General features: G+C 37.5%; 5 protein-coding genes across 14 annotated transcripts in view; 1 reads left to right on the top strand and 4 right to left on the bottom strand.

The window, feature by feature from the left end:
* Positions 1-5,864, bottom strand: part of LOC148853444 (membrane-anchored ubiquitin-fold protein 3-like) — a 6,118-nt gene extending 254 nt beyond the window's left edge. The window contains exons 1-4 of one of the 2 annotated variants that reach the window (XM_088983914.1): positions 5,432-5,864; positions 5,060-5,294; positions 3,016-3,186; positions 1-133 (exon numbers count right to left, since the gene is read on the bottom strand). The exon at positions 1-133 is cut by the window's left edge and continues 254 nt beyond it. In XM_088983914.1, the coding sequence (XP_088840040.1) occupies positions 78-133; positions 3,016-3,186; positions 5,060-5,189 (357 nt within the window). In that variant the 5' untranslated portion in view covers positions 5,190-5,294; positions 5,432-5,864 and the 3' untranslated portion in view covers positions 1-77. Of the gene's footprint in view, positions 134-3,015; positions 3,187-5,059; positions 5,343-5,431 lie in introns of both variants that reach the window. The other variant, XM_088983912.1, reaches the window with a different exon arrangement.
* Positions 5,865-11,657: 5,793 nt separating this feature from the next.
* On the bottom strand, positions 11,658-17,192 carry LOC148853443 (uncharacterized). 6 transcript variants are annotated; one of them, XR_016112336.1, is made up of 5 exons: positions 16,641-17,192; positions 16,370-16,478; positions 12,472-12,629; positions 12,140-12,325; positions 11,658-11,998 (listed from the first exon to the last, which is right to left on the bottom strand). XR_016112336.1 is itself a non-coding variant. In XM_088982500.1 (5 exons), exons 1-4 carry the CDS (start codon positions 16,924-16,926, stop codon positions 12,250-12,252), a joined length of 675 nt encoding a protein of 224 aa, XP_088838626.1. In that variant the 5' UTR covers positions 16,927-17,192; the 3' UTR covers positions 11,658-11,998; positions 12,140-12,249. The 6 variants fall into 6 exon arrangements, 4 of the variants coding, with proteins under 4 accessions (XP_088838626.1, XP_088838625.1, XP_088838627.1 ...); XR_016112335.1 differs by having other exon boundaries at positions 11,658-11,812; XM_088982500.1 differs by having other exon boundaries at positions 12,472-12,675.
* Positions 17,193-24,059: 6,867 nt separating this feature from the next.
* Positions 24,060-33,526, top strand: LOC148853442 (Pseudouridine synthase family protein). 3 transcript variants are annotated; one of them, XM_088984027.1, is made up of 13 exons: positions 24,060-24,332; positions 24,442-24,485; positions 24,651-24,728; positions 25,557-25,657; positions 25,871-25,958; positions 26,791-26,869; positions 27,224-27,306; positions 27,530-27,595; positions 29,550-29,606; positions 31,255-31,380; positions 31,721-31,962; positions 32,101-32,134; positions 33,186-33,526. In XM_088984027.1, exons 1-13 carry the CDS (start codon positions 24,224-24,226, stop codon positions 33,189-33,191), a joined length of 1,113 nt encoding a protein of 370 aa, XP_088840153.1. In that variant the 5' UTR covers positions 24,060-24,223; the 3' UTR covers positions 33,192-33,526. The 3 variants fall into 3 exon arrangements, with proteins under 3 accessions (XP_088840153.1, XP_088840152.1, XP_088840154.1); XM_088984026.1 differs by lacking the exon at positions 32,101-32,134; XM_088984028.1 differs by lacking the exons at positions 24,651-24,728; positions 32,101-32,134 and having other exon boundaries at positions 24,111-24,332.
* Positions 33,527-36,690: 3,164 nt separating this feature from the next.
* Positions 36,691-37,477, bottom strand: LOC148853441 (glutaredoxin-C1-like). Its single transcript, XM_088986196.1, has one exon. The coding sequence runs from the start codon at positions 37,353-37,355 to the stop codon at positions 36,984-36,986; it is 372 nt and encodes a 123-aa protein (XP_088842322.1). The 5' UTR covers positions 37,356-37,477; the 3' UTR covers positions 36,691-36,983.
* A 7,766-nt stretch (positions 37,478-45,243) lies between these two features.
* Positions 45,244-65,802, bottom strand: LOC148853440 (uncharacterized). Of its 2 annotated transcripts, XM_088940886.1 has the most exons (9): positions 65,426-65,802; positions 62,850-62,898; positions 62,442-62,529; positions 57,010-57,257; positions 55,113-55,232; positions 54,844-55,000; positions 47,844-47,983; positions 47,681-47,716; positions 45,244-46,252 (listed from the first exon to the last, which is right to left on the bottom strand). In XM_088940886.1, the coding sequence occupies exons 3-9, from the start codon at positions 62,515-62,517 to the stop codon at positions 45,413-45,415; spliced, it is 1,617 nt and encodes a 538-aa protein (XP_088797012.1). In that variant the 5' UTR covers positions 62,518-62,529; positions 62,850-62,898; positions 65,426-65,802; the 3' UTR covers positions 45,244-45,412. The 2 variants fall into 2 exon arrangements, with proteins under 2 accessions (XP_088797012.1, XP_088797011.1); XM_088940885.1 differs by lacking the exon at positions 62,442-62,529 and having other exon boundaries at positions 57,010-57,229; positions 65,426-65,776.
* Positions 65,803-71,343: the final 5,541 nt, after the last annotated feature.

Raw genomic sequence — 71,343 nt, 5'->3', positions numbered from 1 at the left:
CCATTCGTTCTGGGAAACATGTAACTGATGCCGATCCTCTCAATTTTTGCCAGTGCGTATCACATTTTCTTTTGCCCTTACAATATGGAGCAGGAGCAAACACTTTTCCTGGGGGAATCATCAACCTTTTTTTCTGTTTCATACAACCAGCATAACAAACTTGAGAACAGTATACAAATTTGTGAATATTACACCACCACCATGCATCATTACATACAAACACCATTGGAATGGAACAACAAGAACTCGCAACAATATCTACAATGCAAAAAGTCATTTTCCAAACGCAAGTGGTTATTCCCTAAGTGCACGAATATTTTTTGAGTTTCTATGCAGCTTTTCAGACCACCAATCTTGTAAGAATGGTTAAGATGTTCACAGCACCCTTTTTTTTCATTTTAATTAGTTGCACATACAGATCCACAAAGTCAATCATATAATGATTTCAACTTATGCAAGCACGATACCTCCAGAAATAGAAATCTTAGGCTGTGTTTGGCAATGCCTTAGAGAATTAATTCTAATGAATTTTGTGATTTTAAGAATAATTTTTTGTTTAACATAAGAAAATAGCTTGAACTAAATATTTTTGTAGGCATAAAACTCATTCTAAGAATTCATTCTTTGGTGCTGAAAAATAAGCTTCAGCAAAGAATTATTTTTGGCTTAAAACTCATTCCTCAAATAGTCATTCTTTGCAATAAAATTTTAACCAAGCATAGCCCTACTCCTCCCCCATCCCAACCCTCGCACCCATAGAGGGAGAACAAGAAACCTTAAAGACATACTTATCTTTAGAAACATTGTGTTGAAGTATACTCACTAAAGGTACCAAATTACTGAAATATGAGCTGCCATTAAGCCTTGGGGGCTGTTGGTTTTAATGGAAAATAGATGAAGAGCTATTCAATTTGGTAAAAGTTCAATTATATCTCTACCTCTTTTATGGCCAAAACTTTGTTTTCCACCCTTTTTACATGAAAACAAATGTCGCTTTAAGAGTCAAGAATGATCCAGCCATCCTAGAGTCTTATCTCCCATTGTAAAACTATTTTAGGTGGATCATTGAAATCAATGGATACTAAAACAGAGGCTCTAACTTTATGAGCCATCATTGAACCTGAACCAGAAAAATAGTGCCTACATCACGTATGGATGTTGCAAAACAGAGATAAACAGCCACTTCAGTGGAGAAGGCTAATTTTCTTCCAAATCAATGAAGTAACTAAAAAGATAAAACAACATATGAAGAACTCAAGATTGGACGGGAGTTCAGGAAAGACATAAAAAGAGTACAAAAATATAATACCTTCCCATTTTTCTCTCCAATAAGTGAATTCAAGATTTCATGTTAGCATAATTAAAATAATGAATAAAATAAAGTTCCAGCAAACATTTTCAATAATAAAGGATGTACTTACCCAAGGGCCAAAGTTCATACTGCATTGTTTTTGAAGGGGCTTGTAAATTCAAAAGGGGTTTTGTTAGAGTCTTCAATTGTAAATGAAAAAGTAATAACTATATACATGGCCAGAAGATAATTCTCTTTTTTTTTTCATAACCAAGATCAACCCCCTCAAAGAAAGAAAGAAAGAGGGGAATATAAAAAGAAAATATGCATGCATTTTCTTTATTACCTATGTCCAGGCTTTGCAACCAAAACAAAACGAAATACACTGATTTTTCCCCATACAAGGCAGTAGACCCCCCATTAAATAGAGAGATCACAGGATTTTTGTTTCTGCTTCAGAAACTTATGGATACTCTGATCTTTCCTGATCAGAGAGATGAAAATGCATAGGTAGAAGAGCTGAAAGGAAGATTTACTACCAGTTCTTCCTAGTGCCACATTGGCTACAGGGTTAACAGATCCTTTGGAATTTGGAGTGCCAGATATATTTTGATGAAGTAAATCCCTCCTAGGGTGGATGCCTTTATGTGGCTGCTGTACCCTTGACAAGGTTCTCATAAGTAACCATATTAACAATAGAGAGATGGAAGTTATAATCAATTTGTCATGTTTAATGCGGCCAAGAAGGATTTTTGACAGATTGGAAAGGCTGGTGAACAATACTTGCAAAGACATAAACTTAACTTTCTGATGGATCAGGTTCTTCTTCTAAATGAATTGAAGAAATTTAGACATAGAGATTTTGTCTGTAACTAGTAAATGTTGTAGGCATAGAGGGCAATATACTGTAAAAATCTTGGCTTTGGGATTTTCTTTGTAAAACTACACATGTTACATATTAACAATTTTTGTATTACTCATAAAAAAATGTACATGCATGTGCACAAGGACTAAGAACATAGGAAGTTCTCAGCCAAGAAAATCCAATATACAAGCATAAGCTCCTTGCTAACTTTGATAGGTTATCAGATGTTTTTTCACCAACCCTATTCATTGCATCTTCTGTATATTTTCCTTGCAGATATGATTTGTATCATGACGTCTAAAATCAGGAATCATATAAACCACATGACTTAACAAGGCTGTCTTCTGGGAAAAAAGTATTGAAGGTTGGCTCAAATGTTTAACTGGGGGACAACTGTCTACAATATAAGTTGTAAGAAAAGGCAAATATAAATTCAACAATGCCCAACAAGAATTATCTGACTTAAGATAACCATGTTATAGTGTTAAGGACACTGATGACCAGTTTAAAAGGATCTCTTGCAGATTGAAAGAAAGCAAGAGGCATACTGCACCGCATAGAGACAGAACTCCAAGGACTGGTGTTTAGCAGGAACTCCTCTCTAGGATAGCCTAAAGGGTGATGTAAAGGTGCAAACAATTAATTTTTTTTCTATAAAAGATTGAAACTTGTACTTAGAAATGGACTGCCGAAAGTGAAGCCCAAATGTATTAGAGGAGGAAACTATAAGTTCATCTTTTATTATAAATTGAATTATTACACCATTTTCATTGGAACAACATGGACCACAATTGAATAAGACTACTACTATCACATGCTAATGACTTCAGGACTAAAGATGCAATGTAAAGCAACTTGCCTGTTTTTGTTTTCGCTAAAGATGGCTGCACAACAACATGCATGGTGATAACCCCTCCAGGAAGTTCACCAAAAGGTACTCTACACTGCCCAACAGTCTTGTTGTTTTCCAAGATTTTTCCAGCACTTATTAGTTTTACATCACTTGCTGCTTTGGGTACAACTTTTTTGTCTGCAATGAACAAAAGTGTTTTAAAGGAATATTCAGAAAACAGGGCAACAGGGAACATGATAAAAACAAAAAAAGTCATTGCACAAAACAGAAACAATTTATTGTAACCCATAGATAAAAGTGAACCAAATGAAGAAGCAAATGCTTCAACTCCATGACCAATCTATCCGCCATTTGTGAAAAGTCAGAATTAAGAAATTACAAAATACAAAAAAAAAAAAAAGATATGGGACTTCATTCATGATGGATATTCTGTCTAAACACAATAGAGGTTAAATTGATTATTGATTCTTGATGGCACTTTAAGAGCCAACAAGCATACAATTTGAAACATGTAATTTATCCACAATAAATTGGATGAATAATATATGGCATGCAACAAGATAACATCAGACCATAAATAAAGAATTGATTTGTGTGTAAATTGGTTAAGCAGTACATCAGAAGCAATTCCCCCTATTTCTAACAAGAACTTGTTTGGTAAAAGTCAAGATTCTGAAAAGCCAGAATCTGTTACCCATGAAAAAAATATGCATGTGATTCTGCAAACAAATACATATTCTAGGAAAAAATGGCAGGCACATATGAACACATTTACTTCTAAAATGTTATACATATGTGTGTAATACATAATTTTTTTGAGAAAGAAGGTAAAGTATTGTATTACTCAAAGAATGGCAGGCACATATCCTGTGTGCATAGATACGAAAAGAGATCCAAAGTAAAAAAAAAAAAAAAAAAAAGAACTATATGGCCTATTCTTGAATATTATGTGTGTTCTTACCCAAGAGTACAACCTACCCCAAAAGCCTTCAGCAAATTCTCTACTGTGTTATATTTACTTTCAACAGTCTCTTGTTTTTTTTCCGCCCAAATAGACACATAAACATGTAAACATATGAAACCCAAATCATTAAACAAAACTTTGATGATTGTTCTTTGGGCAACGGGCAACCCAAGACAATCAGGTATAGTAGTTCTTGGAGATCATGAAGGTGCCATTTTGAATGCATTCTCCATCCAATAGGATGAGCAAGATTAGAGGTGAGCTCTTCTCCTTACTACAAGGCCTAAAAAATAGCAATAAATCTTGGCTGTGGTTGTTTTGAAATTGAAGGAGATACACAGGTTGTTGTAGTTGTAAGATGGAAGTGCAGGTCCATGGAAATACTGCTATACCTTAAGAGAGGCTGGATCAATGATAGCATCACTAGCTTAGAAGATAGGCTAACAATCTCGGGGACTTGTCGGCAAAGTATGGGGATATAAGAGAAGGGATGTACTTGGATACAGCATTTCTAGCGTAGAGTTTATGGGGGATCTGCAGTAAGCAGTCCAAGGGCTTGAAACTTGTATCATATATTACAATTCCTTTTTCTGTATAGATCACTATTACATCGTTAATAAAAGTTTAAACTACCAAAAAATCACTTTATAATTTATACAAACTAAAAGGAAGGAGCAAAAAATAAGGAAAGATAGATAAAAATCAATAAATTATCCTTTTCCTGATTGTAGGTCCTGAAATAAAGTCTTGTACTGATTCAGAAGTCATAACATCTACCATTTTTAAGCAAAAAAAAAAAAAAATCAGAAGCTAAATGTAAACTTAATCCCGGCGTCGTAGCGTCATTCAGTAAATATAAATGGTCCAAGTTAAACAAACAAAATAAATAAATAAAGGTTCCCCCTAGAATAGAAAAAATGGGAAGATATAGAAAAGCTTCTTCTCCAAGATTACCCAAGACTTCCTTGTATGAAGACTATAAACATCACAGATTCAAATCTAATGGAAGAAGGGGGAGAAAAGAAGGAAAAACCAAAAACATAGAACATGATGACGACTTCAGGAAAGCAAAAGAAAATCTCTAACCTCTTGGCCACTCGGCAACGATTCTTTCCTTAAGCATCGCGACCGTAGAGGTTGAGGAATATCTAATCGGACCAATATCCGATCCATCGTACAGACGAAATTTAAGCTCGACCAGATCCTCTTCTGGCATTGGAATTCTCAGAAATCTCCGATCAACCAATCGGGACAAAAATTCACGAGCTGTTTGTGTGGATAATCCCTCTTCGATAACTTAGGTTCATTCAACCTGAAAACCCTGGACTCAAACAGTCCGGTGGAACAAATTAAGAAGTCGCGGTTTCAACTGTCGGAAACATATAGGTAACAGCACAATTCAGTTGAAATCACTGCAAGGAAAAAGAAAGAGGAAAGAAGTAAAGAAATATCAAATACCATCAACAACAGATTGAGCGTAGCTGTTCCAGACTAGCGATTCACGAGCTTTTCTAGGGTTTTGAAATATGCACCACGAGAAGTCCAGAAATTGAGTTCGGGAAATCGATAAAGGAAAAGTCTGTGAAGCCCTAGACCCAATCATGACGCCATTTTCTCTACTTTCCCTTCTATTTTTTTTCTCCTCTCTCCCTCTCTCTCTCTCTCTGTCTCGCGCTTCCAGGTGCGGAAAGTTGGGTTTCGAGTTCGAATCTTGTCACATAAAAAAGGCTTGTGCCGTGAGGTGAAGTAGGAACTAGGAAGAAGTTTGGGTTTGTTACTGTAAGTGGGGCTTGATGCTGGCTTGCTGCCCCGCCTTCATTGACCAACTGTTTAATGGATTGATGTGACTCGTGGTCGGTGAAAATTATACGTATTTGAGTATTTCAGATTCAGCGATGTAGATATATTAGGCTGTTTTGGATAGCCGTGGAATTGAGATCTAGAGGGGCAACTAGGCTGTTAAATTCTTTTTCTGTCGTTTGTGTGTAATAGTAAATGGAATTAATTGTAACCAATTTTCAGTCGGACAATATTTGAACCCAGATCCCTTGTGTACGGTATTCTGCCGTGTTCACCTGTAATTGGTAAAGGTAGCCGGCTACATGCAGCGATGCGATCAGCCGAGACCCAGTAGAAAATTTCTCAATTTTTACGTTTATCGTAATTCAAGTAGGGTATGATTATGATATGGAAAAATATGATATATGAAGAACTTCTCATCATTCAATAATCACAAACGTGGTGGTCAATCAGATGTTATTTATCAAAATTTTTCATGAATGAATTTTGATTGATCAGATAACGAACTATCCTAATAACGTTTTATTTAGATGAACCTTAATTCAGGTTGTGTTTAGATAAACTTAGGATCTGTGCTTTTAAAGCTCATGAAATCCCAATTTTGAGTTTTTGCATTGGGGTCAAAAGTGTTTTGACTCCGTATAATATTTTTAAAAACAACTCTTACCAAATACTTAGGATTTAATTTTCTCGGGCCATGGCGCAAGGCACGAGCCTATGCACCTGTGCCGTGCTGTGGGTCAAGCCTTGGGTTATATTTTTTTAAAATAAAAATTAAAAAAATAATAATAATTTTAAAATAAATTAGCAATATATATAAAAATCGAAAAAAAAATCTTAAATGTTTATTTTATATGAAGTTTGATATATACAATTGTTTATGTACAAAATAGTAAAATGAAATTAAAATAAATATATTATAATTAAAATAAAAAATATATATATTATATAATTATTATTGTATATATATGAACCGGACCACGCGTCTTAACGCAGGCCATGCTAACCTCCAGGCGATACAACCCAATTTACCGCTCCAGTAATAGGTTTTTTCAAATAGAGCCTCAATCTATTATGATATGGAATTCAAAATTTTCTGCCAGGTACAACATACATGCCATCGTATGGGGAAGGGAAATCATTGGATTGGACACCTGCAAAATTCATGTAACTCACCTTTAATAGATTTTATCTCCAATTAACATTAGTTTTCTTTTTTAAATCAAGTAGCATCAGTTGAGTCGGTGTATATTTTATTTAAACGCCATTTTATTGTACAAAAAGGAAGGCAAAGTACTAATAAAGCCAAGAGTAATGTGCCACCAAGTCTGCTACAAAACAGCCCAGCGAATCCACCAACCGAGACACCATTAATTGATTTGTGGCACCAAAGATCCTTAATTCTATTATTATTTTTTTTTCTATTGATGTATAAGATTTCTTCGGTCCTCCGTCCTCAACATATTTAATAAAATCGGCAAAATGATTCAATTCCCTAAAGACATACTTAACCTAAATGCTTTTCCTACCTTAATCAGCACTTGGATGTCTTAATGTGGGATTTGACATGTTACTACAATGAACTGGGAGTCCTTCAACGATGATGTAAATGTAAGTATAGCTAAGTTGGAGCATGAGTTTGATGGTTTTTTTGGCTGCCCAAGCTTCTAAGCCTCAGTTTGTATTTTTATTCTTTTTAAATTGAGCCTAAGACTCCCTTTGAGAAGAGTGTAAATATAAATAGGGAAATTTCTAATTAGTACCTTATACTTTGGGCTTAATGTCACTTTAGTTTTTAAATTTTAAAATGCGACAATTCAATATCCAAACTTTAAAAATGTGACAATCTAGCACCTGTTGTTAATTAACTATTAATCAATTGTTAAGTGATATTTGAAAAAGACATAAATTCTCTTCAAGTGTTATTTAATTTTCTTTACCAACCATCTAAACGTTGACAAAAAAATTAATAGTCTCAAATATCTGTCTTTTCCATTCAAGAAAGTTGGGGTCACATTTGAGTTGGCATTTTGATGACCCGAACTTTTTTGAATAGAAAAGACAAGGATTTGAGACTGTTAATTTTTTGTCAATGTTTGGATGGTTGATAAAGAAAGTTAGATGACACTCAAAGGGCATTTGTGTCTTTTTCAAATGCCTCTTAATGGCTAGTTAGCGGCAAGTAATAAATTGTCATGTTTTGGAAGTTTGGGTACTGAATTGTCCAATTTTAAAGTTTGGGGACCAAAGTGGCATTAGGCCCAAAGTATAGGGTACTAATTGGGAATTTCCCATATAAATGTGTCCGGTGTAAATACAAACAGACTGTGAATCTAAAGTTTATTTTTCATTTTTCTTTGTCTTCCTAACCTACTTAACCAAAGCATCGAAATTTATTCTGGTGGAATTAAATGGAAATGACTTCCATTTCGGTTGTGTTTGGTTTGAAGGAAAACATAGGGAAAGGTAAGAAAACCTATTCAGGTTTTGTAAAAGGTTTCTCTACATTTTCCTTCATTTCCCTACTTTTTCCTTCAAACCAAACATAGCCTTGATGAACTTGGTTATTTTTCGTGTAGCAAACTTTCTCCCCATCTCTTTCACCTTGCTAGACTCTTCTAATCTTTGCAGCCATGCAACAATGTTTTCATCTTCGATTGGACTGATAGGGAGGTGGTTGACAAGATTCCAATTTTGTTTAGCTAGCTCACACTTAGGTTGTCTTTGGTTTGAAAGAAAATGCAGGGAAATGAAGGAAAAGCATGTTTGTAAAGGTTTCCTTACCTTTTTTTCTTCCAAACCAGATACACCCTTAACGAAGAGGTGAGTTTCATTCTTGTCTTTTAAATTTATAAATTGGACAAGACATAGATGACAGTTTCAAATCTATGAAGACATGCAATTTTAGATAGGTATACCCAGAGACTTTGCAAGGTTTAGACTTAGGTGATGTTTAGCATCAACGTTGATTATTCCTTACCAATTTTTCAAAAATAGGTGATTTTTAAAATCAATATTTTTTTCAAAAATCGGTAAATTTTGTTATTTGGTATCATTTTTGCCATATAAGCCTATTTTTGAGAAATCGGTTTTGAGTTTGTGTTTGGTATTAATTCTCAAGGGTTTATTGTTTTTCAATTAGAGTTATTATTCATGCCATGTCACCCTCAAAAGAATCAGAATCAGCTATAAATCAGTAAATCACCAAAAAAGTGATCCCTTAAAAGGACTAATTTAAAGAATCAGTTTTTGGCAGATTTTTTGAAAATCACCAAATTAGGCCAATCAAATAGAAATTTTACTTGCCTAAAACAAAAAAGAAATTTTACCACTGATTCCTCTAACGTTGATGTGGCTCCAATATCGCAGTGATTTTTAATAAATCATCATTGATGCTAAACATCACCTTACTTATTTGGATTCTTAATTGGGCCTCGGCCTAAAAATTCCGACTCGACCACAACAACTTGGGTGAGCTTAGTTGAGGTGTCAAGTAGCGTGAGCCCCATTAATCCCATCCAATTCCAGTGTGAGCTTAGTTTGGTCCTCTAAACCCAATACATCCAACTCAAGTTACACCCAATATCTATACATTCTATAGTACTATATTAAATGGAATTACCTCCCTAAGATCTTGTTGAAGTTAAATAAACATTTACAGATTTTTACATTAAATATCCAACGGAAAAAAAATAATAAAAGAGGAACACACCATTGTAATAATCTTATAAAATTATAAAAACCCAATGTGATCATGCATATTGCTAAGTAGCTCCATAGCCCATGTTCGTTTATAAATTTCTTATTTACCCAAGTGCATTTGCCCATGTAAATGTTTCTTTGGATAACATTTACTCATGTTCTTTTAATTCCTAGATAAGTAATATAATGACATTTTTATCCATAAAAAAACTAATGTTAAAAATGATAAATTTGTCCTATTTGTTTTATAAACTTTTCCCTCAAATGAAAAAGTTACTTACCCACACAGAAGATGAGTAAATTTTACTCGAATAAATAAAGCTCTCTTTACCATGGACTTCGTATGTAATGCAAAAAGGACACTGTAAAGTTAACTAACTTCCCCTTCTTATTTACCTGTAAACGAACAGGGCCTTAGTTTTAAGGATAAAGGGTTAAGGTGACTTTTGGACTTGCTATTTACGTATTTTCTGTAACCTTTGCTAGTTCCCCAATTCCCCATCTGCCATTCCAATTCAAGCTTAGTCCCCAATCGATTGGTCCACTGTTCTTGGCAACTGCTTCTATTATGTTCACAATTGTAAGAATTCTGGGTTATCTCTTCTTTTACTTTCCAAACATGTGTGATCCAATTCTTCAAATCTAATCGGTACCTTAACCCAATTAAAGCTTCATGGTACATACAATGATGACATGTGGAAAAGTGGAAACCAAGTTGTATAGATCGATCATCTCTTCTGTGGTAGTGAGCAAATCCAGTAGTTTGAAAGTTAATGGAGGTTGTAGAGGGAGGGAGGAATATGGAATAGGATGAAGAAGATTGGTCTTCGGTCCAAGAGACTAGAAGGTATTGCAAAGGAAACAAATGGTGGAAATTAAATAAAGAAAACAGGGCTAGAAAATAGTGGTCTTCGTCTGAGGGAAGAGGAGGATTATAGGGAAACGAAAGGGTGAGAGGGAGAGAGAACAGAGTTTTGGCCTTTGGGTTTTCCTTTCGTGAAAGAAAGAAAATGTCCTGGATCTTTTTCTTAATTATAAATATTTGCTAATAAAAATATTGTTTGTGAAAAATAAAAATGTTAACATAATTCTAAATAATTGCAACTCTTTGTATATTTTATTGGAGATCTAGCGAAAGTTAGATCTTCTAAATAATAGAGGTTACTAGCAGACGCGTAGTGTTAAAAGTGCATAACTTCTAATTTGAAATTAAACCCTTTAAATTACTCTTATTAATGACTAGTATAACATGATGTATATGCATGATAGAAAAAGAACGGAATGGTGATGATCCCATATAATTGGGACAAGGCTTAATGACAATCATAATGATGAGTGGCACTAATTTAATAATTTCAATGTAGTCGTAATGGTTATTGGTTAAATAAGCTCGATTCACCATGGAGTTGTCCACGTTTCAATCCCTCTCCACTCTCCCTTGCCCTATGTCTAGTGAATGATGGAAGTTTTGTGTTGTAATTTAAAAAAGAAAACATAGAAGAACACTAGACAGCTGGATTCCCTAAAGGCAAAAATTATATGCACATACTCTAAAAACATAGACATCCAGTCATACATTTGAAATATCTCTCCATGAATTTTACATGTATGTAGAAAAGTCATTCCCACTATGTGGCTGAATGTGTGCAGAGTTTTTGCTTTCAATAGATCTGGGTTTATAAAATGGGGCTATCTAAATTCATCCAAAACCAAAGCAGTTTCCTTTTGCATTAAGGCCATGTTCTTTTTTCGGAAACACATTTACTTGGTAGGGTAAGTGTATTTATCCATGTTCTTTTTTTGTTTGATTTACCCAGGTAAATGAAGTTTTTTATTTTTCCATGTTCTTTTGCAACACCCACTTTCTTGGGTAAATTGTTATCTTTTTCATCTCTTTCCAATTTTACCCTTTGGATATGGATTTGAGAACCATGTCACTAAGTCTTAAATGCCCCTAAAATTTTTGGAAATAAACCATGCTGCCTCTTCTTTTAAACCCAATTCGAGCCTAATTCAAGTTTTTCCTCTGGAACGATAGAAGAAAACACCATCTGCCATTATTTTGGGCTCAAATTTTGGGCATTTAAGACTGTAGTCATAATTTATGGTTTTCTTTATGAAAATCAAACTAGTTCTGGTTATTTAATGAACCATTAAATTTTTACAAATAACAAATAGCAGATGAGAGTTTAAAATGTCAATGCTTATAAGATCATGTCAATCCTTTGACCTTCAAAATCACAATTATGAAATTCACAAATGGGCATATACAACAAATGAAGAAAAGAATAATGTGAGGGCCCGAAGCACTTGCAACATAAGTTTCTCTGCTACTTCCTGTAATGAAAGAAGTGAAGTGTTATTAACAGAGATTCCCCACCTCATCCTACCAAAATAAAAAAAGATATACTAGCAAGTGAGAATCTGTTGGAAGCTCAAGAGTCCATTTCTTATTCACTTTGTCATAAACCTCCCCATTCCCCAGATATTCATAATTCTTCAAGCAGATTCCTTCAGCAAGCTCTGTGAGATTCCACAAATGCATTACCCACGAGGCCATGATTATAGTGACTGCTATATGAGTTATCCCATCCAAATGGAAGCAACTGTAATAAAAGGTTCAACCTAGGCCTATAAGCAAGAGTAAAATATAAGAAAACTTACCCCTGATCCTTTGCACTGTGTAATCAGATCGGACACTGCTCTGTGGTAATAAACCTTTAACCCATTCTCCTTTCATTAGAGCATGAAGCCTTTGGTGTTCAGTTATAGCATCAATGCACTCCTGTATGGCAGGGACAAATGAATGTTGATGAGGCTGTTGTTGCAGATTGGGTAAAGGCAACTTTGCTGCAAACAGAAGATCCACGTGAAAACATTTAAATATAGGCATGACAAACAATAACTAGTGATAGAAAAACAAGAGAGGATAATAACAATGTATGAGCAACTGCCATGCAACAGTATCAAGAGACTGCACAAGAGAAGCACGTAACTGATGAAGGAGCCCATCTTCGTCCAAAGTAAATGTTTGTTGCCATTCTATAGAACCATCAATTGGAGAGACAGTAGTAGGAGCTCCAGTGTTTGGGGAATCACTTCCTACTTTATTGACAGTAATTGAGATACCAAGTTTGCTAGCTGCTTGCATTACCTGAAAAGTGGATGCTCCATTGATATTCCAAGGCCAAGTTAAATATCTGGATTTCAAATTTAAAACAAACTAATTAAAAGAGTTCTTGCTCTTGCTCTTCCTAATTAATACCAGCATACCCAATAAGCTACTAAAGGAGTAGAACTGCAACTTAAAACTGAGCAAAACCAGAACTTATTTTCAAGGTCAAAAGCCAGGAATTGAAACTCAAAAAAGAGGTCCAAGCAAAACTAGGGAAAAAAGGCAAGTGCATAGCATAAACCTATTAAGCTCTAAGTGAGTCCATTTAAAGAGACCAGTGCATCTGATTATTAGAAGAATCATACGCCCTTGAGCTACCAACTTCCATGTATTGCCTGCTTCCTTGCTGAGAAAATTCAAGCTCACTGGAGAACTGACGGTCAACAGACTGTGAGAATTGTCTAATGCCTAAATCATGAGGAATCTCCTGCAAGCTGCTACAACATTCATTTCCCTTGAAAGTCCATGAATTGCTTGTTAAGTTATTTGGTATAGCACCATGAGGTGCTGATGATAATTATGGCCATTCCTGAAGATGATAATAAACTAGAGACTTTTTTGGGGAAGTTAGACCTGTTAGTCTCTATAAATGCATGTACAAAACTACAAATTTCTTCAGAATGTTGGATATATATATTGAGTTTTGCTTATGTATATATTTTGACAGAGTTATTTCAAGGGAGAATGGTGATATTGTGCCAGGGAGGAGCATCACAGAGAATGATACCTTGGGGCATGAATGAATTTAAGTACATAATAAAAGAAAGATAATGCTATATTTTTATATTGAACACTGTTAAATTTTATTGAGGTTGTTACATACTGGGTTCCTAAGGATACACTCAATTGTAAGTGTATCTTTTTTATTTGAAAGGCTAGAAATATAGAAAAGGAACCATTCATAGAAGATAAACATATCACAATTCAAGTGAATGAATTTAAAAGAGATAGGGAAAGGCCAACAAGGAGAGTGATTGTAGTAGCAGAAACTGAACTGGGGACTTACAATCCATTAATTAAGAGGATAAGGCCCTAGAGTGGAATTGCAAAAAAAAGTTTGCATTGAAAGCATATTTTGAATCCCATGCATGTTCTAACTATATAAATGGAAATAAAACTAATCAACTTCAACATGAATCTGATAAGGGATGGTCCCCAGTTTAACTTTTGATTGATAATGAAAACTTCGTTAGCTGAAAGAAAGAGATACAAGCAACAAGCCTTCCCAAAAACTACAAAGCAATGTTGCATGGACATAGTCACAAGAATCAGAATCCAACACATGTTCAGGAATCTGACTTGGCAAGATGAAAAACCAAAGATTCATGGACACATCTATGAATTATTAAATACTAATTATTTTAATAATTCCGATTTCCGACTGCCAACCAAAACGAATCCTTACTAATAGTGAAAGATTTTGGTTCCTTAGGCTCCATTTGAAAAGAACACAGATACAAATATGTTTAGTGAACTGCATGTGCAATAAATGTTATTTACAAACCTTATTTTTGCACTGTACATATTGCAATTGTACACTCTTCCCAAACTGAGCCTTATGGCATGTTTAATTGATGTGAAATGGAATCATTTCAATAATTTCCTGAAACCATGAAATGACCTCAACTTTGAGTCTACTCTTAGCAGTTGGAAATTAATTGCTCCAGTTCAGACTTGAGATGGTAATTTCTGCTATATATGAACCAGGTAAGAAGAAGGTAGCTCCTAAAACGTATTGCTACTATCAACAAACATTGTCTTCATTCTTGACAGGCTTGCTGATGGATCAACTATCAAAATTTAACTTGACCAAACCATGAGCATGAAGGATCAATTTTTGCATAGAGCTCTGCCTCTACTAGTCTGAATGCCATAGCAGATGGTCTCCCTACTTCAGAAATCAGTAGTTTTTTTTTTTTTTTTTTGGAGCAATATCTCCATTCCCATCCATCGTTTGGTAGGAGAAACTGCTTCTCCATATTTTGTATATTTTTTTGCTTTCTGGATGTAATATAACTCTTACCTTTTCTTAGAAAAGGCAAATACCCAATGATAGAACATTTGAGATATGTCAACTCTTACCTTTTGTTATCTTTTAAGTTTTGCCAGATACTTTTGGACCCCTAAAGCAGTAAGTCCCATGGTATTTTTTTTAGCAAAACTTGGGACAACTGCATACCATGGGTGGCTATCATCATCATTGTCTTCATCTAAGCTTTGTCCCAACTATATGAGGTTGGGCCAGTCAACTACATGAATCCTGTTCTGCCACACCATTCTATTCAATGCATATCCATTATAAAAGTATGGGCTGTTAAATCATTTCTCACTACGTCAATCCATATATGTCCTTTTTATCATATTCACCAACAAATAAGCATCAACATGAAGTAAATAGTAACATCCAAACCTGACTTGAGTTAAAAATAAAATCACTCATGCTTAAGCCAATAGAAACTACAAAGAAATTATTCATTTTATTCATCACAAGGAGCTGTTTGAACATAAAATCTAACCACTAATGACCTGACCTTATGCATATGCAACTAAGCCATCACAAATTCAAAATCAGCAAGGATAGCAAATCCTCATGATTACCCATTTATTAGAATCCAAACCGAGATGATTTGATCACAGAAATCAAGACAGCTATTCATCCTAGGAATTCAATCCAGACCCATAATGCTTCAACTAAAAACAAACTCAGATCAAGCTGCAAAAAAAGTGTAAACAAGAGGGACTTTAAATTTTACAGAAAACAAACTGTTGTCTGGGAACCGAAACCGATTGCCACAGCTGAAACCAGCAAGGGAAATGGCACACACTGTTCCCAGGGTCTCCCTAGTGGAGTCGCCCGTCTGTGGGCACCGGAAAGTGATAATGAATGTATATTTTATATTACAATAAATTTTATATCACATTATTCATCCATCCACAATAGAATCTCAACCAGATTTCATTCTTCCTTATTTGTAGTGTAATGTGATACAATGTATCTTATCTGTTTACTACCTATAGGATGAGTTTGGATAGGTGCATCTGAGGTAATATTGTCAGACAAGCCCTTGATGCTTCTCTAGTTTTATAGCTTTCTTCATATTACAGTCTTACTGAAATTTCTTACATCCAAGAGGTTTTTCTCTGTAGGCAAATTACATATGTAATTTTATTTTTTTTATTTCTGCTTTTTGTTGTACTGATTAGCATTTCTTTCCTGGAAAATCACATAATTTTGCTCTCTACTTTTATTACCACAGGACCCAAGTTTCTGAGCATCAGGGTCACACCGTAGTTCTGACTCAGCCGATAGTTCCACAGACAAGATGGACATTTCCCCTGGAAACAACTTGGGTGGCGATGCATATGATCGAACTGAAATAAAAGATTCAAGTAGTTCCCAAAGTAGTTTGCCTTGTGGTGTATCTCCTATTTCTGATAATTCTCAATATGATCTTTTATCATTTAATTCAAGGGCTTCAGATTCAGATACCAAAGGCTTGCTTGAAGCTTCCGAAGAAACAATTAATGAGCTCCATGCAGATTTTCAGTCCTGCATTGTTCTTCCTCTAGTGCCTAACAATATTCAGCCACCAAAGGTTCTCAATATGATCTTTTAACATGTTTTTAGTGCCTAACATCTTCCTCTAGTGCCTAACAAATTCACGAAATAGAAAACAAGACAATGTTATCTAGAAATTCAAAATTAATCAACTACTTACAGTGATTCACCGAGTAGATCTTCTACAACAAGAATTGTTTCTGTTCTGATTCTGAAAACTCTAAGTATCACAGTTGATCTAAAAAACCAAAATACTAGATCCAAGAAATCTGGAAACAAAACATCAAAATAAAAAAAGAAAATTAATGAAATAATGATAAAAGAGAAACAATAAGATGAGAAGCAACATTTTTTTGAATAAGATGAAAAAAAAAATAAGATGCATTACAGAGGAATGGTGGATCAACGACAAGTGAAATAGCGATTCTTACGGAAAAAATGAACAGCGACGGCAACTAGACGGAGCGGCGACAACAACTGGGATGATAAATGGTGCCGGCAACAGAGGGAGGACGGCGACGACAACTCTTCGGCATTTGCGATGAGTTGATATAGCAGCACCAAAGGCAGAGAAGGAGAACTCCGAGATACGCAGAGGTGATTTTCGGAGGAGAAATGCAGAGATATGCAGAGGTGATTTTTGGAGGAGAAATGCAGAGAAGCAAAACTCGGAGATACGCAGAGATGCACAGAGAAGCAGAACTCAAAGACACGCATCAGCGATAGAAGAACTCAGCATTTTCTGTCTGAAAGAATTAATGGCATAGAAGAAGAAAGAAGTAGAGGAGAAACGCAGAAGCTGAAGCTGATTTTCAGAGAAGTAGAACGAAGTGAAGGAGGGAAACACAGGTGATTTTTCGTAAAGGTAGAGTCTCGAACTACCAGGAAATCAAAATTACCATGGGTCCCATAAAATTTTGAAATCCGAACACAGGCATTGACCAAACTTTCCTCCTTCACTTCACGGAAAACGAACATAGCCTAAGAATCTAAATCTTAGCCACTCCACTATAAATACTAGGCATTTTTCTATTAACAAAGTAATAGGAACTTTTCATTAAAAGTTTAATCTAATTGTCATCTGACAAGTCTTTTTTAAAATATCTTCTTGAATATCTAATAATCAAAACACATAATAGTCTTTCAAATAAAGACGTTGATAGCCCATAATTCATTTGATTGGAGGCGTGTCTTTCCGTATATTTTTTTAACCGAAGACAAGATGAAATAATTAAGTCAAAAAACTCAATTTAAAACTTTCCAAAAAAAATCCCAAAACAGACTTTAAGAACTACATTTTTCAGTAGTTAGATCTTATCTCAACCAAACCGGAAAAGATGGAAATATGGATTATCATACTTCTAAAACACCGATAATCCGCATGAAAAAAATATGCCAAACGGGGCACGAATAAGCTCATGTAACTCATTCAGATATCTTCTTCTAATACCAGGCATGTTGTTAATTGGAGTGCTCATGTAGTTCGTGACTGCGGGAGTGGGAATGCATGGCTCCAATCCCATGAACCAACACATGTTGCAACTGCAATTGTATTTGTATACACGCTCCTCAAAAATGCTGTCTCTGTTGTCACGTGATCCATCCTACGTTCTTTGCTCTGGTTAATTCATTCATGGTGCACAGGGATCCTTCTATAATACTCGTATGCATGTGCAACCGATGGTAGATATGGAGATTTATTGATAATCGCTATTCTTTCTTTCACCATTTCTTCTATCGAGACTGTAAAAAAAAAAAAAAATCCTTGTGAAAATATAGAATTTAATTTGTGACAACCTATCTTCTATTACCCTTTTCATAATACATCAGTATACAGGATTTTTTATATGGGTTTCATATCATATGGACAGACAAACACGTGACACTCACGTTTTCCCTACCTAGAATCCATCGTAGTACACTGTTTAATAATGCTTCATCAAATCATGATTAACTATTCGTACAATTTTGAATTAGCTTTAGCCGCACTTGAATGACTGTATTAGGAGTTGTTTAATCAATAATTCAACATCAAGTATATATATAATCACTTCATATTTCTCAATTCATGCTCATGGCTGACGGAGTGACGGGTGTTTGGGGTTATCATTCGTTAAACAACCTTGATTAATTTGCACCCCTAATCTACGAGCTTTCATCGTAGGGACCCTTCGCCTTAGGTCCACCTTTACATGTTCTCACTTATCAAAATTAACCGGAATTCAGCACTTTCTTCTTTTCTGTCATCTTCCCTGCTACCTGAGTTGACTGTGCAAGCTCAAATCAACGCATACCTCCAGCAGAACTCTGAGAAGTTATTGTGGATTTCTGAGTCCTCTCTTTAATGAAAATCACAAACAGAAATCTACCAGCATTAATCCATGCATAAATCTATTGAATTGGGTCTCTTGATTGTTTCTTGTAGAGAAAACTGAAGTACTGAACATCCCGAACAACAAAACAAACCGCCCTTCCCTCCTTTCTTGGTCCTTGTTTTTCTTCCCCTTAGTCGGCTAGCTAGTCTCCCTCAATCCCTCTCCCCCCTCCATAGTAGTAGGAGCCATTCTTCAACCGCAACGGCAACAGGCAACAGCCACCAATCCTTCTTGTTTAAATATCTGTGGGGTGGCGATAAACTCTGGGTCTTTTATGGGTTTTAATTACATGTTTCAATATCGATCTATTGACATTCCTGGAGCATTTCCACATGAATATTTATGATTCGAGGTATCAATAAATATTGGCCGATATTGTCTAATACATTTCGGGTTTTGCCCATAACAACAAGTGGAAATTCCCATTTCTTTTGGTGCTTTAAGCTTTTTTTTTTTTTTTACATACCAACATATTGTGATAAAATAATTTAAGCCAACTTAAAACAACATGTTCCACTAAAAATCATATAGTTTGATGTTCTCATTTGATGATTACTTTCAAATATTTTTTTATTTATATTATGATAATTCATATTTCAAATGAACCATCAAAATATACAATATTTATACCTTATTTACAATCATAATTTGAGCCATTGAATCTGTTTTCTTTTATGATCTTGTTATTCCATGGAATTTAATGTAAATAAAAAGAAACAAAAGTTCTCTAATATATTTAATCGTCTTACCAAGTGAAATTTGAAAATGAAGGGATTTTCATATCACTGATGTAGAAAAATTGGGATAGAAAAGGCACGACTATTCATATTTTTATTTAATTTAGTAATGCAGGTATACGTGGATAGTTTATCATTTTGCAATATAAATTCTCTACTTTTATTTATTAACTAGGTGAGTGCAATTGTATTTGCAGACGTCAGAAGGGTATAGCACCGTAGAGAATAGTGGACAGAGTCACAGGGGAAAGAAAATAGATTAATGTTTTGGCACCAGGGCGATATTCCTCGCGCACCAATGCAATCTGCCCATGCAATCACTCAGTTTGGTACTTCGGGTTCCGGTTAGATCTTCTTTACGTACATCCAATCCAGCCCACCCTTGGCTCAGGTCCTCTGGGCTTTTGGCCCATAATGACTTGTATCCATTATCCGACATGAGCGGCGTACCAAAAAAGAGAGACAGAGAGAGAAGAAATAAACGGATCATTTTCTCTTTTTTTCACATGTTGGTCCTAAAGTGGAGCCATGCAGTATCGGCACTACTTGAGTAGGTTGCATGTGAAAAAAGGAGATAGAGTGCGGAGAAAGTGGTGAAATATTGGGAATTGTTATGGTTGTCTTGACTTGAGGCCAGAACTAGCACACACAAAATTGAAAAGGTCGTTGGAACTAAAGCTGCAACTTGGATCCGGGTTAAACGGAAAATCCGGCTTGGTCCAACCCCATATGATCGGGTTATGAATACGCTTCCTCAGGTGTATGATTTGTCTGGGTTAGGGTTTTGATGATTTGATCCTTCGGGTCATGTTTTGCTGGATTGGTCTCTTAGGTCATAATACGCATATATAGATGGTATTATTGCAATTTGATATGACTTTTAACCCCATAATCTTTAAATTTTAGGATTTGTCTCATGTTTGTATTGTTAAGTGACACCTTAGAACCAATAAACAAAATCCAACTTAAATTAATTATTCTTAGATTTTTAAAATGTGTTACACAAATTTATATCTAATTATTATTATTATTAAAAGTACGAGTAAGAGTGTAGAACTTTTATTTGACTAGAGTACTTTCATTTTTGAATTCGGCATCTTTCTAATTGTAAGGAAAAAAATGTAATTTGAACAATCACTTTTTTCCTAGTTCAAATCATTCTCATTAAGTCTTATATTTAAGGTATTAATTCACATTGAGATTCATTGAATCTTATTCTTGACTATAATATTCTTGTGAACAGGGTGGTAAGGTGGCATATGGAGTCTCCTTGAAGGACAAAGGAAAGCCCATAGCAAAGGATAGGCTAAAGGCTAAGGTGAATAGAATGATAGAATGATATCCTCGTTATGAGTTAGACCTCTATTTATAGGAAGAGATTATGAGGTCCCGAAATGAAGGAGTTAAAAATGTTTGATTTCCACTGGGGAAGGGAATATTGAATTTGATGTCAGTTGTTAGGGAACACTGCTAGGGTTTCGCTATGTGTCTTATGAGATATCTCAATGATGAGGTTTCATTTCGTTTGAGGATTCTCATAATATACGTATACTACTTCCTTTTGCAAGTCTCTTAGACTGACGTGACATGGGTGACATCAATACTTATCTCACGTGTCTTTTCTAATCCTACTAGGCGCTCTGTCATGCGTGTTATTAATGAAGCACGTGTTTCTTTACTCGTTTCTAGCATGCGATGAACTCGAGCCCATCGCAGGTTTTGTGAGGGCTTTGAACTCTTTGTAGCCTTGTAGCGGCTCATGCTCATCGCGTATGTGCGATGAATCTAGGCTCATCGCAGCCTTGCGATGGCTTTATGCTTATCACATGTTTTGTTTTAGGCTCTGAGTTCATTGCAAGTTTATGCTGAGTCTTGAACTCGTCACAGGTGCTTTTTGACATTGGTTTAACACCCTCTGAGTTACTACGGTCATGGTGATCAACATGTACCTACAATTCATATTTTTTAATTTGACCCCTCAGTGATAAAGAATCATTGTTTTTATTAATGATATAAGTAAGATACAAATTTAAAACCAACCCAAAAATAGATTTGCTTTCATGTTTTGTGGCAAGCAAGCAATTCAACCTTATGGGCCAATATGTGTCAACCATTGATTTTATAGTTAAATAATAATAAATTTTTAAATATATGAGAACACTAAAATACAAAAATAATTTGTAATAAACATTTAGACATATCTCTAATATCTTATATTCATCATAATAAATAAAAATAAGTGCGACAAATAAAAGTAACTTTTGTAGACATATAAATATAAAAAAAATGTAAAAAAAAAATGAAAACATATTATCACTATCGTTGTTAGAGTTGACAAGTGCAAAGTAAGTACAATTAAAAAAGTATAAAGTGGATTGAGTTATAAAAAAAAAAAAAAAAACATATGTTATTAGAGCATTGGATGCCTGAATTAGGGTGGAAGCGACCTATACTAAATCCAACTCATTGACACCCCTGCTTGCATTAGCGCAAGTCAAACTAACTTTGAGTTGGGGTATGGTTGTGGCCTTGAGCAACATGCTTCAACCTCGACCAACTAACTAAAGCCTCATTAGGTTTAACAATTCATAGTAGATTAAGGTTGGCCTCAACCCAATTTAACTTAATCCAACTCACATTGAGTTAAATTTCGGATGGATGGTTTGTCCAATAAGGACTACAAATGATATCTTGTCGCATCTTTTTTTTTTCCCAATGCTTAGTGAATTTTGTTCCTCAAATAGCAAATTGTGTTGCTCATCATTTGGACAGGCTTGCTTTATTGTTCAGGTCATCTATTATTGATTTTCTCCCTTGGATTATAAATAATGAGATGTTTACAACGACCTTGTCGAGCGAATCAAAACGTGTTTTTCTTTAATGTTATTTATTAATATTATTATTAAGTGAGCATGTGCTTTGCATGTGTCAATTGATGATGATACTTATAATAATAATAATAATAATAATAATAATAATAATAATAATAATAATAATATTATTATTATTATTATTATTATTATTATTAATATATCAAAATTTTTCTATAAATTATATATTTTTATTTTTTGTTTATATATATTATATATTTTTGTTTTGTATTATTAATCGGATGCATATTGCAAAATCCAAAACTAATTATGGTGTTGTTTGTCAAGTCTTTTTTGAAATATCTTCCAATTTGACAACCAAAAGACATGGTGAATTTTTGGCATGTCTTTTCGCACGGTCTTTCGGTTGTTTATAAGCCAGGTAGATCGATTTTCGGTTTATTTTCATTTAGTTTGCGGAAGATCTAGTCGCCAAAAGTTAGAGCGTCGAAAAGACGTGAAAAGCCCATTTTGGGCTGATTTCGGGAAGCTTCAAACCAAACTAGTTTCGGGCTGCTTAGATTTTCATGCAAAAGCTCAATGCATCTTTTGACTGTCAAAGCCACAAGAAGATCTTCCCAAAAAGACTTGCCAAATAGGCCCTATATAAACACTTAATCCAAATATGTGATAATTAGATCAACTTGTGAAGTTTCAAGTATCATTGACAGGCCTACCTAATTGGGTAGACTTTTCTTTTTGTAATGTTTTATCTTTTTTGTATAGCTTTTCTTGTTCATTTATAAAAAAAATGTAAGATTTAAATAGTGAGAATTGAATGAGGTGAAAGTTTATAATTCAATTTACAATCTAAACTTTGCAATTAAATAGTGACTAAATTCAAAAATGAGTATTTTAGTCAAAAGAAAGTTCTACAATCTTATTCATATTTTTAATAGTAGTTTAAATATAGAATTATAAATGTGTTTAATTTTTTCTATAATATTTTTATATTTATGTGTGTAAAATAATTATGATATATCACACTTAATTTTTGTTTAATATGATATTATATATGTATTGGAATGCTTTTTTTTTTGCAAAATTTATGTATTTGTTATATTTTTATATCTTATCAACTTTTATTATTTATTAATGACATTAAAGGTTAACACATTTAACCTAAAAGTCAAACTATTTATTATTAATTTATTATATTTTATTTTTGCCATTCCTAAATTATGTATTCCATTTTCACTATCAATGAAAATAATTATTGTTTATTACACTTTTTTTTTAATTTGATTAATAAAAATTTCATAAATGTGTCCAATTTTTTCTATATTTTTGAATTTTTTATATTTATTTATATTTCAAAATTTTGATTACCTAACTATAAATTCATAGGTTGATTACTTTGATTCAAATAGTTGGATTACTTAACCACCACTTGGATAAATAATGGTTTTATTTTTTAGTAAGTTTTAAAATATACGGGCTTATATCGTTAAAAATATTGACATAGATCTAATTAGTAGAATTTATTAGTGAAAAATAACATAAATATTATATTCAATAAGAGAAAATGAGATTCAATAAATTAAGTATAAGACTTAATGAGAGGAGATTAAATGATATAGAAATTAATAATTGAAATTAAATTTTCAACCCTTACAATTAGAGTTACATTAAATACATAAATATGAACATTTTAATAGCCATAGAAGTTGATATTAAAAATATAATAAAATAACTTCTATAACATTTCCCAAACAAGAGATTAAGGTAATTTTAATCCAAAAAAAATCACGCTTTTATATATAATATATATTATTCATAATTTGATTCAATCCGATATAAATCCAACGGACGGATAAGATTTGATTTGAATTTTTATATATAAACGAATGATCTACCTTATATCCGATAATCCGATCCGTTTGCAACCGTAGCCCTAAGCCTCTGTATATGAAAAGTAAAGAAGAGTGTTAAGGATAACTCGGGTAGCGTCGTCACTCGTGTGCGGGCCTTTTCGCCATTGACTCATTGTATCAGTGAAAAGTGAAACTGAAAATAGCGTCAAGGTCTATCTATGGCGTCGTCATCGTCGGGAGAACTGAAGAGGAAGCGAGCCGAGATGGAGATCGTATGGCAAACCCCTGCGAGCCCACCGGAGCGCCATGATTACATCTTCCGCAATGGTAAACATACAAAATTTCAAACCCGATTATCTTTCTTCCCGCCAGATTGTTCCATTTCTTCCCTATATCGGTATTATGAAGGATTTGAGTTTTGGCGGGTATCCTGCAGGAAGGCGCCACGTCAAGCCCTACTACTTCGAGTTCATCTCTCATGTAATCCCAAACTACTACTACTTTCGTTCAACATTTCTTCTATTCTCTCTTTCCCATTTTCCATATCCGTGGTGTTTCTAAGTCTGTTATTTACAATTAATCAAAACCCTAATTGAGCCATAGTCGTAGTTTCGCGTTGAAAGCTGTAAGTTTCATTATTTGTAGGTTAAGAACCGATGGGCTGGAAAAACCATTGTTGATCTTTTTGCTGAAGAGTTCAAAGGAAGGCCATATGACTATTATGTATGTCCGTTACTCATAACTTCCTTTTTGTTTTTATTTAGGTTATTTGTGTCTACTGTCAACTTCAACTATCTAGTTCTCCTCCCTCCTCTGTTCATTTCAGATGTTGTTGGAATTAAACTGTACTGGAAATTGTCCGTGTATTTGTTTGTTATGAAAACCGGGCTGTACAGGTTGGTCGAACTAAGTAGAGCTAGCTGGGCTGGGTTTGTCCATGCCCTGGGTGCCCCTCACCTTTTTTCGCCCCCTAGGAATTGCTTCTACTCGGTTCCCACGAAAGGCAATTAACCAAACCTGACCACAAAAGGCAATATTTTCTGTAAAACATCGTTTGTCGAATTTTTTAATCAGTAAAACATTGCACAACATATTCATGAAATCCTTGAATAATAATCTAGGATTAATGCCAATCAAATAATCCAGCTATAGGGCTGCAAACGGATTTGATTGAATAGAGTATACCCAGATCCAAATTTGTATCACCCTTAACCGGATCAGATTGCAGCCCTACCCAGCTGGACCTTTTTCCAATTCAACATCCTCAGTTATTTTTGACTGATGTTTGATCAACAGTTTCCCTGCAGAAAAAAAACTTAATGAGATTATCGTATTGGAGTTCTGGGTCTACACTCCACAGACTGGGTGCATTGATTGGATGGCACTCATATTCGGCATGACATGCAAAACCATGTTATATGTTCATTTGTACACACTTAGAGATGGATTTATAACATACATTAGAGTTCATATAACATATTTGGCCTTGTATTAGTTATGATTTCATGATTGCAGGGCTCTGAAAGGTTACAACTGTTTTAAATCCAATAGGTTAGTGCTGTAAAAGCTGGGAGGATTCAAGTTGATGGGCAGATTGTTCCAGTTTCATATATAGTTCAATCCTCACAGAAAATAAGTCACTTTCTACACAGGTATCGTTTTGGCACAAAATGACATTTATTGATTGAGTTATAAATTTCAATTATCAATTCTCAACTTTTATATTTGTTGTTGTTCATGTTGTTATAATTATCATCACCATCTTCATTATTATTATTCACTTTTAAACTACTACAAAGTACAAACATAATCCTTCAAGTTTCAAGCTACAAAACAGACCATTGACAGGGGAGTTAATGTTCTAGGCATGAACCACCAGTGATGGCATGGGACGTCTCAATTATACAGGAAGAACCTGATGTCCTGACTGTTTGTAAGCCTGCATCTGTTCCGGTTAGTCAATAGTTGATGCTTCTCAAGATTCTCATATTTCAGTTTATGTAATATCATGGTCATTATGCCCTTTGTTTTACTTGTTTATCCTTTTCCTTTTCAAATTTAATGTAGATCTTGTTTTAATTTTGTTATACAATATATCAATTTCCTTCCTAAATAGATATTAGTATTTTCAGAAACCTATAAATGTCAATGTGTATTAACCTAAATCAAGACCCCATTGTCCAGATTCATGCCACTACTTGCAATTCTTTATAAATCTGAGTTTTTGTTTCAAAGTTATTAGGATAAGTGGTTTCAAACCCAAGAGAGAACACAATATGTACGCCTCAAAGGGTACTGCCCAAATCCCCCAAATTCGTGCTAGCCCTAAAAATTCTAATTATCAGGGGGTCAATATTTGGGAAATAATTGAGGAAACAAACATAACAAGATCTTGGTAAAGACCTCAACATAGAAAGTGGACACTTCATTTTCTAGGCTATGAAGGTTTTTCTCTTTGGGCAACAAGTCTGTCCAAAGTCTGTTAACAATTTTTCCTATTTCTTCCTATTTATTTCCCTTAATACAGTTGGTGTTTTAATGTGTATTTAAAAATATGCATTTGCCTACTCTAGATGCTTTTTATTTGAATATATTTTACCCATGTCTTATTGTCTTAAAATTATGTTGTTATGAGATAACACATTTACTTAGAATATATACTGCAAAAATTCTTAGTGCAGTATTAAGTGGGCTCGATGTACTTCCATGCTTCTACTTCCTGTTTCTATTAATTTTCTAATAAATTTTACCGTTAATTTATTGATAAAAAATTATTTTTGCACAGGTTCATCCATGTGGTCAATATCGTAAGAACACTGTTGTTGGCATTCTTCAGGCTGAACATGGCTTAGCACCCTTGTTTCGTATCCAGACAACATAATCAAGCTTGTTTTTCTTATTTTATTTAATTATCATGCATATCAAGTTATTTTTTCTTCTTTTATTAGCTCTGGATATCTGTACAACAGGCCACATTACCAATCATGAGTAGACATGTCAGTTGCTGTACAATTGGTAACTGTACGGATTGTTGATGTGCTTACTTATGATTGGGTTACATAGCCCATTGTGCACACTTTATCTGTAACAGATCTGGAGTCCTTTTATTAGGCCATCTATGATCTCTTGTTTCCTTTTATCTTATTCTTCAATCTTCTTTGGCTAAGTGGGGTTTGCCAGGCTGATTTTCCTTAACCCTTAGCACTTGCTTTTATCAGCTGTGCATCGATTAGATCGTCTGGTCTCTGGACTCCTTATCTTGGCTAAAAGTGCTGGAAAAGCAGATCTATTTAGGGTACAGGTCAGATTAATACTGCTACAAGTGGCCATTTAAATTTGTACACTGGAATGGTCTTTATGGAATGTGAATATTGCAGCCAAATCTGTAAATTTACCCAGTTCATTGGTTAACTATTGCCTAGTAAATATTCTGTGCTTAATTTTTTTTTTGCCTTAATTGATTGAAATAAAGTATATCAATAAAAAATGTGTTTTAGTTCTTATGATCAATCAGGTGGTTGCAGATTGAGGCTGGGATGTTGCATAAACAGTATATTGCGAAAGTCATTGGGATATTTCCTGGGGAAGAGGTAATATTTTGTTGTTGGATATCTTAAGGAGTATTATTTTCTGCTTTGAAAATTCACTTTCATGGTATAATTAATTTGCATAATAAATCCATAAAAAATTTAGTTTGCACATAAAACAAAAGGCTAAAAGTGAGCCAGGAAATTGATTGTAGATGGGTTCATACAATGTTTCCCTCGTACTTTTTACCATGGACGAGGGTTTTTTCTGCAGATACAGTTGAGTTGGAAGGGGACTGGGGTATGGTGAATTACATCTCAAATTTTATTTTTGATTCCCTAGGTCATTTAATTATGAAAACCTAATAAAATGTACTGGAATGGTGGTAAAGATTCAATGAGTATAAGCTAAATTACTAATCAGTCTAATAATCTAGTCAGCATTTACCTGAGAAGGTGGGAATGTAAATATAGATATGGGAAGGCATAATGGTAGGTGTTAACCAAGTATATCATAAATCTCTTCACCATCATCAAACAAGGCCCTCTCTGCACTTTTATAAGAAAAAGAGAAAAACAATGCAATTTTAGAAAAATAAGAAAGAGAAGTGAGAAAGAAGAAATGAATTCACTGAATCATTGGATTGATCTTATTGTTTACTGTTTTCTGTCAGATAATTAATCCATGTGAAGATTTTCAAGTTAAACAGAATTTCAATTATGAGTTAAAATTTTAAAGTACAGTTTAATTATTTTCAAAATCTAAATGTCTTTCCATCTTTGGAAAATATTTGACTTTGAGTTGAGTCATTTAAAGAAAGTATAATATAAAATAAAATCTAATTTCTGTTTAGCCCATCCTTGCTGAGGTGCACAAAAAGAAGGGTCAGAATCCTGTGGAGATGTACAAGGCCAGCAGTGATTTGGACTATCTGGGAGGAGAGGAATACAAGAACTTTTTGGTGAAAAAGAGAAGAGTAAGGAGATGATTATTGAGTCAATAACCTTAAGAGGGGCACATTGGGTGAAGACTTTGAATCTATTTTCAGATTTTACAGTGGGGGATATCTTTAGGAATTGGGGGACAAAGCTGACTCCTCGAGGAAACAAAAATTCCTTGAGGTGTTGTCACCCCCAATTGGTGGTTGGATGAAGCTGAATTTTGATGGCAGTAGCTTAGGCAATCCTGGTCCTTCTGGAATTGGGGGTGTGCTAAGGGGTGGGGTTGGTAACATATGTGGGTTTGTATTCGGGTCCAATTGAACAAAGAGATATGGTAAAGGCAGAACTTTTGGCTGCAGTTTTTGGGGTACAAAAAGCTAAAGAAATGGGATTTACAAGGCTGGTTATTGAAGGGGATTTGAATATAGTAACTAGGTGGTTGAAGAAAGGAGAGGGGGTGGTTTGGCAATATAGAAATGAATTCAGGTGATTCAAAAGGCTGTCAAGAAATATGAATATTACAGTAAGTTGGGTAAGAAGGTCAATTAATGGATTGGCGGATGGTTTAGCTAAGCAAGGAGTTGATAAATAACAAATGTATTGGGCTCAATTGTAATGGAGTAGGGATTTTACTATTGTAAAAGGTTGTCAACTGCACAACTTCTTGTTGTATTTTTTTTCTTCTTTATTTTATTAACAATAACATTTGTGTTGCTGATAATAAATAAATAGTTAAAATCTAATTGCCTTTTCATTTTTTCTTATAATATATTCGAAATCATAGGCCTGGGCTAAAGTCCTTAGCATAGGTGCTAAGCCCAGTCTGGCCCATGATCACCCCTAATTTCATGGTTAGGGGATTTATCTATGCTCGTGTTGGTCACAACTTTGTGCCTGTTATATGAACCTCAAGGGTTTCAAACATTGGTTGAAATCCAGCAGAAAAAGATTGTACTTTATAATTGTCACTGTGAAGTTTTATCCCCAAACTATTGTCTATACTTGTTTCTGTCCTTTAAATTGACAATGATATAAAATTTTTCCATTTGACACTTGGATCGAATTTTCTTTCCAGCAAGTTGTCAATGTGAATGTAAACTACAATGCTAGAGAAGGGAGAAGCTCAGTTGAGGTAAGTATTTCCATTCAATCTTTTTGATTCCTATTTGCAATTATAGATTATAACTATTAACTGAAAAACAAACTAAGACATAATAATGTTTTTGTACTTCAACAGTACTTTATCAGTGATATTTGTGTATGGCATACCATGGTGTTGCTAATATGGGATGGTATTGGCTGCTATGACATGGACATTTTCTTTTCTTTTTCAAGATCCAGAAGGTAAAAAAGTTTCAGAGTTGATGTATTCATGAGGGTCAGTCTGTCCATTAGAGCGATGAGTTTTTGAACGCCAACAATATTTTCTAGTCATTTTTTATCAATAAGATCATATTTTATTAGAGCCAAATGAGGACATTACAACAGGGTTGGAGGGTTGTTCCCCCCAAACACAATTTTACAGCTTTACTCAAAACATTTGATGTCTCGCAGCCCCTTGTTTAGCTAGATTATCTGCCATCCCATTTGCTGTTTTTCTCACCCATTTAAAATTAACATTCAACTCCCTCGCAATGCTCTCAACCTTCCTGAATGTATGCCCAATGGATCCAAGGGATTTGGGTGCTACATCTTGTCCAAGAGATGACCACCTGAGAGTCCCCTTCCACTTCCAAATTAAGGAACTCAAAACGCTTGGCAAATTTTAGTCCTTGTAGAAGTCCAAATAGTTCATCTGTCAGTGCATCACCATTTCTAGGGGCCCTGAATACAAAGCTCACCCTTCCTCCTGAGTCACTGAAGCCACCTCCTAACCCAGCCACATCCTGGTTACCAATGAAACTTCCATCAAATTAAGTTTCACAAAGTTGGTTGCTGGGGGTTTCCAATCCATAAATATATTTTCCCTTCCTTTGGCTGTCTCATGAAGTTTGGATCGAAGAGTCCTACCACTTCCTGTGAAGGAGTCTACCTTCAACCAAAAAGAGAACAAAGAGGAAGATGTTTGTTCCACTTTTACTCACATAAAGAATAAATATGACAATACTGTGTAACAGTGGATGGAAGTTGTTTTTGTCCCACTTTTAGACTTGACCCACCCGTGTATCCTTATCTTTGGGTTAGTGGAACAAGTCTTCTGTTTGCTGTCAACCAAAGCTCATTCTTTATTTTGCTATCAATCTTAATTAAGAAGACAGATTCCTTTCATACATCGACAAGCCATTCCATCTGATAACTGATTTTTGGACCAGGAAACCATTGAGAAAGGTTGGTGATTAAATGTTCTTGATTGATGTGTCTTTTGTGCATTGAATAGCATGGGATGAAGGCGCTACCTACCTTGTATTTCTTATGAATTACACGTGAACATTTTATCAATGGTTTGAGAGTTGGTCAGATTGATGTGGTCAAATAGTTTCCAAATAAAACATAATTCTTGAATGCAGGTGAAATCATCATTACTTTGTATGCCATGTGGGGTGCATTGCATCATTGTGTTTTATAGCTGGAATCAGGTCAAATGCCAAATGGTTTTTGAGTTAGAAGTTTAAACCTCTTCAAATAAAAAGGGAACTGTCACTGGTTGGGTCTTGCTTAACATCTCTTTTACCTACAAAAGCAATTTTGTTTATTTATGTTCATCATTAAGTGTTTCTGGACGGGTTTATCCAAGGAGAGACTTAAAGTATGTTATATTAGTACGTTTTCTTCTCATGCAGGTGGGTGATTGCCATGGTAGTACACCTTTGAAGGGGAAAGCTGCATGTACAAAGTTTACTCGGATTAGTACTAATGGAACTCATAGTATTGTCTTGTGCGAACCAATCACTGGTCGTACTCATCAGGTAAACAAAACTTGCAGGTTTCATTATTCATCCTGTTATTACTAACAGGTCCTTTTCTCAATGCATTATGTTTGCTGATAATTCTGCAAATCTCCCATCTTTGTGAAGGGATCAGTGTGTCAGATTGTATTTTTGTGGGTTCTGAGATCGGACTTTCTTTTTAGTTGATTCAAAATGGAAGAACTACTTATCACCATTAATAATTAGTAAATAAATTTAACTTCTATTATGTTTTCATTTGGCTCACAACAATATTGGAAGTTGTTTTTCCTGGTTTTGATAAACAATTAGATTGCAAATTCAAAGTCTTAATCATTTCATTGCTTTTGGATTTGCATAGATTCGTGTCCACTTGCAATATCTGGGCCATCCTATAGCCAATGACATGCTTTATCTCTCTGAAGTAATTGCTGATCGATCTATTGAAGGAATGAGTGCTGATAGAGCAGCGGCTGTTAAAGTGGGGCGTTCTCCAATATCCACATTTCCTTGCTCAAATTGTTTCGATGAGTATGAGAACTCTGGGGAAGACTTCAGTATTGACCCCATGTGTACAAACTGTCCAAATTTAGCTCCTAAAGGGTAAGAGGCTTTCTGGCATTGGGTTTTTAGACCATGAGAATGCTATGCTTGCTAGCAGTACAACCGATTCTCTCATATGTTCTGGGTATGAGTGTTATCATAAATCATACATCTCAAACATTGTGCCAATCCATGTAGGTCCCTCATCAACAATATTCCTGATATCTCTCAGGTATGATGCGCTTTTATTGATAGGAAGGGAGAAAAAGGTGCATGTTACAGCATAAAAAGGAGTTGTTTCTTTTTCTGCCTTTCATGGACAAATTTTGGCTTGTGACCTTTCCATGATTTCAGTCTAGTTTCTCTTTTATGGAGAACTTGTATTAAAAGCAAGTATGGATGTCTACTATTAATTGGGGAAAACTCCAAGGTTGTTCATAGGGCAGACATGGAGTATGGGACTCAAAATATGACCAATCCAGTGGTCATCTATCTGATAGGCAGTTGGGTTGGTCACAGGATCCTTCCATATGGCAGAAATAGCTGGAATTCTGTAGGGAAGACCCCTACTTGATCTCATAGACAGTGTGTGTATAGATGGCTAGATATCTTTATAAGCTTGATTGCATGGTCAATGGTCCTATCTAACTTGTCTGATGGTCTTGAGATGACTTCTGAAATGGATGGTTTTTGTCAGCCAAGCAGGTTTTTCTTAGTTCCTTCTAGGAGGGACCAGCTAGATGCGTTCACTTGGGACTTTGCTGCTGTGTTTTGGGCACTGGTTAAGAATTTAGGCTATGTTTGGTTTGAAGGAAAACGTAGGGAAAGGAAGGGAAACATAGGGAAATTTATACAAGGTTTGTAAAGGTTTTCCTACATTATCCTTCCTTTCCCTACATTTTCCTTCAAACCAAACACAGCCTTAGAGTCTATTCTTTTTCATTAAATTTTCCATATTTATGTTTTTAATTAGTCTCACGAAGAGTTAAAACCTATCTGTTACTGTGATCGCGATAGAGTTCATCGTGCATTTACCCCAATTTACGGTTGTTTTAGCTTATTATATTATCCGGCCAGGCCTTGATAAAGTAAAATGAATCCTATTGTCATAAGAATGTCGTTATCGTTTCTGCATTGGAAAATAGTTTTAGATTGGACGTGTTCTTTCTTACTTTGATTTTGATATTTATTAATTTATGTTGACAAAAGTATTGACTTTGATAGTCATTTATACCCTCCATCTCCTCACTTGTGTTTACCTATTTCTTTCGTGTTAATTACAGATATGATGGACATGAAGAAGCCTTGTGGCTTCATTGCGTGAGGTATTCGGGACCTGATTGGGTTTATGAATGCCCATACCCGGATTGGGCAATTCTTAGTTAATATCAAGATCATGAATGTGCACATCCAGATTGAGCTTCCAAATCCAATTGAGAGATTTTGTTCTTTTGGTAAAAAAAATCGAGACTAGAGAAGAGAGGAGGGGTTAATGAGCTTGGAGTTAAATGATGTAAAATGGGGAAAAAAAGGAGCGCAGAAGCCTTTTGGCTGTTAATATGTTCTCTTTTGTAGTAAGGCCTCTTTGAATATTATTATGGAAAGATGTCATAATCAGATCAAATATGGAACCTCCCCTACACTACCTGCACTATTCTTCCCACCGGGAGATGATGTGGCTGATTCAATCTACAATTGGTCATGGAGAACATTTGGCTGTCTACGTTTGACGCCTTTGACGGCCTCCGCTGATGACAGCGCTCTCTGCCTGACGACATTGTAGTCTATAATAACGACAAAGTACTGAAAGGCATGACTGTACTAACATTGAGAGAACCCATCTGTTGAACGTGGACGGCTAAAGTTTTCTCGGTGAGCATTGTAAGCTTTGAACTGGTGTTAGTTTCTTATCCTCCGGTCCATGCCAGCCGTATACTGCACGCACTAGCTGGGCTGGGTTTTAGTTCAACTCAGGCCCAACCTTAAAATTTGGACTTATATCCTGAGGCCAGCCTGAGCCTAAGGTCAAGTCCAAACTATTCAATCCGAGCCCAGCCCATACTAGAATTTGATGCAGTCAGGTTGGGCGTGGGCTGGGCTTGGATTGGTCAATCAGCCCATACTAAAAGTTGATATACATATGTATGTGTATGCATATATGCATGGTTTAATAAAAAAACTATGCATATTAATGCAAATATGTGTCTATATATGCATATCTACATGTATATGATCAGGTCAGGTTTGGATTGGGATAAGGTTGGGCTGAGTTTGGGATACCTAATTAGGCCCAAGCCCAGCCCAAAAAATTAAGACTCCTGACCCTTTCCCTAAGTTGCACCCCTATTTTGGACTGCATCTATCTATCTATAATTCTATACTACTGTTGGCAAGGGTTTTTCACAAGCACGGGCAAAGTTACCCCAAATGAAATGACAATTGATATGCAAGCATGACCTGAACACCTGGACACTTTTCTACTGGATGACTGGCGTTTTACAGACAGGATCTGTCCTTGACAACACCCATCAACTAGAGTAGAGTAGATCTGCAGAGGAGATTTCACCTAAATACAACTTTTTATTTGTGTTGCTAATGAAAGTTTATTTTCTCAGTAGAAAAATTTTGGAGGGAAACCTTTTGTCATAAAAAAGAACTTTAACCCTAGGGCTTTTGGCATACTATTCAGGCATAAAACCTTTAGGCATTGGGACCTATTTATGATTGTATCTCAGGTTTGAGTCATGGAAAAGTTGGGACAGATGCTATTTGGAGCAGAGTGAAAGCAACTGTAGAGAGTAACTATTTGAAATGTGGAGTAAAGGCTTTCATGGAAAGGGTTATCTACTCTTAGAGTGAGAGCAGTCGAAAAAAGGGTTAATTACTGTCAATGTAAGCAGCTCAAAGTTAAATAAGCAGTGAAAATGGTTTAGAAGTTAGAAGTACCAGTTCCACTTGAGTGGCATGTGTAACTGCACGCGAGAGGGGGGGGGGGGGCTGTCTTGATTCCAAATGTAGACACCAGACATTGGGAGATATTTTTTGCTCAATGTTTTAAACCCACGGTTGTGATAATATATATTATGTTTTTTTTTTTTCCTTTAAAAGCAAAGAAGGAATGAAAAAATAATTTTTTTTTCGGTAGAAAGAACAGAAAAGAAATTTAGGAACCCCCTAGGTCACCTTGCCCCAAAAAAGTCCCCTTGGCAATATATAGAGAAGGCTCCACAAAAGGAGGGCGAGGGCGCGAGGTTGATTCTTAAGATTGTAATTCCATCAAGTTTTAGGCATTTTTTTTTCGTTTTTGGAATGCACCAAAACTCATCAGTTCTAGTACAAAAACAAATATGTAGAAAAAAAAAACAAATTTTGTTGCTGAGTTGAGAACATAACAGGAGGCCCACCACTCTGTATAACGATGCATATTTTGTCATTGTGTTACGAACATAAAATGAGCGGTAAAAAGGAAGACACATGACAAACAATACAGATTACAGGTACAGGGTGCTGTTTTTAACCCCCTTTGAATTTTCAATTTTGTTTTGGTGAACTTAATTTTCCCCAAGAATTTTGAATTTTGACCAAAAGAACAAAAGAAATATCTAATATTTGTACTGAATATAGATATCTAATGTACAGAAATTCGTACATAAGTCGCCCAAAAGAGGAAAAAGTGCAGAAGGAAAGCCGCGAATGGTAAAAAAGCGGGACATTCCCTTGCAATTCTTTCTCTACTGAGTACTACTGAACTGAGGAATGCCCCGACTATCTCTCCCCTGCCCCCTCTCTGCTTTGTTGTGTGTTTTTATGCTTAAAAGCCACTCCATCCCATCTCATGACAGCGTCCAGCGCAGCATGGCATGCACCTGCAGATTCGTGTCAGTCAGAAGATAATATATCGCGCATGCGCCGATCCAACAGAACAGAGAGCTGTCTCCGCAGACTACTCTTCTTGTTCTGTTCGTTCCCAGTCAGTCTGCCGCCTCTCATGGCTCTTCCTCCCATTCCCTTTAATTTTTATTACCATTCACTAGGGATTTAAAATGACATGGCAGATATTGATTGGTCCAGTGTCGAACCCTTTTTCTAGTTGTTCTTATCAATTATCATTTGAGTGCTTGGATAGTTGGCTAGTTGGCCAGTTGGTTAGTTGGCTTGGCTAGCTTGCCATCGAGATATGACGTGGCTACAACCATTTTAATGTCGCAACGGACCAAATAATGTAGTGCTGAACGCGCTCTCGTTCGGTTCGGTTCGGTGATTCATGAGCTCCCTTCCCCCTAAAGTAGTGAAGTGTTTAATGAGGTTATACCATTGGCCGGTCGGATGTATTAAATAATCAATCAATCAATCCCCGCGACTTTAACGGCGCTAAACCGGAAAAACAAGACTGAGTCTGAGGGCTCATCGCATATAATTTCAGTTTCCTTTGGCTCCTTCACTACTTCTACTTACCCCAACACAGCAAGTGAGGAACTAACAAAAAAGACAAGCTAGTCGTTCTTTTAGCTAGGAGACCATCCTTTCTCTTTTGGCTACTTGGAATCCACTATCCAGTCTTCAGCCAGCAGTGTCGCTGTCTCGCTGGTAAATGCAGTTCCTACAGTGGGTTTTGTATCGCCACGCCATTTCCAAGAAATTGGAGTGCACTGGTGGGAGGGAGGGAGAGACACAAGGATTCAAATTTCGGAAGAGCAATAAAGCAATCTTAGGAAAAATATGGAGGGAACAAAACATTTATGGAAGAGAAGCAAAAGATGGAGATGATCGAAACACAAATAATAACCCTTTTCTTTTCAAGAAAACTCTTTTTTTTTCATTTCTTTTTCTTTCTATACAGAGGAGGGAGCAATTACATTTCTCTCTGCAACATCCATAATAAAAAAGGAACCGGAAATAAAGAAAAAAAAAGAAGCCCAGATGAAGAAAATGAAAAGAAAGCCTAGGTCAAGAGGGAAAGAAAAACATTAATGTGTCCAAAATGGAGGAGACAAAACAAACCTACTCCCCCCTTCTTTCCAATTTATCGGAGTTTCCTTTTCTTTCTCTGCCCCTGGGAATCTCTCCTCTTGACTCTCATCTCAGAGCCAGAGCGCTCCAGCTTCCTTCAGAAGTGGTACCAAGGTCCCATTAATATGAGATGCCATCACTCTGTCCATGGCTCCGACAAGCTTTCCTCCGATGAAAACAACCGGAACCGCAGAAGAACTACCCAACAGCCTCATTAGAGCTTTCTCCATCTCCTTCCCTCTTGGGTCTTCGTCGAGCTCGTAAACAGTTGGGTTGACACCCATCCCACAAAATAGCCTCTTAATAGCGTGGCACATGCAACAAGTACTGATGCTGAAGATTACAACAGCATTCTCTGAGGCCAGCCTTTCCACTCGCTCCAGTGGGTCACCGACGCTCCTGGTCGGCATGTAAGATCCCCACGACTCCGTCTGGTAATGCATAGTTTCGACTGGAACTTGGAAAATAGAGAAGGGACAAAAAGGGAGGAGAATGGACAACGATACACTGTGTGAAACTGTGAATAGGTATGGAACACTGAGTGGGAGTGAATGAGTGAGGAGTGATGAACGGTTGGTGGGTATTTATAGAGTGAAACAGAGAATTAACTTATTGTTTTTTTAAATAAATAAAAACATTCAGGGACAGTTAGGTAATTATGTGTTTCTTTCTTGCTGAGCTGATAGAATTGTAGTCGTCAGCTCATGCCTCATGTCTAATGAAAGATTCATAAATGTAGAGAGAGAGAGAGAGAGGATTTTAGATATCTGGAGACTGACTGTAATGGTTTGTCTGAGTTGCTGCTTATTATTTGCTTTGCCTTTTAAGAATTTGTGTGTATTTTCTTTTCTATACTTCTTTAATAATAAAGAAAATGTATAAAAAATTAGAAAGGATAAAGAAATAAGTTAATAAAAGAACTAGAGAGGGGAGAGAGAGAGAGTGTGTGTTGGCAGGTGTTGTTGGGACATGGGACAGGCTTTTTCAGGAGTTATTGTTGGTTATTAGACGGCTGTCTCCGTCCTTGTTGTCGGCTCAACTTCAAAAAGAGGGCTGTAACCTGGGTGTGGCCATCACGATCTCTGTTTTCTCTTAACTGAGACCCAATGCGCATGTTAGCAATGCATACGATCATGGTCTTTTGAATAAGCTTTTAACCTTTTTTTTTTTATCTTGATCTGTGTTAGGAGTAAAACACTTGCTGCTTCACCATTATTCTTTCTTGCCATATTCTCTCTCTCTCTGTTATCCACAATGTTAACAATAGATTTCTTCTTCTAGTTTTTGAAGAATTTCATTTATGTAACAATCAAGGAAAAAAGTAAGAAAAAAACTAGAATTGGTTTACTTGATATGGGATGTAGTAGTTATATGGGGGCATCTTGAGTGTGAGGAGATGGAATTTATTAGTAGAGAAATTTTCTTTTGGCAACGTTATTGCCTTCTGGTATGGGTTGTAATATATATTGTGAATCTACGTCCTGTTTTTTATCCTTTTAAGTTCAAGTTTAGTCCAGGTTCAGTGCTGCACATGCCTGAAACTCGAACTCGAGAAAGCACCCATTCCGTACGAAAATACCTTAATAATTATATTACAAAAAGAACAGGAAAGTTTAGTATAACACCATAACCTACTCCTGTTAATAAAATAACTAATAATAAGAAGAATGAGCGGTTAGATGCTGGTACGTACAATTGGCTCTGTAGTCTTTATCACAAAAATGACGGTTTTCATTTCATTTCAGAGAGTGAGAGAGAGATGGGCGAAGAAAAAGAAAACGATATTATTCGATTTTTGCTGTCGGGGGAGTCGTGTTTTGGTTTTACCGTAAGTTCTAAAAATAGAAAGCGGGGAAGTGTACAGGAGAGGAGTGCAGAGAGAGAGAGAGCGCAGTAGGCCGGATAGTGTTTGAGCACTGTTTTGAGTGTTTTGACTGGGAGTGAATTACAACATAGAGACGCAGACGCTTGTGTTTAATTAGCAAACACTCATTCGTCATACATTATTTACAGTCCATATATATAGTAAAGTTCATTTAGAAATAGATGGAGGGGGAGTGGAATGGTTTCTGCATGAATGAAATGCGAGGCAGCAAGTACCAACACCCCCCATCATATCCCACCGGCCCAGCCAAATCTACGTTTTTTTTTCATCGATGACGCAAATACGCAAAATCAGAAACAGCACTGTTGCTACCGTAAGCTGATAACGACCACCCGGCAGTCGGCACCCCGCCAATTCTTCTTCTTATTCTTTCTTTCGTAGGTCCTCTGTCTGTCTCCGTAATTCCCGTTTAATAATAAATTATGTGTGACAAGTCAGCAGAATGGAATATGTGGCAGCACATTCATCGTTCATCAACAAACAAAAATTCGTAATCTAGTAACTAGACCGTTCGGTCAGACTGTCTGAGAGACATGACCGTGTCCTCCCTTCTTCCATTAATCCATCATCCATGACTTTGGTGGAGCTGTTCAGCATCAATTCAAACCAGCAGCAGCAGCAGCAGCAGTGCAGGGGAGCTTCGTAATCGTACCTGCTGTAGGATGTAGACACACTCTCTCTCTCTCTCTCTCACCCCACTCAGGAGAAACCCTCATGGGATCAGACCAGGTTTCTTTTCTTTATGACTTTATTCCGGCAAAGAATTGATGTGTTGTAATCTAAGGAAGGATAAAGAGGTGGGCCACCAATCATGATGCACCACGTCAGCCAGACCAGATCATTAAGATTTTAGATGGATGTAGGCACGTGCGAGAGCGTTGTTGGAGGAGAGCGGTTCCTTGCGATTGCGGTTTAAGAAGAACAATGGGGAGTTATCAGGTTAGTTATAATGATGTTGGGGAAGTATACGGCACGTGGGAACACGGCGCCGCTAAAAGCCGGTAACGTTGGGGTTGCGTGCGCACGATTATCGTAAAATGATAGGCTGATTTCGCTTGTCGGATGTTTTCCTTTCTTTTTTTCTTCTTTTTTTTCCTTAATAAATAAATAAATTCTCATTTTGAGTAGGTATGTCAATGTGTATGTCAGTCAGTAATTAGTATCCGATCGTAAATGCATATGACCAAATCTGGCCAATTGACTTTAAAAATGATGGAATTACTAAAGTGACCTCCCCGTTCTGGCATGGCGCGTCAATGGTAATAACCTAATCGTTGAGGCTATTTCTGTAAAGAGAACTTTGTATGTGTAGGGTGCTTGTAGTTGTAGAAGACACAGATGAGGCCAAGGATTACGATTTACGAAATACGAATGCTAGGAAGGACATGTTTTGGTGTTGCATGTTTATGTTTATTTGCATTACGCTATTTGGCTGCCAACTAAACTTTAACAGCTGTCCATATCCGTAATTTCCCTTTATTTCTACTGGAATGCTGATGTCATAAAAAATCTTGCATGATGTCATTTATTTCTTATTCGATGGTTGTGATTGACCATATATTTATCTAGTTAGATGCAAATATACAATTGTTAGAAAAAAAAATTGATAATTGTTAATATTAGAGATTGACTGAACTCTGAAGAGCAAAGTTTTGGAAAAAAACAGAACGATCAGTCACAACACACAAGATTCAACTCAACTGAAAAGAAGTAATGGATGTATAGCGTTGGTGATGGTTGGTGTAGTATGATATAGTTTAGAGCAGACAGCTCTCTGGAATCTGAATGCACCACGCAGTGTGGGTGGCGGAGTACGGAAACGGCGGAAACCGGCGATGGGAGGGCTGAGAAAGGAGGTGGTGGAGGCTAGTTCAGAAACTTTGGGTGGAGGGCGGGTGAATGGGTCCCAGTGGCGGAGAGGAAGGGGACAAGAAAAAAGCTTTCTAGGTCAGCGTGTTGGCAGGGGTGTGATGTCTCGTGTCGTACTGTCTGACTACTGAGCAATGTTGGGCATGCAAAGAGTAAGAAGGGGGAGAGAGGAGAGAGAGAGAGAGAGAACACTCTGCACACTCCCTCCCCTTCTTGCCCTGAGCCTTGACTCTCTCCTCTCTTTCTCTCTCTCCTACTCGTCATTCCTCATTCTGCCTCAGTAAAGTCTGACGCATAAGCCCAACTTTTCTCAGAACTAATAATTTATTATTCTCGTTTGCCGTTAAAGCGGAACGACATGACGGCTTTTCCCAGTCTTTGCTCGCCGTCACAGGTTAACGGCTGACGTTATCCTCAGTTGACTGCTTTTCTCTTATTCTTTACTTCCTCATTTTCCTTTTAAATAATACTTTCGCTTATTGTTTGTCGCTTTCGGTTCCTCCTTTTTGAGTAAGTTTGATTCTTTCTTTCTCTGGGGCTTCGCTTCTAAACTTCATACTCAATATCTACGCTGCTATATGCATCTTGCCTTCGCTCTTTTCTTATTCTTTCAAATATAAAATATTACTTTGGCTGTAGTAGCTGACCGTCCTTTTGTCTCACCACTTCACCAAACCTTAGAGCTTGACACGTGGTTTAATGGGTTGCTGCTTGATATTTTTGAGGAGCTGCTTTCATGTTTCCGGTCTTTGTGCTCTAGTTTATGACAGCTTTTTTTTTTTTTTTAATTTAGTAAAAAAAAAAAAGAAACTTCACCCATCGTTTTCCACGTAGGATACGAATCGAGGATCTGGACCCACCATCGGTTGGATATATGATGATATCAACATCTACGGGGTTTTACCCTAAGTTTTAAGTCTAAGTACTGGGGATTCACCAATGACATGAGTCCAAGCTCCAGCCAGGAGGCAGGATTCAGGAGGTGAAGGGGCCATTAACATTTAACAACACAGAGAAAACTATTTCTGGACGACCATTAAAAACACTTAGATCATCTAAAAAGTTGAAACACTAACAACGACAACAAGGAAAAGGAGTAAGAAGAAGAAGCAGCAGCTTCCTCTACATGAAAGGAAAAAGCATTAGATATATTAATTCTATTGGTAGGGCTTTTGGAAGTAGCAGTCAGAAAGGATTTTCCTATTCCCTAGCACATCACATGGTCAAGAGATTTTATATATATGTGCTGCCATCCATGTGAAAGAACTAGAACATGTGGAAAGCTTTTGAATTTGCAGATAGACTACCTAAAAAGCTCTAGATTAGTTGGACATCACATCACATTACATCTCTATCTCTTCTTCTTCTTCCATTTAATTTTCCCCCCTTCTCAAAGCTAACTTCATATCCAATTGTAAATAGTTGTTCACATATAGCAATAGACACACAGACGCAGATAGAGACAAACATGATAGACAAGGATGTAGACCTAATTTAGTGTCAAAGTGGGGTCTTTGAGACAGAAGTGTATATGGGTAGTGGGCTATCTGGGCATGCTTTTGTCCCTAATGATCAGGGTTTTGGTGTGGATTAAGTAACTTGTTGGGTCCAAAACCAAAATCCAAATTGAGTGGTGCTGAGTTGAGGCTTTCAAAATCCACAATCCCAAGACCAAAGGTTGACTGTTTGACTTGACTAGAAATGTTTGGGTTTGGGACGGTCAAATGTTGATTAGCAGTAGTAGACACTGGACAGTGCATTGTGGTCCACTCCCGTTTTCACCGACTTTCTAAGACACGAACAAGCACATACATTCATACACATGTGACCTAGCAGTGAGGTTGCAAACAATACACGTCATTTGCACGTGATGGTTTCATACGGTCCAATTAGATTATGTCCCCAAACCAATCTTCATATCGCATTGTCTGTATTTGGGGTAATGGCTTTATCTCAATAATGACATTATAATGGTTTTTAGGGGATTATAAAAAAAAAAGGGTTATTAGGGTATACCCTGTAACATTTATTTGCTTGATTAACTGCTATTCCTGTTTTATTTTTTTAAGAAAGATAAATGTTATGTAAGTAATAATACTGTAGAAATTTAGGATCCGCTTGGTTCATAGTTAGAATCAGAATCTGAATCAAAATTCTTTGGTATCAGAATTGGAATAGCCCATTCCCATATTCTGTTTGATTCAAATAAAAATCAAAATAAGAATTGGTAGCTGGAATGAGATTTCATTTCTAAAGGAGGGGGAGGGAATGGCCATCTCTCAAATGGAGGAACGTTATCGCACCAGGAATATGAATGAGATTCTGATTCTACCTAACCAAATGGTTGGATTCGAAATGGTCCATTCCAATTTGATTTCCATTCCAGAACCCTATTCCCATGAACCAAATGGGACCTTGAAAGAATCAGAATATAACATTTCTATGATATTCACATTCACGGATAATAATGGTTTTAGTACACGACCATCTCTCTCTCTCTCGGAGGGGAGGAAGGTTGGAGTAGGGTTGTATCGATGGTGTTGGCATAGCATGATCGCTGTTGGGCAAACGTTCTCATCCTGAGTTGGAAAGGAATTCTGTGTCCTGCTGTACATGTGCGTGCAGAGAGGGGGGGGAGGGGGTTAAGAGCTTTTAGTGTCAGTGCGCAACCATTACCCAAGTAGCAAGTAGACAGAGACGGTACAAACTACAAATTGCAAACCCTAAAAGAAAGACAATAGCTAGAAAGTGAAGGCAAGCCAGTATTTATTTGATCGATTGGAGTTCCCCACTAGTTTTAAAAAAAGACCTTCACCGTGTCTCCTTATCAATTAAAGTACGATCTGTACTATACAAGTATAGACAATGTCATGATCCTCCATTCTGGTTTCTCTTCATGTGCGTACCACCTATTTTACCATTTTTAATGTCTTCTTTGTTCTTCCCTCATCTTTTTCAAGGGCAAGTAAAGACTAAGATCAATATGCTACAAATACGAATTTGATTTGAACCCGACATAAATTCTAGGGATAAGATTCAATTCAGATTCAAACATAAGGCTCGGTTTGGAAGGAATATAAATACAAATATGTACAATATAAATACATGCAAACTAATAGGCTCCTTCCAAACTGAGCCTAAATGAATCAAATCTTGATCTACGTATAAGTAACTAATCCGGCTCAATCCATTTGCAGCCTTATAATAGGACAAATCATCCCCGTTATATAGTCCCATGAACCCAAAAAAGCAGCTCTTGCTGGTTGTTGCAAAGACCTGAGATCAAATCCCACATGCACTAGAGTTGGAGGGTTATGCTATGAGTTTGGGGTTGGTCTACCCCCATTTTGCAGCCCCATGGAGCCAAAAGAAGTGGTAATATAGAACTTAAGCCCCATTTGACATCATCCTTTACTGTTTCTGTTGCTAAGGAAACAGGAATTTCGTTTCTTGTTTCTAAGAAATAGCTTATTTGTTTCGCAATCTGTTCCTAAGAAACATAGTTCTTAAGATTAATTCTTCATCATTGTTTCCACCAATGTTCATTCCAATTCAAACAAATACAAGCAGCAGCAAAAAATATTACAGAGCGATACATAATGGTAGCAATAGCAAAACCAACCAAGCGCTGCTGTTAATGCCTAGAATGATAGGAAAAAAACTAGGTATTAAAGGAAAAATCAAGGTAACGGTGTTACGTGGATGGTTCTTGTTGCCAGAGAAAGAAGGGAATCAATCGATTGGGTTTTTTAATCCTTCTCCGTGTGTTGGTAGAGGAAGACCAGTGAAAAAAATAAGTTTAAGGGTTTTGCAGTGAGAGGTTTGTCAATGGAGGAAGCCGGAAGACGAATTAGGGCTTAGAAGGCCAAAAGTAATTTTAATGGCAAATTTATCATAATATTCTTGTTAACATGCGAGTATGTAGATAAAATGTTCGTTATATTAAAGGAATGCCGCGGAATAGCGCATTCCAAATTTTGATGTTCCAGAAATGACAATCCTCATTTCTCTGGAATGCATTCTCAGGACCTTATTCTCATTCAAAAACAAGTTGTTTCATCATTCTCAGGACCTCATTTCTCTGGAATGCATTATCAGACGCGTTCCTGTTCTGTAAGAATGTCTGAAATACAAGAAACATTCCCATGAAACAATGCCAAACAGGGCCTAAAGTTCCCCTTGAAAGTTGAAACAGAACCTAACTACCTTTCGATGGGTTTCCCTTGAACCGGAATTGGTTCAGAGGGACTGGTTTAAGGCCCGGCCATCCTCTGAACCAGTGGCTGATCCGATACAACCCCTGTAGAGATGTATTGAGAAGCCACCGGCACAATACATATCAGCCGATGCAGGCCGATACATGTCGATACATTGAACCTTGCTCTGAACCATCCAAATTCAACTTTCAAGCATTAACTCTCGGAAGTCGAAACAGTGGCAGATTCTCCAGAACATTATCACTTAACTGTAGTTTAAGTGAACTTGTTTGGCAAAATCAGGCAATACATCATCTACAGTGTACCGTGTACTGAAGGAAAGCAAACGCTAGAATTGTTCGAGAACCAGTCAGCTGGAAATACCCACAAAGAAATAAACTTTATAAAGGTGAAGATGGTTGAAGATATAAGTTAATATACAAATATGTACTAGTGTTATAGGAATCCCAATCCCCAACTACCAGATTAGAATCAACACCGTTCCTCAGTGACATGAATTTCCGCCAGATACCCCTGAAGACCTCGACATCTATGGACGTGAAATGGGTGGCGTTGTCGATTGCAAGGGCGGCTGGCTATAGAATCCACCTTCTGATACCTGAAAATTTTGGTAAGAATGAGATGGGTGGGAAAGCCCACCTGTAACAGGTACCCCTACCATTGCATAGCCAGGCATAGATGCTGGCCTTTGCGGGGCTGTACCATAGCTGTATTGTACACTTGTCATGGATCCAACTGTCTGCATGAATTGGGCAGCTGGAGGTGGAGGCAAAGGTGGTAATGGTGGTAGTGGAGGCTGCTGCATGGAAGGACCTGGATGTGAGATTGGAGATGACGACGAAGGAAGCTGTTGATGGGGAGTTGATGGCTGGGAGGTAACAGCAACCATGTTTTGGAGAGACTCAGGATGTGGAAAAGGTGGGAGCGGTGGTTGAGCATGTTGAGGTGCTCCATAAGAAGATGGACCACTCTCAAGTTTAGGTCTCTTTTCTGGAGGATAATCACTGGAAGATTCACTTCGTGGGTTGCTAATTACACCCTCTGATGCCAGAGAGGAAAGCACGTAACTGAGCATCTGAGCTGATGAAGTTGAAGCAGCAAGTTTTGCTGCCACAGCTGCTGCCGCAGACTTACGGGGGTCTTCTTCGATGTGCGCAGGCTTTTCAGGGAAAGATCCCTGTTGTGCATACATGACAGGTGCAGACTGTTCTTTATCCCCACAAGACGCTGCATTTTCTGGAATGAAACTTGGAGGTGCCTCAGAGGTGTTTGTTTCCTTAATCCTTTGGTCAGCTAGCAACTGCCTACCATCAGCATTTAGTATTCGTTGGCAGATGTTGCCCGCCTGGTCACATCGAGACTGAACAACCTGAGAAACATAACAAAAGGACATGTATTATAAGTAACACAGATTAGTCAGATTGACTTATGGCCAATATCCATGACTAACCTAGGGATGGAAAATGGAATATAGGCACCAGTAAGGCTGTCAATGGACTGGTTTTGGATTGGACCCCGTCCAGTCCAAAATCAATTTGGATGGATTGGACAGACCAACAAGACATTGGATTGGACTAATCCGGTCCAAAATATTTATTAGATTGGATTGGACCTGGTCCATCTGTAATAAATTTATAATAAATAGGATTGGATTAAGCCAATATCTGCTCCATTGATATAAGATGCGAATATAGGTGTCAATGAACCAGGTATGGGTTGAAACCAATCTAAATCAAAACAAATTTGAACAGATTGGATGGTTCAGACATTGAATTGGACCGGTCCAAAATGGTCCAAAATATTCATTGGACTGGATTGGACCTGGTCCATTTATAATGGACTCACATTGGACCGGATCGGATTGGACCAAATCCAGTCCAATTGACACCCCTTTTTTATTGCTAAAATTTGGCTAATGGCTGCAAACTCAGGTCCAGATTGAAGATATGTACATCAACAAGATAATGAATTTGCTAATAGTAGCACCAACTATAACCTCAGTTCTGTAAAATTATCCAATACGGTTATTAGTTTTAAAAGAGAAGAATCAGGGTAAGGATGGTGGTCGAACAGCTTACAACTGCAAAGGCTTGAGCAACCCTAGTAAGGTTGACAACCACTGCAAAGACTCAAACCCACCAACAAAGCACAAATTTCTGCTTACAGCTATGTTTATCTGTGTCAGAACCTTGACCAACCATAGCTCCCTTCTAGGTTCAACTTTTCAGTGGTAACACAACTATTGTTAAATGACTCTTTTTTTTTATCAGCAGTTCAACGGTTTGTTGATATCAAACCAACATAATCATAAAAGTGACTGAAAGGACCTTTTTATCAGCATTATAATTTGTCAGATTTTACAACAAACCATACGTGTTAAGAATGGAATTTATTCCTACAAATGTTTTCCAGCTCAATTGCATACCAAGGCCAGATGTCCAGTATTTCTACCGAGTGGTCAATGTAGAACAATATCATCGAATGCCAAAAGCAGCAAATGATCCCCTACTATAGAGACTGCATCTCCTGCAAGCAAAAACTCTGTGAAGCTGGGAATATAGATATCCAGCCGCACATTGGGAAAATCCCCCATACATGTATGGGGAATGTTCCCAATGTGAAGCTGCATTCCCAAGCTTGTAGAATGTGTGCAGAGTTTTTGCTTGCAGGGAATCCCATTACTGTATGCCAGCATGAAAACTTGTAAACACATATAGATCAACATTTAAATTTTTCAGACCATAGCTCATTGATCAGATAACTGCGTTTATATAATCTTTAATGACAAAGCTCATACCTTAAGTTGATTACGCACTTGATCCAGCTTGAATTCCTGAAAACAGATCCCTGTCAGTTCTCCTAAAAGAGAAAATAAATTTTATATAGAAATATAAAATGGAATAACAGTTCCTATCATCATAATAGTCTTCTAAAGATAAATAGTTCATTAGAAAGCTAACCTGCTCCTTAAGAGCCTCCTTTAAACGAGATACAAGATTTGCTCTTGATGATTCAGCCACTCTCAGTTGTTCAATACATTCTCTCAGAATACCATGCTGTCCCTGCAACTCTTCTATGAACCCAGATCCATCGAGTTGCCCTGTTCGTCAAGAAGACAACAATTGAAAAAGCAGAGATTGGAATAAGCATATGGAAAGACTACGAGAAATATAATTGTCAAAGCCATGATTATGACATTGTGAAACCCCTAAGTATGACTTATATTACCAATAATACAAGGAGTCTCAATGCAATCATCTTCCTCAACTAGTAAGGGCTCCATGATCAACAAATTTCAAGTGTATGAACTTCAATGAATGAGTAGATTGATTTAATGCCCTATGAATTTGACTTGGCAACATGAAGTGAGTTACAAAGTTGCATTACCCGTTTTCTTAAAATATTCATTTAATTGAAAGGATAATCTCCACTGAAGTATTCTTATTAAATCAAACCAACAATATTTATTCACAAGCAAACAAAAATAGCATCCACCCCCCCCCCCAAAAAAAAAAGAAAGAAACCTTCTAAGAGATGTAGTAGCAGTAGATTAGATTTCTGTAGGAGGCAGCACATCTAACATCAGTTTTTGTTGCAGCAGCTGGATAAATTCTTAATAATCCCATCATCCACCGACTGTGCCAATAAAATGGCCATAGCTTTCTAAAACCAAATCTGATTTAGGATCTGTCTCCTCAAGTAGTTAACTATCTAGAGACACCAAAAGCAAAACAAAAGAAGGGAGCTGAACTTTCTTAACTCCTCAAGGAGGCCAAAAGCCACCCGAAGGAAATAAATTACGGTTACAGCTGGGCCCAGAACACAGAAGTACATTTTACATCAATGTCCGTCAGCCACTTAAACTTTCTCTTTTCATTGCTGTAATTCCAGAGACCATTTTTGTCTTCCTCTGACCAGTCACTACTAGCTCAGAATTTCCTTCTATGATCAACTTACTAATATTCAAGTCTTTAGTTCTTTTTACCCTTCCAAAGCTGCCAGAACTTCAGTCCTAAGAGAGTCACCTGCTCCAATTGGGCCTGAGAAAAGAGCAATTACATTCCCATGCTCATTTCTTAATACTCCCCCAATTCCAAAGGGCCCTGGATTTCCAATACTACTGCCATCAAAGTTCAGCTTGGCGAAGCCACTAGGAGGAAGAGTCCATATGGGACTTGAAGACTTTGTAGCTGGGAAGAGTCCATCGAAGTTCAGCTTGGCAAAGCCACTGAGAAGTCTGAACAAATCTAGAGTTTTTGGCCAGTGTACAACCCTTATGTGGATCACTTCTAGCACGTTTTCTAAGATTCTTTCCTTGTCTGAAAAGATTCTTGTGTTTCTTCCTTCCCAAATAGTCCAGCAAACAGCAGCTCTTGCACATCTCAACATGATCCTTCCTCTTTTCGTTGGCCAGTTGAAAGAAGCAAACAAAACTTACGCTTCAAAAAAGGTACTACAAATTTGAACCTCAAGTTTTCAAAAAAAAAAAAAAAACTGATAAAACACTTTTAACCACTTTTACTCTTTAGGCTAATTAAAGTCATTCATCCAACACTCCTGCAGCTGGAGAAATGTTTTTAATGACACTGAAAAACAGCAAGTACTGCATTTTTACTCAAATGTTTTTAATTTAATTCAGTACGAAGAAACACAATTTGAATTTGAATTCACAACTCATACTATGGTATTTTCTGGTAATAAACAAAAAAAGAAAATTTATATAAAGAAAAGAGGAAAGAGAATACAAGATGAGGTGATAAGTTAACAAGATACATAAATATCATACAATTTTGTTGATAATCCAACAATCAAGAGTCCAAGACTCATATTATATAGTTTTTACAAAGTAAAACATGCACAAAACCATTATTATGTTAAATTATACAAGTTCAAGACACAAAACATATGCAACTATTATATTTTAATTGCGCAATTATTTTCTGTTTTTACTTTTCAACATTAACAAAAAAAGCCAATTAAATATTAAATTTTAAAATATTTGATAATATCAAAATTACTATCATATGAAATTTATAATTTTTCTAAGATACATATATTATTATCATATTTTTACTTTTAATCTTAACTAAAAGTATATCAAAATTATTAAAATTTCTAAGATACATATATGAAATTCATAACTTTTAATTATTCGAGTAACGATTCCATTGTTAACATTTTTATTTTCTGAAATAACAAATCATTTTTATATAAATTAATTAGTGGATTTGATAAATTTAATTTAATAGTATATTCTTGAATATTTTGTAAACAAAATTTTTAAATTTTTGTAAGTAATAAATATGTTATATTTTAGTCTAAAATAAAATATCAATGAATAATTTATAAACAAATATTAAAATTTGAAGATACATATAATGTACAAATTTATGAAATTTAAGAACTAAAATAATTATCTATTATTAATATTTTCATTTGTATAATTTATTGAGAGTAAAAAACAATTTTTGATATAAATGTAAAATTGATAGTTTTTTTGCTTCATTAATGTTTATAAAATAGTAATTTTTAATATTCTTTTTTATTTTAAGTTAAAATTATTGAACATAAACAATATATTTATCTAGGTTCATGTTAATGGTAAAGTTAATAAAGAGTGTTTTATTTCACTTAATATCACACATTGAATGATAGTGCAGTGGCTTAGAATGGTAGCACGCAGTAGCATGGGTGCCGAACTTGAGTTCGAATCTTCATAGGAGCATTTTATAAACAAGACAAGGGATGTGCACGTATCTGCGTGTAATGCAACGTATCGGTCTGTATCGGCCGATATAGTGCGATACACACCGATACTGATATGTATCTTGTCGATACGCACGACTGGACCTGTATCGTACCGGTCATAGCACATCCCGTATCCTATCCTATCGATACCGATATGATACGCCCCGTATCTGATCTATAGCTGTGATCATATTCCATCTGCAACCAAACAAAGCAAAGATCCAACCCCAAGTAGCATCAGAAAAGGGCCCTGCAAAGTACACACCAATTAGGAGACAAACACATAGAAGGCCTTCTCTTCTGCAGTAGATCTGAAGTGTTGATTTTCCTATAGAAAACCACCCAACAGAACATAGTAATTTTAGGAGGTACAGGTTTAGGCCAAATCTCCTTAGCTGGGAACCCCACTTGTCCCGAGGGAGAGCAAAGGGACTTGAAAAAGGAAGCACATGTGAAGTAACCTTTTGGGTTTGGAGACCAAAGTCTCACATCAGAACTGGAAAGGTCCAGAAAAACACTTTCAAGCAATGACAACAGGTCTGAAACATAAGATAGTTCATGATCCCTCAAACCCCTACGAAACCCAAAGTCCCCACTCAAAGAAGATGGAGAATTAGGTGATGGGAGAAAATGAGAAATTATTTTACCCTTGTCGCAAGAAATGGAATAGAGAGAAGGGAAGCTGAACTTAAAGGCAGAATTGCCCACCCATATGTCTTCCCAGAACAAAACAGAAGTACCAGAATTGACATCATACCTAATATAGTCGAGGAAAGGAGGAAGAATACTCTAAATTGCTTTCCAAGGAGTTGCCAGAGTAGCTAGACGCGATACACCAACATCCCATCCATTGCCCAAACTGCCATGTATGCTAGCCATCACCTCATGCCAAAGTCTCTCCTGTTCTAGGAGCCATCTCTTTCCTAGGAGTGCTTTATTCTTCAAAACTAAATTCCCCAGTCACAATCCATCTTCCTCTTTCCTCCTACACACTATTCCTCAATTAATTAAGTGATCCTTTTTTTTCATTCATAAAAAAAAGTGATCCTTTTTTTCCTCCCCTGGCTCCCAAAAAAAATTCTCCTTAATTTCTCTAGTTTCTTGGCTTCCCTGACTGGAATCCTAAACAGAGAAATAATAAATCGGCGGATTTGCTAAGGAAGCTCTCAATAAGGTAATCTACCCCCTGAAGAAATATAGTTCCTTTTCCACGAGGCTAACATTTTCTCAAACTTTTCTAAAACCGGGGCCCAAAATGTGCTCTCCTTAGGGTTGGCTCCAAGAGGAAGACCTAAATACTGTAAAGGCCAATAGGAAATAGGACAACCTAAAGACTCAACCACCGACTCAAGAAGAAAACTACTGAAGATACATAGTACAATTACAACTGAGCCCAAAAATGAGAATCCCTACTCACCCCTTGTTTAGCTAAATCATCATTAAAAGAGTTGGCACTTCATTTAACACATGAAAGTTATATATCCATGTCTCTTATCTCTACCTCCTATTTGCCACAAACTCCAAATCTAGACTTCCTTGTACTTCATGCATTTCATCTAATGCCACAACTCTCCCTTGCGCTCCTCCTTAAATCTCCTCCTCTGCATCTTCAACCTCTATCAAATGTTTCATTCTATAGTTTTTCTTTTTTCTCCTAATATAACCTCTTATTAGTTCCCTCAATCTTGTCCTCCCTCTTTCTTATTTTGTTGGCTCTTCCACCTCCTCTGAAATGTGTCATGAAATTCCATCTCCTACCCACCTATTGTTCCTCCTCTTTCTTTTGTCAACACCAAAGTTCCCTTTTTTTTTATAATTGTCAACACCAAAGTTCCTTCTCCTACTACAATAAAAATCTTGACTTTCGTGACTTGTTCTTCTATCCATCTTGAGTTAGAATGACCTTCTCTGGAACCAATGTTTTCAAAATCTTATGATTTATGATACAATTCACGATTTGAATCACAAACCCCAAAGGCCTCAATTCAAATCTTATGTTTGAATCCTTTTCTGCAAAAAAATATATATATATATTTTTGTTTGAATCCTATGATTTGATTCATAAATCATACTATTTACATGATTCCAAGGGTTCATTGTGATTCAAATAAATTCAATTAAAATTTAACTTTCTACTTTGTCATTTTTATGTTCATATTTAGTTTTATCAAGGGACACTTGTTTTAAAGCACTTACTAAGAAATGATTTATTTACATTATTTAAGGTCATCATTGACTTTATTTTGCATCATATATAGGTCAATGAGTCATTGTATGTGAATTTATTTGATTTTCAAGTCAAACTTGATTATATCATCTTGGGCTTCTATTGTTTTAGGTACATATATGGTAGATATGGATTAAAGACGGGACAAGATAACTTTTCTATATATATTTAACCTTTTAATATATCTATAGTGAATTTTTTTGACAAGTTTGTAAAAATTGAAAAAATCTTACGATTTGCAATTCATATTTCTCTACGATTTACGAAACAATTATGATTTTCAAAGCATTGCTTGGAACTCAAAAGGCTCCCTCACCTATTTAAGTAGAGTTGTATTTCCCACCTTACTCGCTCCACCCTTCTCTAGTACCCTTTCTCCTTTTAAAACCACCCTTAACTCACTTTCCGGAACTTGCTCCTAAGAATCTCCATTTTTCTCCTGCAACCACTCTTCAATTTCCCCTATTAATGTCGCCACCTCCCCACCCTCTTCCACCACCGCCCCTACCTTCCTTTTTCCTAATTCGCTTCCCCACAATTCCCAATTCAAATCTCAAAGATTTCCAACATTGTCATTTACCCTCTCACCACTTTGAAGATCTTTGATTGTTCAAGTCTTCTAATTTGTTCAACGTACCTAGTCCATCTTCCTCTTTATCAGTATCTTGAACTTGCCTCCTTTATCACCGGACAAAGATGTGTCACTTTCTTCCACCTGAATATGCTTGGAGCTTGATGTAGTGCAGCCGTTGTCCCCATCAGGGTTTTCTGATCCTCATTGCCCAAAGTCCATCCTCTTTATCAGTATCTTGAACTTGCCTCATTTATCCTTCAAGACCTTCCATTTCTCCTTTGCATCTTTGTCGTTGTGAATATATCTCATTAACACCACACATACTCCTCCCCTTTCCAAGCCCTATTCTTTTTACCTTCCTTGCTTAGTAATGACCCAAGCCCATTCAAACCATATGTGATATTAGCTCGTGCCAGATTACACTTCTCGCATTCCCACTGCTTGCTTGGCCCAAAATCATAATGGGCAAGCTCCCCTTTACTAAAACAAAACACTTGCCCCTTCAATTTACCCCCCCTCCCTTCCCTAAAATTACCTCTTCGCCCTACTTGCAATCTTGACTTCGAAAGTGTCACCTACGAAGAACAAATCTAACTTTGAAGGTATTATTTGCATGTTCTCCATTTCCACCAGAACTCTTGCACATCAAAGGTAATCCCATCCTTTGTTGCGAAAATCATACTTCCTTTACATAGGCTTCTCCGATGGACTTGAGAGAACACACCATGCATGCAGCAGAATCCCATATATGCTAAACAAACTTCTTCCTGAAGTGTTTTTCACTTGCCCTATCATGGGATACCATCTTCCCAATCTCAGCTCTAAATTAACTGTATTTTCCTCTAGTTTCTTCCTTCAAAACATCTTCTATCTCTTCTTTTCTCGTGAACATAAACAGAAATAAACCTGCATATAACACTCTTACCCTTTGCAAACCTTTCTTTCTCCACTCAATTGTTGCCCATGCTTCCACATCAATTTCGTTAAGATCTAAGTCAAGGAATCTTCCCACTAAACAAGCTTCCAAAAATAGCTAATACTATGGTATATTGGTTGATAGTTTATATTTTCTTGCAATATATCAGGATATATTGTGAGATAAATTGATAAATCAAGTAAAGAAACTTTTAGAATTTGGGCTTTTGATAATTATGTGGTTGCCACTGAAATACCTTTGGTCAGGCTTTTATCGCAATAGATGTGTAAGCACCTCATACTTTTTTATAATAGTAAAAAAGAGTTCAATGAAAATAATTATCTTCAAAACTAGTTTTATGCAACAATACATGCCTAGCAAGATAAAAATGTCATAGAACACCACAGTTAGGAACACCCAACAAGAGTATGTTTCCTAATCAAGAGAATGATTCAAAAGAACAGAAGTAAACAATTTGACCAACTTAAGCAATACCCGAGCAATAATTGCTGCCAAATTCCTTCTCTGCTTTCTCAACACTACTAATAGCAGTCCTGCATTTGCTGAACAGAGCTTCTTCATCCACAGAGCCATCATAAACAACTTCATAACTCGAAATTATTTTTTCCAGTGTATCATCAATGGACTGTTTCTGGTTGACATAAACAAAACCAACAAATATGATAATAACAATAACAACAGCAATAATAATATGCATCACCCCTAGAAACACATAATATTCTCATATGGATAAAGCTACTGACCAGTTTGAAGGCTGAACTTTTCCCACTTCTATTGCTGTTTTCCAAGTTCCTTCCCACAAGCTCTTCCTTGAGAATTTGCCCCCGGGAACCAAAAACTTTTCTCTCTTCCCATATATCAATCTGGGTCAAAACATGGAGAATGTAGCAATAAACAAACAGAAGAGGGGCAAAAACACTGGTTATGCTATAGCCAATTAAACCCATTAACTACCATATGGTAAGGAAGACAAAACTGCAAAGACAAACTTTTTTATGAACAAATAAGAAGGGTGGACAAACATAGATATAAGAATAGAAATAGGTAGCTGGTAGGGTTTTCGCAGATAGCACAGAAAAGAGCAAAACATATTATTGTATAGACATTATTAACAAGATAATGTCATCAAAGAAATATGCTAAGGATACACAAATCATCACCATCATTTAATCCTTGTTCCAACAATATGGTCAGCTACATGGATACTGTTCTTCCATTCCATTGTATTCAGTGTCATATCCATTTTTGAACTATGGACCCTTTAAATCATTTCTCACTACTTCAACCTATGTCCTTGGTCTGCCCCTAGTTCTCCTAGCCCCTTAACTTTCAACAGATCACTTCTTACAGGTGCTGTAGATGGTCTTCTCTGCACTTGTCCAAACAACCTTAGTCTACTTTCCCTCATTTCATCACCTAATGAAGCAACTCCTAGGTTACATCAAATAAGTTAATTTTGATTCTATCCTTTTCTACTTTTACTACTCATCCATCACAACATCCACATTTGTGCCACACTTGTTCATAGATGTTTCTCAACTTCCCAACACTCTGCTCCATACAAAATTGTTGGCCTTTAAACTGTTTTATAATGTTTTCCTTTTAACCTAGTGATATTTTCCTATAACACAAAATTCCGGGTGCACTCCATTTATCCCATCCTGTTCATTCTATGGGTGACATCCTCCTCAATCTATGCTAAGAATACACATAGAGACTTAAAAAAAACAAAGTGTATGCAGGTAAAAATCCATCTTACAGCATGCAACGGGTCATTGTGTCAGTCATAATATCTCCCTTGTTGGTGGGTCCTCCACACAATGTTCCAGATTGTGCTGCAAGATGGATTTATATCTCTTAACAAAGAATTCTTTGAATCCTTAGAATTTCTTGTTTAAGCTCATACTTCAAGTACACACCTATGACTTGGCGATTCCACTGTACACTTATGCCAAATTTGTGCTAGAAAGGGCACCTTGATCAAGAAATCCTTTTCTATTTTTGATTATCAAAAAAGAGAGATCTTTTTCAATTCCTACTGCACAACAAATCAAGTTCAAGCAAGTTTATGCTAAATAAGTTACATACTCTATACCCTGTGATATCAACTAAGAATAAAAACTAGTATCCTGTTCCCACAGGATGATGGGTTTCAGTGGCTTCTGCTACTTAATGGATCGCTAATAAGGAAATGACTATAGATTCTAGCTCTTCATATGATACAGAGTTCAAGAATGCTGCAAAAGAAAACATTAGAATTGTCAAGCTGCCATGGAATTCTATGATCGAGTGACCAATGGGAATATGCATGCTATTTTCATGACCCCTATCCCAAAGAACCAAGCTTAACAGAACCCAGAAATCTTAATTTGATTAACCTGGTTGGAAGTGTTTGCAGCACTACCTCTAAGGTTCTTTAGAAACTATGGTAGTTCTTCAAAGCTCCATCATTTAGGAACTGCGGTAGTTCTTCAAAGTTCCATGCTCTAGCTTACGAATTCTAATATTTTTCCAGAATAGTGTTCTACTACATGGGGAAAAACTCCTGATTCAAAACAAGAATTGGAATACAAAAGATCCACTTAAGCAACATTGCTGACACATGAAAATAAAAGAATAAAAAAGTGCATTTTATCATACCAGTCTCAGTGCAGCATTTCTCCCAAATTCATCCCCACTTTCAATTACATCCCTAAGAGCATCTGGAAGAACCTTCCAAAATTCACCAACAAACTCTGAACCCTTTCGCCTACTATTTTGCAAAATATCATTTGCAAGATACAGGAAAGACAACCGTTGCTCTCGAGGGGAACAATGGAATTGTCTCTCCCATGTTTCAACAACTTGCTTTGCTTTCTTCCTGTGAAAGATACACCAGTGGGATAAAGCTTCACTCTGTTAAGCATAACAACTAGGTAACACCAAGAGATATGGATATGAACATGAAATGAATTAAAAACACTGTTGACCTAAATGTAGAACTCAAATTGCAGAAAGGTTATTGTGAATTCTTTTCAATAGAGAAAAGAAAAGAAAGGAACACTTTCGTTTGATTGTCAGCATTTCTGTGTTTTATTGTAGGATTGCAAAAAAAGTGTTGTGACCATGTGAACTCATTGAAACCAAATCACCCAAGCTTGCACTCATTTTTTTGATAGATCCCAAGCTTGCACCCATTCAGTGAGTTGATTTTTCATTTGATTGATAGCATGCTTGTATTTCAGTAAAAGGTCACATGAAAGTGTTGTGGTCGTGCACTCATTGTTCAACATGTTATGCTACCTGGTATTATTAAATTGTCATAGTAAGGTAGAATCTCTATTTTTTCATATGTTAGCAGGTTGTTATTGTGTCATTTGGAGTAGCAACACCAGGATGCACCCACTGGATACTATGGCTTTTCATTTGATTAATAACATGTCTTTATTTAATTCGCAGGTCATAAGTGTTGTGACCATGTGCACATATTGAAACCAAATTAATCAGACAAGCACTCACTGGGTGAATTGGTTTTTCATTTGATTAATAGCATATTATGTTTTATTGGAGGGTCAAAAGAAAGTGTTGTGACCATGCAAACTCATTGTTCCACATGTTAAGGCTATCTTTTGATTTGTTGATTGTAAAAGCAAGGGAGTGAACCCTAGATGTATACTTTTCAAGGCATTGAGTGAGGCTAGGCAACAGGGGAATGCCTTAACACCTAGCCACCTAGGCAATGGATTTTTTTGAATAAAAACCATGAACCCTAGAAAAATTTCCTAGGTTCCAAGGTTCCATAGCAAGCAGCAACCATGAATCCTAGAACAATTATTTGGAGGCCTCTTTGCCTCCCAAATAATTTGATGAAAAAAGTCCATAGGTTGGTTCTCCTAGAACTTGCAATTGTGGAGACGTGGGATTGACTCACCTCCAACACTACAAAGTGAACAATTTTGCTGGACCCTTTGAGCTGTAATAATATATCACTTGAGAATAACAATATAAGATCCACATAAAGAAATTGGATGTCAGGAGCGAATCCCTTTCTTTTTTTTTCTTTTTCTTCAAGGGGTGATATAAATAATACTACACAGATGCAAAATATACACACAATAATCACTCTATCTCCTTTATCTAATGCTCTTCAACAATGACTACACCAGGGGTTCAGTACTATCAATGTGGTGAGGAATTGACTGTTCTTTTTAGCCTCTCTAGTTGATGAGCTGACTAGTTGGGGCCTTGGCACTAACTAGTTAATGAAAAAAAAGAAATGCTCTAAATTTATGATATTGATGCAATCTCATAAATAAGCTGATATAGATTGCAACCATGTAAGAAGTTAGGCCGGATAGGGAATAAAAGCCTTGGTTTACCAAAAAGAGTACACCCTCAACTACCCAATGTGTTGCTTGTTTGTGGCAACTCCATATCAACACACCACTGTTTGGAAGAAGCTAAAAGAATTCATCCACTACCTTCTTTTATTTTATGCCTTTTTTTCTATTTTATATACAATCATCCAATCATGTTCCATCACAAATACTTAAAGCAACCTCATGAATATACCAACATACAAAGACCCCATATTGTTTCAAATAATAAGAAAACAACCAAATAAATATTTAAAATGATTTTGTGGTTGAATAGATTACCTAATCATTAATTGACTAGTTGACCTAGTTGATACTTATTCATCCTAGATAACCGCAACATGAGTGTTGACCAACTAGTGAGTGATGCATTTAATCTGGCCCTCAACTGACTAGTCAGGTTTTTTTTATGACTGAACCGTGGTTCAAAGTATCGATACACCTCTATGTATCAGCAAGTGCATATCAGTGCTTTAAACTATTCACTTTTTATTTTTTTTAGTTTTTTCAAAATTATTTATATATATCATTTAATAAATAAAACAAAAGGATTCCTGAAAATACCTTTAAAAAGGTGTATCAAAACCCTGCCGATACAATACAACACGGGGTATCATATCGGTAGTTCGATACATCAAACCTTGATCTCAACTGAGTAGTCAGTTTTTTTTATGAGAATCAACTGACCAGTCAGTTGACTAATTGGCATTACACTGTAAGGTTGATGCCAATACCATATATCTGCAAGGTAACAACAAAGGGGCTAAACCTCTGCTTCTCTAGAACCATCTTGAACAGATGGCTCGTCTGTGGTGATAGGGAAAATGGTCAAAAGAACACTGGAACTGCATAAACTCATTTGATTCCACAAAATATGACCCCATTAGTCAATCAAGTAATCTTTTTTTCTAAACCAAAGCTCCATATTAACAGGTAGACAGAGCCACAAAAGAGGCAAGAGTTTCATGATAATTAATCTAACTTAACAAGATGGACAAGGTTAACAACATGATAATTAATCTAACTTAACAAGATGGACAAGGTTAACAATTTTACTACAAGCATGAGGAGACTCCTACCAAATGGACCATAAATGGACCAAACAAATTAGATACCCTATCCATCTAACCAAGTGAAATTTTGTTTGGATTGCTTAAAATAACAAAATCCAGTCTGGAGAAATGTCTAATCCAGATGGATAAGATGACAAGTTATTTGCGTTTATAACTTGGATAAGATTAAAAATTAACTGGACTTCAGTAAGTTCTATTTGACACAACCCAATTGTGAAATCAGACTACTGTTACCGCAACCTAGACAAACCAAGAAATTTTTTAACTCCTCCCACCCCACCCCAATTTACAGTACAAGAGAAGTGACATTAAGTTTCAATTTCAACTTTCTAGAAAACTTAAAAAAAAAATCATTGTTGAGTAGGGGCATTCATTTGGTTGGTTCAGTTTAGTTCAGACTGGTTTTAAAACATAACCAAAATTTTGGTCTAGCTATTTACAATAACTGAACCAAACCAAACCAAATTCAAATCGATTTGGTTAGGTTTTTAAATCAGTTTGGGCTCAACCCATCTTTTAGTAGGTAACTGATTTGCGCACATCTATTTTTTCTATGATTTTGTTGACAAATGGGCATAAAACCAAAACAATTTGTGGCGAAAGTGGAAGATAAATGGGACAGACGAGAAATTAAAAAAAAGCATCAAAGGAACATGAAGAGAGAGAGAGAGAGAGGAGGGATTAGGAAGGGTATCCAGTCTATAATGAAAGGAAGACAATCGGAGATAGAGATGAACAAATATTGCATGCTCTGCTACTGAATAACAGCTAACTGCAGTCTTTCCATCAGTGATAACAGCAGAAACCAACATTGAGGAACTTGATAAATTCATATGTTGTGAGCCTTGAAGATGGATTGGAAGGTGAGAATTGCAAAAAATGCTTTCAATTTTTGAGAGGATGGACTCGCATATGCACATGGTAATGCAAAAGAATATCTTAAACCACAGACATACACAAGCATGCTCACCTCTAAAAGAGCCAGGTTATCTACTAAGGCATTTCAATAAAAGCAAAGCCACTAGTTGTAGCCGGCCACTATAGTGATTGACAGATAGCTATAACCATGGGAGAAGCTTGTGCATACCCACGGACAGAAAAGCAAGAAACGCCATACAGCACGCACACCCTGCAAAAGCTTCCCACATGTGGCATGTGGTAAGATTGTGAAAGGGTGACAACAGCAGCTTGCAAAGGCCAGTAGTTGGTCCCTACTTGCAATCCAACACATGTCCCCATTGAATCAGCCTAGGGATTTGAGTTTAACCCCCTTAGGAAAGTTCTGAAATTCCTCATTCCATGCACGTATAGGCCTTCACCTTTGCCTATAAATAGAGGCCCTTCCTTCGAACAAGAGGATCATTCATTCAATCATTCATACACTCATACATTCATTCCATTAGCCTTCCTGATTTCCCCTTCGCCTATAAATAGAGCCAAGAAGACCACTGCCTTATAGGGTTAGGGATGTGAAGTGAAAGGGTTTCTGTTTGGGGTTAGGGACATGAAAGAGGGTTGTCTCAATCACTCACCAGAGAAGAGACAAAGTCCCATTAATTATTTTCCTTTTGTAATAACAAGAGCATGGAGACTGATAAAAAAAATAACAAGAGAATGGAGTGGTGAGCTTTTGAGTAATGATGGCGTCTCTGTTACCAATATTGACTTTTGAGTAAATCTCCCCCTTTGTGTGTATGTTAGGAAAATGAGCTACACAACAGGGGATAGCCCTCAAAATCCCCACAACACTAATGAAGGCAAATCTTTAACCTTTAGATCAAGTAAACCTATTGCTAAGATAAGTCTTGCCAATAATGAAGGGGATATTGTATACTAGTGGTGTATTTAGAACCATGAGAGAAACTGAATTCTTTAAAGTTCCCAACTTTGATAAGTGCAACATAGGAACCCAGATAAATCAGGCATACATGAAACTTTCTAAATAATGAAGGAGATTTAGTATACTAATGGTGTATATGGGAAGGCAAGTCCATAAGGGAAGTGCTTTTCTCTCTATTACATGGACGGAGGCATGCCTCCAACTTAAATCCTTCTGGGCTGGAGGTTGAAGGAGACCCACAAGTGAACATAGGATGGGATGAGAGGTTAGATAGACACTCCTTGGAAATACATACACTATATCAGAGAAGCTAGACTTCTAGCCTGTAACTTGAACACATCATTCAAGTTGACCAGAAGATCAATTAACAACATTGATCTGCTAATGTTCAAAAAAGAAAGAGATCTAGATTCTCTAATTGCAATGAACTAGGAGAAGATTGTAAGTCATAGAAATGGGGAAGAGTTTGGACTGATTGATGTTTTAATGATCAAACAAGAAAGAAAGAGAAATTGAGAGAAACTTGCTTTCATTTGTCATGGCTTCATTCTCCTTTCCCATGTCTACATCAAAAGATTTTATTAACTTGATAAAAAACACAAATATTGGTAAAGCAATCATATAAGATGAAAATTAAGTAACAAAAGTACTAATGGAGTTCAGTGTGGGAACTCCTTATTGAATAACTCATCCAATAGAGCATGATGAACTCTTTCAACAATGGTACCAACCAACTGGTTAGCCTTCTACTAGATAGGAAAGAGAGAGAACACTATCTACTATTTCCAAAACACATGTGGATACTCTCTATGCTCTGCTGTGAGTTGTTAAGTTTGGCTAGCTTTTCCACCAAAATCTGACCATTAAATGTTCCATTCATGGCGTCAAGTTTCTGCCAGCATGCAAGAGAAAAAGGCAATAAGAAACATGAAAGTTAAACTATATGTTTGAAGCACTGCATCAAAGAATGATACAAATGTGAAAGATTAAAAAGGTAATAAATGACATATATGCATAATTATCGATTCAAACAGAAACAAGAACCAAATCATCAAGCCTGGCCAAGAATTTCATTGATGATCAGATGTACAGCTTCAGAACATTTTAGGCATTCAAACTAAAAGACTTCATATCCAACCTTTGTTTTTGAATATGATAATGTACAAAAGGAACCTATTGAAATTCGTAAGAAAATGCGCCCTGACCGCTTACCTCAGAAGATAGGCCTTTGTTGGTATATGCTTTAAAATGAACCCTGCAACTGAGCATTAGAGTACAACATAAGCATTATTAGAGACTTCACTCCATCTTGGAAAACTAGCATGTGACTATAATAAGAAATATACCACAATAGTCATGAAAGAAGAGCAAATTAAATAGAAAGACAGGTGTATAAGCAGTAATAACAGAACACTTTGTCTGAAAGGTGTTGTCATTATCATCTAAGCCTTGCCCCAACCATTGTGTCTGAAAGATGTAGAATATCTAAAAACATGTCTCTGGATTTTAACTAAGAAATAGAAAATAGAGTTTGCATTACAAACTATTTTTGTTTAACTTCCAATACATAGATGAACACAGTAAATGCAAAGTCAAGATTAAAACAGGGACAGAGTAATAATATAGAAATGCAAGAGGAACACTCAAAGATCCAGAGCACTAGTATAGACCAAACGTTTAAACCAGTCAACCCAGACTGTGACCTATCTGCTGGTTAGTTTGCTGTTTGATCTGAGTGCTTAGTTTCTTCCAAGCTCGGACAATTCACAAATTCAAAAGCTATATGAAGGATTAACAGAAGAAGGGAGGGTCCAAGTCAAAGGCCAAGAAAATAGGAAGGAGGGGAACTTATCAAAAAAAAGGGAGGGGAATCCTGGGACAGGGTAAGAATGAGGTAGTCCACTCCAGTGCAAGGATTTAAAAACCGACCCAGAAACGGAAATGTTCTAGCTACCGATTTCCGGGTCAGCGGTTAGACTGTCTGGGTCAAACGGTTTGGACAGTTTGCATTAGGGCAAATATTTATATGAGAAAGGAGAACTGGAGAAGAGACTGTTGTCGGCTGAGAAAGAAGAAAAGAAAGAAAGAAAGAAAGGAAGGAGAAAGGAAAAAAAAGAAAAGAAGAGATAGGAAAGGAAGGAGGGAAGAAGAAGGAAGAGGAGGAGGATGATTCGACGCTCACCGGCGATGATAACGGTGACGGCAGCGGCAACAGACGCAGATCTGAGATCGATTTCTCTACAAGTCTGTAGGCTTCTCTCTCTCTCTCTCTCTCTCTCTCTCTCTCTCTCTCTCTCTCTCTCTCTCTCTCTCTCTCTCTCTTTGTGTTGGATCTCAGATCTGAATTCGTGTGTTTTCTCTCCTCTCTGCAACCTTCTTAAACTAAGAATCGCTGTCCGGGTCAAACGAATCGATGGTTCGACCGCCTGGCTCAGTGGTTTTCTGACAGTCAACGGTTTTTGACCCAGGAACAGGTTAGGGGTGAAACAGAACCGGTTTCTTGGACGGTTTCCGGGCCAAACGGTCTGACCGTCCGGGTCAACGACAGTTCAAAAACATTGCTCCAGTGGATAAAGGAGCCAGATAAGATGGATCAAGAAATAAGAGGAGCTGAAAAGATGAGAGTCTGTGTTATGAAGAGTGAAGAGAAGAATAACAGAATAAAGAAGAGGTCAGAGGTTGAGAAACTAATCTATAGTGTTGAGGGTGATATTGAATTTATTGGAGGGGGGAATAGAAGAAAAGGCCCTAAGTAGGTAGTTGTAAGAACAAGGGTAGGGTTTTCTAAGAGAAGTTATAAAGATCATAAGTTGGAATATAGAAGGGCAGGGTAGTGCAAGAAGGGTGATTAAGGACTTGTTAAGGAGAGAAAAGCTAGTTATTGTAACGCTACAGGAAATAAAATTAGCAAAGGTGGAAAGGAAGTGGGTTCGAAGCTTTTGCAAATCAAGAGGTGTTACATGGACAGAGATCCAAGAATGCACCGTGTCATCATAACCTCTAGGATGAATAACCAATCCACCAAATCATATGCTTTCTCTATGTCCAACTTATCCAGCTTCTTTGGGATTAAGGCTAAGAAGGTAGCATTATTTCCAGAGCTGATCATATTTCTTTTCCTTCTTAATCAGTGGCATTGGATGCAGACTGAGAAAAAACTTACTGCTACTGGAGGAAGAAAGATGAAAATATTGGAGATGGGATCTTCATTTCTATGCTCTTAATAGACATTACCTTCAAAGGAGAAGCATAAGACAGGCATATGAACACCAAAATGTCAAATAGTTATATACTTTCCGCACAAGCAAAAGGATCCCCATAGAAATGTTTGGTCAGGTACTAACGGTGAGTTCAAACCACCACATAGTCTTACCATTGCACATGACCCTAATTGGCAACCATGAAATGAGAAAAACAAAGGCATGATATTACTATTATATCGTCTATAGCAATTTTTTTTCCGTCGATGTGCCTAGAAGAGAACAGTTAACGACAGTAAGCAGCAGATAGAAAATGCCAGATTGAGAAAGAAGCTGCAAATATAGTTACTTGTCAAGTCAAATCAATTCATCTTACCATGCCAGATGAGACTTCAAGTATATTATATTCATGCAACATTACAAAAGGAAATATAGTGAATCCAATAAAGATAAAACCCTAAAGAGTTCCGTTCCAGATTCCACAATTATGGACAAAAAGATAACAAGTCCAGAATTGGCAGTAAAACCCTATAGTCTAGATATCGAGACCTTATCTCGAAAAAGGAAGAGAGAGCCTACGAATCTAACCTGTCAAAGGGAATGCAACCGAAGAAAAATACGACGACAACCGACTGCTACGAAAGATAATCGGCGTGGGTTTTTCATTCATGTGCTTCTGCTTCCAGACTTTTGGAGAAACGACCGAGCAGTACTAGGGTTTACTTAGGGTTTTGTTGGAAAATATTTAATGTTTTTTTTTCCTTTCTTCACTTCATATGATGGAGAGAGAGAATGGAATTTCATCGTTGGGCAATCTCCAACAATATGTTGTTTTTCGGACTTCGGAGTTGTTGAAGCCGAAGAAAAACATAGATGGGATTCATGGGAAGAAAGAATCTATTCCTAACGTGTGAATTTTATGTCTCTTGTTCCACTATCACTTCTAAACTTCTAGTACGATGGTGAACGTGATAAACTAATGAGGCCGTATTTATTTGCACTTCATTTTGCATTAGTACAAATAGCACACCAGTGCAAATTCTAGTACACTTTTACTCGAGCAAACTCAATATAGCATATTATTACCGGGTCGCACGGGAAATTCTGAAATATGTCGGGAGTTATTTTTATTTTTCAAATGTTAAAGAAAGTATAAGAAAGGCTTAAAAATTGTTGTTACATGGTGCTCATTCCACCTAAACCTGTTCATGGGCCGGGTAGCCCAATGGCTCGGCCTGGCCCACACCCTGATCGGGCTTGATCATGTAATTAGGCCTGCGGACCTGACCTTGGGCCTAATACAGTAAGCCTAACTGTGTTTTGGGCTAGGCTCGGGATTTGTCAAAAAAGTCCGGCTCGAGCCCGACTTGCTTCGATTCAGCATTATATATTTTATAAAATACATAATATATATTTTATATTATAAAATATATAAATAATATAATGTTTATTGAAATATATATATTTATAATTTAATATATATTTTTTATTTTTTTAATTTCTCTCTATCTCTACTCAGTCGCTTCAGCAATAGTAACAGCATGGGCTAAATTTTGAGCTCGGGCCCAGGCCCGGGCTTTGGGCTTTTTATGAGGGCCAGGCTCAGGCTCGGGTCTTAAAAAAAAATTGTTAATACAAAGTGAAAGCCCGCCCCGAACCCAGCCCATGAACAGGTCTAACTCCACCAACCTATAAAACCCCTCAACCCTATTGCAAGTGTGATTCTAGCCTAAGTTTATTATTGTTTAAAATATGGGTGAGCATAGTTCGATTAAAACCAAATAACCGAACCGAAATTTCTGGTTCGTTGTTTTCAGTTCGGTTAGTTCGGGGAATTGGTTTGGTTTTGGGTGTAAATACCGGTTTATAAGAGTTCAGTGTTCGCTTTCAGTTAGGGCACTTAGTGGTTCAATTAACCGATTAAACCGAACTTTTAGGGCACTTAGTGGTTCAGTTAGGGCACTTATAAGAGTTCAGTGTTCCTTATTCCTTATGTGGCCAAAACCGATACGGGCGCAAAACCCCTACTTCACTTCAGCCTTCGAGTTCGCCTTCTTCAACCTTCGTCTTCCCAGACTCCCAGTTCCCTTCGTAAAACTAAAACTCTAGCGTCGGGCTATCGGGGCAACCTTCACCTTTGGACTTCGTCTTCCATTATCCTACATTCCTACCATCGGTGACATCAGTTAGCCTTGTGGCAGCGAAGAGTTCCAGTTCAACTGCTCAAAGTCCAGCCTGCAACAATGACTGTGACCTACCTTATTCAACACCGGTGAAATGAAATCTCTGAATTTTGTTCTAGTATAGTGCCTAAACTACATCACTCAAGTACTTACATCCATCATTTTTTTTTCTTTTATCTTCGATTGGTCAAGTACTTGATCCCATCTATCAAGTGATTAAAATAGGCACCCACTTCGAAACTATTCACTGGTTAGTTTAACAAGGAAAAGTTTTCTTTCTTAGTTTCTAATGAAGGAAGGTTTGGCCCAACCCCATAACCACTCAACACGTGGCAAAGGCAATAGCTTGGCACAACAGTACGTTCAAGGCACGAGTTTCGAAAGGAGGAACCAGCGGTCCGAACTCCCCGTAAGGAGCTCGGGCTCTCCCTTAGGCCCCGAGCCTTACGAACACAAAGGGCAGCAACCCGAACTGGCCTACCCCATGGCAGTTCGAGCCACACCTCTATCCGAATTCAAGATTTCACCTCGCACACCACTCCAGCACTTCGCCTCCAGGACGCCGAATTGAACAACCGTACCTGATACCAAAGGAGTCTGTATCTAGGGGCGGCGCACCTGACTGACTTGGAATCTAACGCTTGATAGCTGCACTTCAACGGTCACTTGCCACCACCACCTGCCACCGCCATCTCCGGTTACAGAGACGACTCTGACAAAGAGAGCAGTGGCGGTTCTACCCCAACAGAAGTGATGACACCCGAACTGGCAGGAGCACTAAGGTAATCATACCCGACCTGACAGAAGCTTAGGAGTGAGTGCACGAAGTGGTTATAAAAGGCTCTCCACCCCCCAAGAATAAGGTATGTGAACTTTGCGCCATCTGGTTTTATCTTGCCTTTGAGATAATACTGACTTGAGCTTCGGAGCATTCTCACCGGGTTATTCCCCGGAGATTACTCGCTTTTTTCCCCCATTTCAGGCACCTATTGCTCCAGTCAGAGGCAAGGTCGTTGACAGCTAAGACCGGCCAGATTGTGCACCATCAATTGGCGTCGTCTGTGGGAACACTTCTAAAAGCCTCCCTTTAAAACTCTCATAACCTCTTTTTTTACAAAAAACCTCAACACTCGTGGCTTCTTCCAGCAACGCCGGACGTGGCACGGAGATGAACACAACCGAGGAACAACTTCAAGTCCCCGTGGTGTGCACCGGACAGTTCACCATCCCCCTTTCGGTGGATGGGATCCCCAGCCTGAATGCGCCACGAACAGTGGCGCCCGCAAACCTACCCGCCATGAATATCCACTTTCCACTCCCCGTCGAAATAACCTTTACTAAACCAACTGTTGTCCCCCTGGTGACCAGCCAGAACCAGTTTGACGACCTGATGCAATGCATGCGGGCAATGCAAGCCCAAATGCAACAATTCCAGCAGCATCAGCTCCAGCAGCACCAAGTACTGCACCACATCTCTCAGTATCACTATCAGCAGCAGTTCCCCCAACTGCCTCTGAACCAACCACTACTCCCACCTCGGCACCCTGCTCCAAAGCCGGTTAAGCCCTCCCCTTAGGGTGGACGCCATCACCGAGGAGAGGCCTCCCAACTTCAGAACCCCCACAAGAGCCAGGCCTCATCCCCGGGCTGAGAGGAAAGAAAAATCACCCCGCCTCGTAGCTCGTCGGAGGGTCGGGAACCTCACCCGCCAAGTCAGTATCTCGGCACTCCAAGTCTGAGCTCCTGCTGACAGAGAATCGATTCAGCGTCCTAGCGGCAAACCACCAACAGTCCGGGCTCATCGAGCTCGACAACATGGAGGCCAGCAACACCAGCACCAGGCCCACTCAGGAATGAAGACGCCGGCGAGGCGAAATCACCGAATTGCCACCCATGTCCTGCCCGAGCTTAGAGGTAAAGAAGAGACAAGCTCGGACGAGGTAAAAGCCGCCTCTATTCTCTCAGTTCCTTCCCCCCTCTCATCAGAACTCCTTGTAGTCCCCATGCCCAGAGACTTCAAGCTCCCCCCTTTAGACAAGTATGATGGGTCCTTCAACCCCAACGACCATGTCGATGCCTTCTAGTCCCAAATGCACCTAGCCAGGGCCAGTGAATCGTGCATGTGCGTGGCCTTCACCACCACCTTCAGGGGGTGGCCCACACTTGGTACAGGAACTGGCCCCCGGGTCAATAAGAAGCTGGACCCAGTTTGTGCAGGTCTTCACCGCACATTTCGTTACCAGCAAGCGGTACCCCAAAACCGAGGAAAGCATCTTCGGAATAGTCCAGAGGGAAGGAGAGTCCATCTGGGGCTACATCAAGTGGTTCAACGACGCGTGCTTGCAGATACCGCGACTGGACCCCGCGGTGCAGCTCGCGGCGGCCAAGAGAGGAGTAACACACAAGGAATTCAAATGGCACATGGTAGCTAACTAGCTCGCGACCGTAGCCGATTTCTTCAAGCTCGTAGATAAGTTCATGAGAACAGAGGAAGAGATCAACCAAAGGACCGAGAGCGGGATCAAGAAAAGGAAGAGGAAAGGCAAGCCCTCCAACCCAGTTGACAGAAGAAAAAACCCGGCCCGGGAGGCGAAGCCGAACCAGCCATTCCAGCTCCCTTAGCAGCTCGGACGGACTACACACCCTTAAACACGAGGCGGACTGAGATCTTGATGACGATCAAAGACGCCCCATACGTAAAATGGCCACCTCACCTGAAAGGGAACCCAAACGAGAGAAATAAAAATTTGTACTATAGTTTCCATAGAGATCACGGTCATAGTACCGAACTGTGTAATAATCTCCGGGATGAGATAGAGGGACTCATCCATTGCGGGTACTTGAGAAATTTTGTACAGCATAACAATAATGATGATACTAATAAGACAGGTCGGCAAGGGGAGCAAGGAAGAGATGTCCCCGAATCCAGCAGTAGGCCAGTCGAACCATCGCAAAGATAGCCTCCGAGAGAGGCCAATTCGGGGAACCATCCACGTGATAGTGGGAGGTTCGGTGGTAGTAGGTTGTACTTCGGCAGCGGCCCAGACATCAGTTCGCAAAGCGGTCCGAGAAGAACAGAACCCTCCAAAGAGGCCAGAGATGGAAGAACCGATCTTCTTCACGGAAGACAATGCGCGAGGGGTCCACTACCCCCACGACGACGCGCTTGTCATAAAACTAAGGATCAACGACTTTGAAGTCAGGCGCGTACTTGTGGATTCAGGTAGCTCAGCAGACATCCTTTTCAAGTCGACATTTGACCAGCTTCAGTTGTAGAGAAGCAAGTTGAAGCCCGCGAACACTCCTCTGGTGGGCTTCAGCGGAGAGGAAGTCAGGCCCCTTGGGAAAATAACAGTACCTGTGGAAGTCAACACATGACCTTGTGCGGTGAGACTCAACCACAATTTCCCGATAGTCGTAACCCCCTCCCCATACAATGCCATAATAGGGCGGCCAATTACCCATGTCCTACGGACAGTGGTCTCCACCTACTATTTGGCAATGAAGTTCACTACAGACTTCGGTGTGGGGGTAGCGCGGGGCGACCGGCTTGAGTCCCGCAAGTGTTATGTTGTCGCCCTGAAGATAAAAACCAAGGTGGCCGATGACCTCAAATTGGAGTGGCCTACGGAGCAGGGCGAGGAACGAGCTTCACCCATAGAGGAAACGGTCGCAATCCCAACTTTGGCTATGAACCCAACTCGAACGCTACAGATCGGTGCTTCCATCAAGGAGCCTCTACGAACCGAACTGGTGAGTTTCTTACTTTAAAATTTAAATATTTTTGCATGGTCCGCGACTGATATGTCCGGTATTAACCCTAGCCTTATAACTCACAAACTTAATACTGACCTTGTAGTCAGACCCATTAGACAAAAGAAACGCAACTTAGCCCTAGAGCGCTGAAGGGCGGTCGACGAGGAGGTTGAAAAACTCCTCGCAGCAGACTTCATAAGGGAAGTTCATTACCCGAGCTGGGTAGCCAACCCAGTGCTGGTGAAAAAGGCAAACGGAAAGTGGCACATGTGCGTCGACTATACCAACCTGAACCGAGCTTGCCCAAAAGACTACTTCCCCCACCCAAGAATTGACCGCCTAGTGGACGCAACCTCAGGACATGAGTTGCCAAGCTTCTTGGACGCCTACTCGGGCTACAACCAAATCAGGATGGACCAGTCCGATGAGGAAAAAACCAGCTTCATAACCGAGTTCGGCCTGTACTGCTACAAGGCCATGCCCTTCGGACTGAAGAATGCTGGGGTGACCTTCCAAAGACTTGTGAATAAGCTATTTCGACCCTTAATTGACACGAAAATAAAATGT

This window comes from Nelumbo lutea, chromosome 4 (genome assembly GCF_056320005.1).
Source record: "Nelumbo lutea isolate HS-2025 chromosome 4, American lotus-T2T, whole genome shotgun sequence".
Taxonomy (NCBI): Eukaryota; Viridiplantae; Streptophyta; class Magnoliopsida; order Proteales; family Nelumbonaceae; genus Nelumbo; species Nelumbo lutea.
Note: the sequence above shows the minus strand (reverse complement) of the source record. Positions and strands in the feature narration are given on the sequence as shown.

Coding starts and splice junctions, on each gene's coding strand:
- LOC148853441 (XM_088986196.1), bottom strand. CDS start 37,355: ATGCATTACCAGACGGAGTCGTGGGGATCTTACATGCCGACCAGGAGC.
- LOC148853443 (XM_088982500.1), bottom strand. CDS start 16,926: ATGCGTGTCTTTGAGTTCTGCTTCTCTGTGCATCTCTGCGTATCTCCG. Junction 16,479..16,640: donor CGTCGCTGTTCATTTTTTCC/GTAAGAATCGCT, acceptor TTTTGTTTCCAG/ATTTCTTGGATCTAGTATTT. Junction 12,676..16,369: donor GATCTACTCGGTGAATCACT/GTAAGTAGTTGA, acceptor TTTGAAATCCAG/ATATTTAACTTGGCCTTGGA.
- LOC148853442 (XM_088984026.1), top strand. CDS start 24,224: ATGGCGTCGTCATCGTCGGGAGAACTGAAGAGGAAGCGAGCCGAGATG. Junction 24,729..25,556: donor GAAGGCCATATGACTATTAT/GTATGTCCGTTA, acceptor TAAATCCAATAG/GTTAGTGCTGTAAAAGCTGG. Junction 29,607..31,254: donor AAGGGAGAAGCTCAGTTGAG/GTAAGTATTTCC, acceptor CTTCTCATGCAG/GTGGGTGATTGCCATGGTAG.
- LOC148853440 (XM_088940885.1), bottom strand. CDS start 65,507: ATGAATGAAAAACCCACGCCGATTATCTTTCGTAGCAGTCGGTTGTCG. Junction 55,001..55,112: donor AAAGTTCAGCCTTCAAACTG/GTCAGTAGCTTT, acceptor TATGTCAACCAG/AAACAGTCCATTGATGATAC. Junction 46,253..47,680: donor AAGTGCGTAATCAACTTAAG/GTATGAGCTTTG, acceptor TATGTTTCTCAG/GTTGTTCAGTCTCGATGTGA.